Source organism: Scleropages formosus, chromosome 5 (assembly GCF_900964775.1).
Source record: "Scleropages formosus chromosome 5, fSclFor1.1, whole genome shotgun sequence".
In the NCBI taxonomy this organism is placed as follows: domain Eukaryota; kingdom Metazoa; phylum Chordata; class Actinopteri; order Osteoglossiformes; family Osteoglossidae; genus Scleropages; species Scleropages formosus.
The window spans coordinates 14,477,259-14,540,976 of record NC_041810.1 but is presented as its reverse complement, the minus strand read 5'-3'; the positions used below and the strand labels follow the sequence as shown (position 1 = coordinate 14,540,976).

The 63,718-nt window shown below is 43.4% G+C and overlaps 6 protein-coding genes and 1 long non-coding RNA gene across 9 annotated transcripts; 4 read left to right on the top strand and 3 right to left on the bottom strand.

Annotated features, from left to right (window-relative positions):
• Positions 1-27,677: 27,677 nt before the first annotated feature.
• Positions 27,678-31,656, bottom strand: saraf (store-operated calcium entry-associated regulatory factor). Its single transcript, XM_018759706.2, has 6 exons — positions 31,419-31,656; positions 30,736-30,914; positions 29,565-30,033; positions 29,011-29,188; positions 28,801-28,889; positions 27,678-28,440 (listed from the first exon to the last, which is right to left on the bottom strand). The coding sequence occupies exons 1-6, from the start codon at positions 31,483-31,485 to the stop codon at positions 28,415-28,417; spliced, it is 1,008 nt and encodes a 335-aa protein (XP_018615222.2). The 5' UTR covers positions 31,486-31,656; the 3' UTR covers positions 27,678-28,414.
• A 255-nt stretch (positions 31,657-31,911) lies between these two features.
• LOC108938791 (leptin receptor overlapping transcript-like 1) lies at positions 31,912-36,881 on the top strand. The gene is made up of 4 exons (XM_018759707.2): positions 31,912-32,215; positions 33,960-34,035; positions 34,329-34,515; positions 35,170-36,881. Exons 1-4 carry the CDS (start codon positions 32,200-32,202, stop codon positions 35,275-35,277), a joined length of 387 nt encoding a protein of 128 aa, XP_018615223.1. The 5' UTR covers positions 31,912-32,199; the 3' UTR covers positions 35,278-36,881.
• Positions 36,882-36,986: 105 nt separating this feature from the next.
• On the top strand, positions 36,987-44,210 carry srp72 (signal recognition particle 72). Its single transcript, XM_018759705.2, has 19 exons — positions 36,987-37,174; positions 37,665-37,785; positions 38,335-38,458; positions 38,772-38,915; positions 39,371-39,482; positions 39,587-39,618; positions 39,718-39,842; positions 40,205-40,262; positions 40,395-40,526; positions 40,691-40,819; positions 41,018-41,090; positions 41,349-41,413; positions 41,922-42,017; positions 42,204-42,307; positions 42,489-42,566; positions 42,731-42,868; positions 42,956-42,993; positions 43,097-43,256; positions 43,432-44,210. Exons 1-19 carry the CDS (start codon positions 37,075-37,077, stop codon positions 43,598-43,600), a joined length of 1,998 nt encoding a protein of 665 aa, XP_018615221.1. The 5' UTR covers positions 36,987-37,074; the 3' UTR covers positions 43,601-44,210.
• A 447-nt stretch (positions 44,211-44,657) lies between these two features.
• arl9 (ADP-ribosylation factor-like 9) lies at positions 44,658-48,510 on the top strand. The gene is made up of 4 exons (XM_018759578.1): positions 44,658-45,258; positions 46,274-46,442; positions 46,605-46,780; positions 47,532-48,510. Exons 1-4 carry the CDS (start codon positions 45,079-45,081, stop codon positions 47,709-47,711), a joined length of 705 nt encoding a protein of 234 aa, XP_018615094.1. The 5' UTR covers positions 44,658-45,078; the 3' UTR covers positions 47,712-48,510.
• Positions 48,511-49,648: 1,138 nt separating this feature from the next.
• Positions 49,649-54,718, top strand: spmap2l (sperm microtubule associated protein 2 like). 3 transcript variants are annotated; one of them, XR_001966447.2, is made up of 5 exons: positions 49,649-49,701; positions 51,335-51,466; positions 53,032-53,643; positions 53,970-54,104; positions 54,355-54,718. XR_001966447.2 is itself a non-coding variant. In XM_018759588.2 (3 exons), the coding sequence occupies exons 1-3, from the start codon at positions 53,431-53,433 to the stop codon at positions 54,481-54,483; spliced, it is 477 nt and encodes a 158-aa protein (XP_018615104.2). In that variant the 5' UTR covers positions 52,990-53,430; the 3' UTR covers positions 54,484-54,718. The 3 variants fall into 3 exon arrangements, 1 of the variants encoding a protein (XP_018615104.2); XR_001966448.2 differs by lacking the exon at positions 54,355-54,718 and having other exon boundaries at positions 53,970-54,285; XM_018759588.2 differs by lacking the exons at positions 49,649-49,701; positions 51,335-51,466 and having other exon boundaries at positions 52,990-53,643.
• On the bottom strand, positions 52,068-56,570 carry LOC108938741 (uncharacterized). Its single transcript, XR_001966449.1, has 3 exons — positions 56,360-56,570; positions 53,074-53,150; positions 52,068-52,320 (listed from the first exon to the last, which is right to left on the bottom strand). It is a non-coding gene; the product is annotated as an uncharacterized LOC108938741 (long non-coding RNA).
• A 1,647-nt stretch (positions 56,571-58,217) lies between these two features.
• Positions 58,218-61,902, bottom strand: hopx (HOP homeobox). The gene is made up of 2 exons (XM_018759541.2): positions 61,168-61,902; positions 58,218-58,711 (listed from the first exon to the last, which is right to left on the bottom strand). The coding sequence occupies exons 1-2, from the start codon at positions 61,333-61,335 to the stop codon at positions 58,634-58,636; spliced, it is 246 nt and encodes an 81-aa protein (XP_018615057.2). The 5' UTR covers positions 61,336-61,902; the 3' UTR covers positions 58,218-58,633.
• Positions 61,903-63,718: the final 1,816 nt, after the last annotated feature.

Genomic DNA, 63,718 nt, shown 5'->3' with positions numbered 1-63,718 from the left:
TGCATTGTAAGTCTTCACTGTTGCATAAGAAAGGAAAAACCTTCATTGCATGTCTGGTCGCTCGTGTCTGAGGGGTTCGCCTGCAAAGATTTTACTTTGCTTCCAAATGCATGTGTGTTGTTTCCAAGGCTGCATTGCATGGTTTTGGAACAAACGGCACAAGATTATTTAGAACAACATTTACCTCAGAACCTGAAGTTATTTACAAAACATCTTTGATGGATGCTCATTTTAGAACCATGCGACGTCCACCATGCCATTAAGTTGTTTTTCTGTGGCTTTAGCCGAGTCGTCTGGGTCCGGCAACCCAGAGCCGCCAAGCCGGCGAGGTCCTCGGGCGCTCGTCCGGTCAAAAAATACACACTTCCACAGCACCGGACGCTCTTCTGCCACAACACATAGACATGCGCATCTCCTGTTGTCACTTGGAAGGTTGTTAGGAGGTGGAAAAGAGCAGGATTTCTTGTAAGAAATAATTTATTTAGAAGACCACAAGAAAATGCTCAAAACTGTGTTTACCTAACAATGCATGCTCATGAAACTAGGGATCAACAACACTGGCCTAAAGAGGTCCCCGGACTGCAGTTTACAGCATAGTAAATTTGGACCAGAAAAAAGAAATTACAAACTGCTAAGTGATATCTTGAAATGCCTCATTTATTACCATAGTAATCTCTGAATGGAAGCGTTGCATTAAGACTTACTAAGGACCACCGTTAGAACTTAACACGGGGGCGGTCAATGTTGACCTTTCCAGTATGTTGTCTGACCTCACAGGACCATGGTAAAAAAAAAAATGTAATTTTAATATTTTCTAATTCATATGGGGATATTATTCATCTGAATGATCATTATTATATGTGAATACTTATGGGAACATGTGGAAGCTGATGTTTAAGGGATCGAAGGAGATTTACAGACCGTTAGTCAATGTTAGTGCAGCGGGTCTGCCCTTGTTGTGTTTGGCATCGCAAACATATACAAATCCATTCTTTTTTGTGACAAAGCCGACATATACATAACCAATAGACATAATCAACAAGGAAATAGGCTCCAACCAGACTAAATAGCCTTTTTTTATTTAGTAAGCTGATATCGCAAATTTACGAAAGGCTGTCGGCTTTTATTTTGTCCAAGGTGTGGGTGAAGGACTATGTGGTGTGACCAACTTTGCATGTTTACGTGGACATTTTTCCCCACATTTCTGGGTGGCAGCTACCATAAAATTGGCTTTCTATAAAAGGCAACCAGTCGAAGCCCTGTGCTGTATCGGTTTTACTCTGGCGGAGTTGCGTGTTAGCGCTCCGTCAACAGTGCAGTTAAAGATCTGCTAGATATTAATCATGATTCACAAGAGAGACACTGAGAGGACTTAATTGCCACAATTTCCTCTCTGCATTCATTATGATTTTTTTTTTTACTTTTTTGGTACAAGAAAGCAATTTGCTAGTTGGGTTTCAGAAAAAGACGCAAGCAAACCAAGATAAGTTTCCGCTACCCATTATTGGTTGCGGTCAAAATGCATCAGGCAGCAGCGACAGAACAGCGTTAGAAGTGCGTCCCCATTGCTGAAATCGACGTAAACGAACTTGAACGTTTTCACTTACTAGTTTCTACGGTACACTGAGACATCACTGATAAACCATCGCCCTTCATTGGAAGAGTGGCGCTGCAGATGGACAGTTGTTGGGTGGCCATGACCGATGTGGGAGAAACCACCATGTCTAAGGGCAATAACTTCCAAAAGAGTCACACTTAAAGAAGAAAAGGCCACAAACGCCTACCGAACCATGGAATCCCAGAGTCCTCAGGGCCATCATCTTGTTCCACTTGCCTTGGGTTTGTGGTCTGTCTTTAATTTATTGCATTTTTTGAAAGCACACCACACAGATATTAACGTTGTACTGGTACACAGTGATGCTGCGTTGATGTAGGCCAAAGCGGGTTTCTTCCTCCCCAGCAAAAGCTCAGGAGACAATGATATCATAAACATCTCCCCTATAACCAGTGGAGAATTATGATCTGCATTCAATCAATGCAAAAAGGGGGCTGGTGTCCGTAAGCATCCTGTCTCCCCCTCGCCGCTTCCCTACTTAGTATTTTGTATAACTTTTCCAGGCTGAGTGGCATGGAGACTCCTTAAGCAGCAGGGTCCTACAGCACTTGGGTTTAATTCACTCTCACCATCCTTCCTTGTCCTCACAAACAATCCTGCCAGCCTGGCGACCGCTGTGCTTCTTCCTCCTTTCATACGAGCACTAGTATAGTTTTAGATTTACAACATTTTTCTGGAATAACTTCTTCATTTAGCCTTAATTTCCGTTACTTTTTGGTCTGGTGTCTCACATCTCCTGAGTCAGACATGGGTTGGAGTCCGGCTCAGTCTGTATAGAGATCACATGTTCTCCCCGCATTCACATATACTCTAGTTTTCTCCCACAGTTCGAAGACATGTGTTTCAGCTGAACTGGTAACTGAACTGCCCGTGGTGGGCATGTGTGATCTCTCTTTGATGGAATGGTATCCCATCCAGAGTGTACCCTGTTGCAAGCTCTGTGTTACAAGGATAAACTCTGGACCGTTACAACCCTACATTGGATAAGCAGTTATAGATTGTTTCTTTATCTGATGCATTTATTTTTCTTGCCTTATGCCTGTGTTAAAGCGCTCTGTGTCACTGCATGAGAAGAGCCCTCTATAAAAATCAAATGAATTGAAAGGAATGAATTCTAGATAACGAATGGATTGATACATTCACCATTTCTAAATTCTTCCAGTACAAATTCTTTGGAATTGATGTGAAAATGTGTGCAGCTGCATGATCGGAACTTGCATACCTGTCCAGCAATAGTTATAATCCTTCCCAGTCAAAGGAGGCTAAAGAATTAGAGAATGAAAGGAGGAGAAAAGCAGAGAAAAGAAAAAAAACAGTGCACCATCTTGACTAGCCATCCTGATACCTTTTAAGCACACATATTTACCTTTAGTCAGCAAGGGTGTTTGGAGACAGGTCCCAGCAGGCTTTTCTAATGTTCAGGAGGATATAGAAAAACAAAGGAGCGAGTCTTTGCCTGCCAACGGACAAGCCTTCCCTAGAGGACTCCTGGTACCTAGTGACTCCAAGAGCACCACTGCAGCACCTAGAAAGAAAATTCTGAGAGTCAAAGACTGAAACTTGACACCAAAGCACATTCTGACATTGAAAAACATCACAAACTGGCATTTCAAACTAAATAATCCTTTCCTCACACAACCCCATCGAAGCGCAATGATCCAGAGATCCTAAAATGTTTAAATTAACAGGCCATTAGCTTAGAAATGACAGAATGAGAGTACTTCAACAAGCTCTTGTGATACAAGCCAGATACAGAAGCATTAAAATTGTTTTATGGGGTGGCGCGAGCCTGCTGACTGAGATGTACGTTAAATGATGGCGACAGAGAAAGGGGAGCTTTGCTATATGCTCTGCGAGGTTTCGCCTGACCCCAGAAGAATAGGGAAAGTGTAGAACTTCACTCAGAAAGCACAGAAAATATCCCTCAGAAGCTACATAGGTTTAATTTCGCCTGTTCGGAATCTTTCAGCCCTTGCAATGGAGCTTTTCATTACTCTGTCATTAAGTGAAAAATTACATTTTGCAGATTTTAAATGTTCAGCTAGTCATTCTATGAAGCTGATGAAATCAGCTATTTTTATTACTGTTATTGCCGACAATTGCTGCCGTGTATGATTTTTTTCGGTGAAACTGGGAGCAGGAAATACTACTTGCATTGACTAAATTACCTGACATTCAGTCCTCCAAGATGACTAGTGAAACAAAAAACTAATAACAGGGAATACAGTTCATATTATATGGCAAATTTGCAACAACTACTCACTTCTCATACAAATATATGTACTTTTTCACAAAAAAAAATCTATTTTGCCTTCAAAGCACACTGCTAATGTAGCTAAGAAATTGCAAAAACTGTAAATTGCCTGCCAAAACTCATGTCACCCAAGATAGGAAAATCATTAAAAAAGAATAAAAGCTATTATCATTAAAAACAAATTATTCACACTTAGCTAACCTTCTGTGGATATCGAAGCAAATATGTCCATTTTTTTTGTGTTTTTGTTGACATGTGTGATGACTCATCTCTGCAAAGTCAGTTTAGACAATTTGTTCATAAGTAATCCCTTCCAGGCCTCGTGAAGCCAACAGTATTGTTTCGTTTACAAGCAGGGAGAGGCAAATAAAACTGGTTATTTTTCTAACGCAAAATCATGCTCTGGTGTAGCAGACACAATTCGGAGAACAACAGGTATTATACATGTCTCATAGTAAAAATGAGATTTATAAGATAGAATAAAAGCCTGGGATCCCATGGATGGCTCTCAATGTAACTAGAAGTTTCCATGGAAGAAGGCTTGCCAGGAGGAAATCAGATCTAATGAATGTCGTTGGTAGATCACAGACCTGGTCAATGTTGGCCACCTTGAACACACTGCATTTTGAGGCCAATTCCGTCACTACAGCTGTAGCTTCATAACTCTTCCTGTTGCTTAGATTTGTTGCTTAACTACAGCCAGCAAAGGATATAAGGCAAGAAATATTATTCAAATATTATTCTGCTTATTTCTATTAAAACCATTTAAAGTGTTGATACATGTCAATGTCAATATAAAAATATGGGCAATGTGACGTAAAACACAGGTGCATTTGCTCTCCAGAACACTGAAATAGGTCGAAATCAAGGCAGTTATTATATGGCCTCAATCACAAAATGAGATGCATGTTTTTTTGTTTTTTTTTTTAAACCCATATTAATGTTCAACAGCGAATATTAGCGTGGGACGAGGCTATAAAGAAGCACTGTACAGAGGTGCTGCCTGGGACTCAGCCATCAGTCTGACCAGGCCTGAGCCAGATCAGACAGCCTGGGCAGCATAAATCTCAGGGAAACGGAACCAGCTTGAAGGGGAAACTGCCCATTCCTGCTTCATAACTCTTCCTGTTGCTCATACTATTATTTATTTCCTGATTCTACGCTGATTGCACAAGCAGATGCAATGTGGCCTTGAAAAAGACGAAAGCAACCCTAAACCCCCTCCCCAACCCCTGTGACACCAAGGGGCAGCTGAGATTTCACAGGAGGGAGTGTCATGTTCTATTGAGATGTCACAATAGGGGATGCAGACAGTCTGGACATAGATTCAAAGTGTAACTACAACACTCAAAAAGAGACACGGTACAGTACCATAGGAGCCATCACTGGATCGGGCAATCATGGCTCATATTGCATTATCTTGGACCATGTGATGCGTTAATTTGTATGGATATGTCGGGTCATGTGACTTGCATTAATGACCTATCGGGTCATGTTATTTGTGTGAGCTTGAATGATCCTGTTACGTGATTCTTATCAGTCTGAATGGACCAACTGAGTCGTGATATAAACCTCAAGTTGTTGTCAATGTGGAAAATTTCCTTAAACAAGTGAGTTCCATCTGCTGTGAAAAACGTCTGTTGATGTGTAACCCTGCATCAATGCTTCAGATGGCCGCTTCATTTACAGTGATCCTACTACATGGTGAGTAAGTCCCAACCCGCACTGCATTTACAACCCGGAGGCCTTTGCGATGTTGTTTTCAGCTATGGGAAAATATGGAGAGGAAAATGAACATGGTTTGCATTACGTCAAAGAGATATAACAGGAAATTAGTGCTAATCACTTACAGAGAATACACAGACTTGAGGGAATTGCAAGACATGTTACAGACCAAAGGCATTATTTTAACAGCAATGCAAAGAGTTCATACATCGCACACAACTGCCGATGACAGTAGAACATTCTTTTTTAATTAGCTGTTTTCTTAACAGCTGCCTACAAATGTGGGGAAATTAATATTTCTAATTCTTTTTCTGAAAATACATGTCACTACTATAAAACAAATCGATATGTATTTATCTGTGTGTGTGTATATTCATATAACAACAAAATATATTTACATAAATTTACAAACATTTGTTTCCTTTTGTTTGTTATTTGTATGTTACTTTTGTTGTACTTATATTTTAGTATGTATTGTCCTATGTGAATATGTGTTGCATGTGGCGTTGTCTTCTACAAACACGCCCAGAGTCTGCCTTCAGGATGGAGCAATATATAAATTGTAATTGTACACGCATGGTATTCTCCCATGGTTTTCCCAGTGAACATCATGACTTTCTCTCAGAGGATCAGGAAACTGCAGTGCCTGTTGAACGATGTTTATTTTATGGCGATATCTGCATTAGAAATAACTTACAGATGTGTCACTGGTATCTACAAGTAATATTAAGGCAGCACACTTAAAAAAAGCAGTGCTCAACACCTAATTTTATTTGTTCTTATCACTAAAAGGTTCAAACGTTTCAGCAAAGACCTCCCAGAAGCGGTTTTCCACGTTCAGATGCAATTCGTTTCATAATGCCAAACAGGAGATACTAAATGCTTCCAGTTAACGGCGACCTCAAGTCTTGCAGCACAAACTGATCAAGTGAGTTAACACCTGGTGCAAACAGCAGTGAGGACCCTTGTAGCTACGGTCACCCTCACAACGGAGCACATTTTTGAAGGTTTCCTGAGAGCAGCTCAGCGCCACGAAGCAGCTCCAGTTTGGTTAAATCTGCTGACTTAGCACTTGAGACGTGTGATTATTAGAGAGCTGGCAGCCTGAGTTGGGCCTCAGGCTGGAAATTAATTAATTTTTCCACTTCGGTCTTCATGGGATTACTCCCACCATACCGTATGCTATAGGAGAAGCTTCGCAGATGAAAGGAAAATGTCCGCTACCGGGCGTCCACGTCCAGTGGAATCGCATCAATCCAACAACAACAGAAACATCTCAGAAATCTTAATGTGCCTCGTCGCCTACAATTTAAGCATCCATTAATTTCTCACTAGTGAACACTTCACAGGTCCTTCTCCAGCTGCCTCGAGACTCATGCTTACATTAGGTCCAAGTGGTTGCTTATTTTATGTCCACCAAGCAACAATTATTTGGAGGTAGCACATAAAAGAGACAGCTATGTCGTTTCAAAGCCTATAAAAGAGAAGAAAACACTCTGAAGGAACGTCGTTTGATCCAGTCCGCCACTTGCAATGAGTCAGTGCTGGAAGACCATTACTTGTGTTTCCCATGCAAGATGTAAGCATGATATTGGTGTTTTTGGCAGTGTGTAAGTTGTATTTAACATTCAAATGTACTATCCATGCCATTCCTTAAGATTCCATAAATGTATCTCTGGGGCAATATACATTTATATCACTTCCTATTATAAAGCTGCTAATTGTGAAATAGAAAAAATGGTAGCAATGTGTCGAAGATCAGTGTTGGCCTCTTGTCTAGAGCGAAATCTAAAATTTTTCTTCAGACCCTATCATCTGAATGAAGTGAGCGAGTTCCGGTCTCATATCTCTTGCATTCCATGTCTGGTTGATGTCTGAGGTTTAATATCCATACGCCCATTATCAAGAATTACTTTTGCAATTCAGGACCACGGGATAGACATAGGCATAGGGCACACAATAGGGTACCCCTTGAATGGGAAGGCTAACAGACAATGGATTTTTTTATCTGGATATTGTAATTTTGTCATTAACAATAAGATGTCAAGTAGCCAACATTTACAGTTAAACACAAAGAAAGAAATTATTTTTTTCCAGTCTAAACAAAATGGGTTCTTTCTGCAAGACAGATATACAGAGAACAAAAAAGCAACAAACAGCTTAAATCTGAGTAAACAAGTCTGGCAAGCAAGGAACAATAAGTATACATTTCCTCAACATATTGTTAGCGTCTGATTCACACAGGTCATATAGTAATATTAAACAAATCCTAAAGCAAATGCAAAGATTTACTGTTATTTTTTTCACTCTAATTCAGTCTTTTTACTAAGTATGAGCACATTTTAGGGCCATCTCTATTTTTCCGGGAAAACTTTCATTTGCATGGTTTATTGTGTACATCCTTGGAAGACCAAGTCCAAGGGAGACCGTTTTCCCCAAGCCTACCTCCATGGGAACTCAAACGGCTGCCAAAAGAGAAGCCATCTTAACGTTCGGGATTTGTTGATCTAGGAGACGGCTTTCGCAGCGCCAACTCACAGGAGTGAAGCCAGCGTGAAGGAGACCACACAGCTCTGGAAGCCACAGAAAGGTGCATTTCGAAAAACATGCTTGTGCATCACCGAACCCACAGCCTTTCGTAATTAGTTGCCTTCTTCTTTATTAAGAGCGCCATTTTCTGAGGTTTATATTACAGAGAGTGACTGAGAGCTGACTTGCTGGTCTACAATAAGACATGGGAGAAAAGAGCAGTAATATATCTCCAAGAGTGTGAGTTGTGCTGGACTCTGAGTGACATTTACTAGACCTGGTAGTGGAAGAGCCCAAATTCAGCCGATGCAGATGGGGCAGATATGTTTCAAGACAAACAGAAGAGATATAACTCATTTATGACATGTTCCAAAGAGTCTGGAGTAACTGCAGTGCAGAATGAGAACAGTGGACAAGTCTTTATGCTTATCTTCATATTAACCACTATATGTTTTGGCACCAGAAGTCAGACAAAAAGCCAGATTTCACAGCAGAACTGATAAATCTCAACAAAATACCCACCCTGTGACACACATACGCTGAATGTATTCCTAAACACGTTACAAAGATCAAATACTTTACATGCAATCGTGGAAATATTTTGATAATATACGACGTGTCCTTCTTCCGTCCTTCAACGCACTGTGTAACAGGAGCAGCTAGACAGAGGGAGTAAGTCATTTTCAAGAAAAAGTACCAGCTAAATAAGTACATGAAAAAAACCAAGAAAGTAGTAATGTTTAAAAAAAAAAAAAATGCATTTCAATCAAAAATAACATTTTCACTTAAGTTTATATTGGAGGACCCTTTGACACTAACAATAAAGGTTACTTGGTGCTGTGCTGAATGTGTTGTCATGTTGTTCTTGTCCCTTTAGGAGGGATTTCGGTATCCAGAGACTCAAAACAAGGTGAGAGATAATTGCGCTCCGAGGCAGAGTCGTTGAGGACCGTGAAGAGAAATGTGAACCTTGAAAAGATGATTACAGAAGCATTCCAAGCCAAACAGACAGGTTGCCAGCGCCCTGGCCTCGAATGCCTAATTCATCACTCGGCCTCGACTTTATTATTACCACGTTTCTGACGTTCGCTTCCAGACGTGCAGGATCTGTTCTTGGGCGTAACAGCGGTCCACAATGTTGACCATGGGAGGAAGGTGGGAGCACGGAGGTGCGTTCTAGCATCCCGGGACCTGCTGGCAAGTCTGGCAAAAAGATGACCATTCCTTGCGGTCAAGTGATGTGACTCTTTCAGGCAAGTAACATAGCGGAAGGACCTGAGTTCAAATCCTACCTCCTGCTTCCCTTGCTCAAGGTGCTTACCCTGCTGTATAAATGGGTAAATAACTGTAAGCAGCTTTAACACTAAGTTGCTCTGAAGAAAAGAATCAGCTGAACAAAGAAATGCAAAATGATCCAGTAAACCTCAGGGTGCTGCTTTGCGGATGGTTGCCCTGCACTTGCCACCAGTGCCTCCAGCAGGATTGTCCATTACTTTTTGGAAGCTTGATTAATAAAAAGGCAAGCTGTCATGTTTTAAATACGTTGAAACAATTGTCTCCAACGCTTACTCTATTCTGCCTTGTGTCCTCTGAAAATGGTCAGCATATGTAAGAAGAGGTTTGAACTTTGAGCTTGTGTGAAGGACTGCGATGAGGCCACATTCTGAGCCCGGGACATGAACCCAGACTCACGCAGACTGACGGGACTCCTTTTCTTTGTCCATCACTCTGGGCTCCCTTCCATACAGATTTGATGAGCAAATTATTGCTTTCCTAAGACCACTGTGGGAAAATTGCCTGCAAATTCTGTCAATATGTGCAGTGAGTGTTGAGCAATGTCGATGTATGAGCAGAAGAATGCACACTGGGAGTAAACATCCGCACTTTGCTGTCCTGAACAGGAGACGGCTGAGTATGGAGACCATGTGTGAGAGAGTAATTACTCCACACCTGCACTGTGGCAGTGCTGTAAGTCTTCGCTGTGTTTGCCAACTATTTTGAACTGACAACCTAAGGGAACGTCCACCTGTGTGTGTTGATCTGTGTACCCAGGACACGGCGGATACCCGGGGCAATCCCAGCTGCCGCAGATGAGAGACGTACGTCCATCAAGTGGCTCTCATGCCTTGTGGATCGCGAACACCTCGGGGGATTCAGCTGGTCCGTTCTCCCTCACAGTTTCTGTACTGAAAAGTCCATCTCCAGGGAGGCCTGTCGGTGCAGATCATGACCCTCTTCCCCACTTCCATGTCCTCAACTATCCGCAAAAAAACAAACACGTTCTAAGAAGAGAGGCAAAGTTCGAGTGTTCTTTCTAAATCATGGCGTGTTTCTTGTTTCCACAACTTCATGGGTCAAAAGGCTGCTGGTGAGCTCTGTTTCTCCTCTCTCTTCATGGAACGGTGAGTCACTGTGTCTCATCCCCATGGCAGTTGACCGTGTGGTCATCCAAGGTCAGTGCAGGAATCTCCCGCAGCTTGGCAAGCGTAAGCTCCTTGGCACGCGGCTCGCGGGGTCCTCCGGCAGTGACGCCGCAGCGGGGACTCCGTCGGAGTGCTGCCTTTTACCTGTGGTCGGTCCCCATGGAGACCCCCCATCCCCACCGACCACGCCACCAGGGCTCTCACTCTCCCTGTCCGCACGCATTTGATCCCCTTTTGAAAACACGTACACCATAATTTCATGCCACATATCTGCTATTCAGTTGGTTCCCCGCTGGCGACCTGTAGCCTGAAACCCTCAACGGAAGTCAGAAACAGACCTCTTTCTCGTCATGACCACAATCTTCCCCTTCTTTATTTATTTGTGTATTCATTTTTGGATGTACTCTATCATCAAAGCCGCTGTATTTTTATATTGTTTCTGCTCTCACAAATCCCAGGGGTAAGTACTTAGGCTAAAAATAAATTCCAAAAAAATGGTCTTAGCCCAGGATGTGGTGGTTTATGATACTACAGAGATTAATTATTGGAGAAAAATACTGATCTCTTCCCCAAATGGAGACATGCTCACTGAAGCTCAGTTTAGCTAGGAACCATCAACAGGCTCCTTGTGTATTAACAAGCTGGAAAGTGTTTTAGGAGCTCTTTCCTGTAGCAAAGAACAACACAATGACTGCTGCAGTGTTTTTATGGAGACTCCTCTCTTCTCCTCTGAGGGGGAAGTGCTGGATGCAATTTGCCTCGTACCCTGAGACACCCCCCCAGCCCGAGGCTCTTCTCACCGACCATGTGGGAATGATCGGGCAACCACGGGCCAACCCACGCTCTGGGCACCCGGAGCAATGAATCACCCCAGGCCACCACGCGCGTGAACTGACACAGAAGGGAACAGTGGCTCCAGTGGTGGTGGACTGCAAACCAGGCCCGTGGCGGGGGGATGGGGGTCAGTCTCACACGCCCGCACGTGGCGTCTGGGCTCTTGGACCTTTCCCCTCCCACAGGAGCAGAGACGGGAGAACCGAGGTTTCCGAGGCCTCCTCTCTGGCTGCTCTGACTCTGCTAGTCTTGAGGATGGTATTCCTTGGCTTCAAGGCAATGACACTGTAGAGAGTTACGCACAGTACTTCCAGAAATAAATATTATAAAACTGTGCAGCTCTACGTACACCATGACAGGTAATAACGAGTCAGGTTTGTTAGCATGCAAAGGATTTGTGCCTCACCTTTAATCCTGCATATATTCCTTTTCTCCCTTGAAGTTGCTGAATGTCTCCCCGCATACAAGAACGTTCTCAAGCTCATCTCTTTCAGAGTGACTTTTCTCTTGATCTTCTACATAACAGTGCAACACCATTTGCTATGATTATCTATGTATTGGCTATTTGAACATCACTTGTATACGCAGCTATGTGAGTGATGTGAACCTGCAACATGGTGGCATCAGACAAGCAATCTGCACTTTTGATAATCCCATGTCTATGTCTACAGCTGTTGATGGACATATTTTTGTATATGCTCCAAAGCTAAATGTTGCTTTGGAGAAGAGTGTCTAATGAATGAAACAATGAATAAACAAAGATATCAACTGACAAAATGCAATATGTCCTCTTTGCTTAACTGAGCTGTCTTGATGATCCAAACATCCATGGCACCACTTGAACCACATGTCACATTTAAGATAACAATTTTTCTATGGTAAAATATTTAATCATATGGAGATGTTTACCCGCTGCAGACTTTCCCACCTAGTTTCAGTGGCAAGGAAAAGTGTAGCTGTATCACATAAAAAACAAAGAAAAAAACTTCTCATTCTGCTCCTTTTTGCACTGGATATCCTTCAGTCGTTGAGACCTCCTTTAAAAACAAACCCGCAAAGAAATCCTATTCTTTTCCAAGGATTATTTTTCTCTCCCTCAGCATTGTAACTTCATTTAGCAGCATTGTGAAGAGAACAGACACTGGAAACACAGTCACTCACAGAAATGACAGGCTGTATATCAACTTAATGATGGGAGCATAAATCCAGCTCAATATTTACAGCATAAGAAAACTTAACAAAGGGAAGGGTTTCAGATGTGTAATTATTCACTGATGAGAATAAAACACACTACTGTCAAGAAGCCTTTTTTTGTGAACCAAAACGGGTTGAGGCCACTGCGTTGCACAATCCTTGTCTGAGCTCAGTTTACAGTGTCGTTTTAACACAACTGGGGTTCCAAAATGAGGCACTTTAATGCTGTGGGTTATGTGTCAAGTACAGTGACAAATTCACAAAGCTCTCTGGAGTGCAATGAAAGGCAATGCATGTAAGACTTCTAATGTTATTACATGCAGACACAAACTACGCATATTTAAAAACAAGCTATGATAACTTTCATCCGCAAGATATGTCCAAACGCTTGTTTATATCATGGTGCCTGTGTTACAAACAGTAAAGAGTGACCTGTGAAAGTTGATCATCGCAGCCAAAAAGTCTTATGCCTCTAATTGTCTCATTAACACAGACCCCCCCCCGGGACAGAAAGAATGTGGCTTCTCTTAACAAGGCTGTCATCTTCTCAAACATCCCAGAAGGAGGCAGCAATCTTAAAGCAGGGAAAGTTCCGCCATGATCAACATTTCTGCAAAATAACACAATGCTGTCGAGCGAAGTGGGCCATAATTATGAACGGGGCCACACAGATTAACTGCTTTTTCATTTATTATTATTGCTATTTGTTTGTTTGTTTATTTTTTTTCATTTCATGAGATGTTCCGAGGTGACCTCTCATGACCCGGCATTAAAAACTAAGAAACTGGCAAATGTGAAACAATATATCACACACAAAAACAAGGGTGGTGTTAACCTCTGCAGACTTGGGGTCAGATGGGTTCAGGGAACATGAGTTTCAAATTATTTTCTGGAGGTGGGGGGTAGCAACCAAGAGCTACTGAGTTTCAGGCCCGTTTCTCAACTGTTGAGCTCTCTGCAGGGGTCAAAGGAGAAGACCAGCTCAGAAACGTAACAACAACAGTCAACTTTTGAGACGCTCAGGAGCTCAGGGCAGAAGGGAGAGGACGCATTTTTGTGTTCATCCAGCAAGATACTTATGAAAACATTGGGCTGAAATAACAGAGGGATTTCATTTGAAGAGTCTGAAACAATCTGCAATAGCTGTTGTTCTCGGAATCTCGTTTCTCAGTCTCATAAAAACCAGCAGTAGAACTATTGGGAAAATTTACACCTTCGGAATGTTGGTGTCTGCGGCGTTCGTATGAATGGGTATGAGCATGTACAGCAGAAACAAACACGAAGACCGTTCACAACGAATTCACTCATTCAACCACATCTTATAGGTTTTGTGAAAACCGCCATTAAGTGGGCCTGTTAGGACAAAAGGCTTTTAGTTCCAAACAGGTGTCTTATTGATGATGGATTATTGTGCTTTTTCTAAAGGGAATATTAAAACAAACTGGATTATTGATGCCATGTGAAGCCTGTAGCCTTCAAAACGGGATTGTCTCCTTGGTCAGGACGTTTTGTTGAAATATCTTTCGGAGTCCTTGTAGACAAGAGGCTTTTCATGGTCGTGTTTATCTTTCAAAGTGCCGTTAAGTGTTACTTTGCTATATTATGCCGCAGTGCGTAAGTGGCCGACGAAGAGGCCTTGTGTCAGGGACACTGCTTGCAAAAGGAACTGGGTTAATGCTGCTGTCACCTACTTCTAGGCCATGATCACAATGAAGGGTATACATTTCACTTTGATTATTTCAGACACGCTGATTCCATTATCAGTGTTTTGGGTCATTCTGAAAAACATGCCCCATGAGTGGGTGAGGTTGTATAAGGGGTTTCCTTTTAAATGTCCCGATATTTTTTAGCCAGATCAATTCCCACCCAATTCTTTGGGATTAACCACAAGGCTAAATGGGGCCCAAGTTAAGGTTTCAAGTTTGGAGAACAATTTGTGGGCTCCGGAGCGCCCTATAGTGTCTTGAGTTGTCTTTGTCTTTTTCCTCACACATTTGACCCCTTCACCCAGGGGAATCTGTGCATTTAAAAGGTTAATTCGTTCCACTGGCCTCGTTTTGCGCCTCTCTGTCGTGAAAGGCATGCTGGGTCTCCTCTGAGGCTCAGGATATACAAACGCATGGCGAGTCACGTGAAGACGAGCCAGTGTTCCCCCGGACCACACAACCACCCAGCCTCCACGCTTCTGGAGATGTCCCAAATTAAGAAGTGGAGTTACGGGTTCTAGGAATTTATGGTTAGGAAACACGGGGAGACCCCCTTGCACCGTGTATTTTTCAAAGGAAGCTCTCGAACAAATGCAGGGATTACGAATCCTTGGATTGCAACCACAAAGTCACGCTAAAGCAAAATAAATGCTGCAGAGTAGTCCCTAAAAAATGGCTAGTCCCTAATTTCCTCCACAGAAAAATAACACAATTATTTTAGTCTGAAGGTCAATATTCCCAGCAGGTGGTTAAAAATAGTTCCCTTTCGTTTGGTTTGGATGAGGGAAAATGAAGACGCTAGGACTCAGTTCGCAAATCCAAGCAACCCCAGTCTTTCTAGTATGAAACAAGAGCAGAGACATTGCTAATCATCCAGCGTACGGTATTCTTGTTTTTACAGCATGTTCTGCTTCATTAGCCGTGAGGTCTTTGCGAGTTGATGGGATCTGGAGTTTTTTATGTCCGTAATTAAGCCCTGCACATAAAATACTTGTCAACGCTACAGGATTTTGTAAGAGTAAAATGGAACAATAGTAACGAGGAAGAATAAAGGCTGCTCACACAGCCTCCATATGGGAGGATGGAGGGGCAGCAGCTGATGCGCTGGTTAGACCCATAGTCTTGAAATCGAAAGACCCAGGTTTGAATGCTTGTGCCAGTTGTAATACCACTGCACAAGGTACTTGTACCTTCAATTGAGATAATGAAAATTACACAATTTTAAAAAGAAAAAATAATCATTTTAAATAGCTCATTGGGCACACTTAACATTGTTCAAATGGCAAAAAGTGCCATTAATAACCTCCTGAGACCCAGCTAAATATTTTGTCCACTCTAGAGGACGCATACTTTCAAGCTGTATACGCAACAATGCTGAGTGCTAACACACCTTACAGACAGCGTAAAAACTAAACTTCTGTATAAATATCTAATAATTCTATATAAATATATAATAATTATAATATAATAATTCTGTATAAACTTCAGTATAAATGTGTAAATCCTTGTCACATCTTAGTGTAGATATTAAAGTAAAGTAAAAGTAAAGTCACTTTGATCAGAAGCATCAATCAATCAAAGCATCAACAAAGTTAACAAATTTTAAACATTTCAATAATTCATCTCACACCTGATGTCCGAAACTCAAGCTTCTCCAGACCCAGGACAAGCAGGCTGCAGTCTGGACGGGGCCTTCCTTCTCCTGGATCCTCTACTTGTGGTCTGGATGATTTGTTGAGCCTCTGTGAATTAAACACTGGCGATAAATACTTGTAGCTGCGCCACAAATTTAGCCACCGATTTGAATATTTTGGTACACGGGAACCAGTAACTGAGAAAGTCCCTTCAGCTTAATTTGTTCCTGGTTTCCACAAGAAAACTGATTTATTTCCACTTTCCTCCTCAGAAAAGAGCAAAACAAGATATTAGGTGGACGACCGATTCCGCCGTGCCGATGGCCGCCGCGTGACTCCTCATCAGCGTATATCTCCCCGAGGCAAACCCACCTAAGACCAATCTTAAATACCTGCAGGAAGCCCAGCTTTGCTCCTTCTAATCTTTGACCGGCCCATTCATCTCTTTTAAGCCATGTTGTATTATGATTAAGAATTATACTTTATACTCTTCCAAGCAAATGGCAAACTAAACCCCGTGCTGAAGTGAAAGTATAGACATGTATTGTGTTTCTTCTTTTCCAATAATTGCTTCCATATTCCTGGCCCTTCTGGTTAGCATCGAGCTGTATTGTTTATTGCTTTTGAAACAAGAAGAAATGTTTCCCCGGTATAAAAACAGCAGCTGTTGGTTCAAATTCAAATTCCCTTGCCATGAGAGGCTTAGGAATATAAGGCCCGTCTCAGGTTTATGTCAGGGAAACCCAGGTTGCACAGGGACAGCGTGCGCTCATTATTTTGGGCATGTTGTCTTTTTTTTCTCTCTTACTTTCCGAAACTACTCAGCCAATCGCATTGTCCTGTTCGTTTCAGCCTTTGCTGCGGTTTTGCGCCACTTAAGAAGCATGCCAAATGGACCATGTTTTTATTTAAATAAGTTCTCTGACCAGACTTGACCGAGGTACGGAATCTTGAGCCACTTAAATGAAGTAGCGCAGGCATTTTGGAGGGAAAGCTACATTCGGTAAACAGACCCACGGTTACCTGGGCTGTTAGAGGCCTCCGTCCGGACAACATAGAGCCATTTATACTGAATCAAACAGGGAAGTTGTGTGCGACTAAAAAGAAAAAAAACCGGCAAGTGTCTTGTCACGGTGCAACGACAACGTTTTGCTGCTGCTTTTGCATTTTTTTTCCATCCGCTGGACAGAAGTGAAGAGAAAAATCCCACCCAGGATCGCTCTTTCCTCACTTTGCCTCCCCTTCATGTCCAGGCTTTCCACACCAATGTTCACGTTGACGTCGATCGCTGGGTACAGCTTTACAGCATGCTCCAACTTGGTTTATTATAACTGGGTAAAAAAGTGATTACTTACAGTTTTTCTGGCATTGCCACGATTACTAGCATGTCTTTTTGAACTTAATGATTAATTGCTTAAAACTTTTTTATTGTCTGCAGACTTAGCTAGCAATTTGTAGACCGCAGTTTTCTGAAACACTGAATATTTACGATGGCAATTTCCTTCCTGGGATTTCAAACCTACAACTTTTTGTCACAGATCCAGTTAACTTGAAGTTTTGTACCAAGTTCTTGCCTCAGCCCACTCTATAGTGATATCCATGTATATTAACGTTATTTACTCTGTTTTATTTATTATTTAGTTAATAACTGTCCAAAGCAAATTACAATGTCAGGTTTGTATGCTTAGCCACTTACAACGATTTACACATTTATACAGCTGGTAATTTTGCTGCAGTAATTCCAATGCAAGTACCTTGATCAAGGACAATGCAGCAGGAGTGGGGATTCAAATCTTTGACTGAATGGTGACTACTCTAATCACCACGCCACCTGCTGGCTCCCAAAAAACATACATGAAATGCATCCATCCCTTGAAAGAAGTCAAATGACTGTGTAACCTGAGAGCCAAGTCAATGGATGCCCTCTGGCTAAAAGTTACCATATGGCCCTTATTCAAATTGCCGATTATTATTTCCACTGTTAAAAAATCTGTATCCTGCAGAATAATATTTTGGCAACTGTCTGTCCAAAATTTGTTTCTTGGTAACTACACAACAGTTTACATGTGCATGTGGAATATGAACATGAGGAAATATATGCACCTGGCCCTTCTGTACTTCTCAACTCATTCTGCAGAACATAAGGTTTAAGAGACAACAGATTCTTCAGTCTGCTTTGGAATAAACGATTTTATGTTATTAATGATATTTATTGTGTTTTCAGAGATGTTTATCCTACGAACAGCGATTTCAGTTGTACAGTTTATGACTTGTAATGTGAGATATTTACTGAAGTAATTCTTGGTAAGTTCCATGCTCGAAGGTTCAACAGATGTAGGGAGGCAACAAGGCTCTTGTTGAGTTTTCAACAAAACATGACATTGTTGATAATCCCTCAAACCAGGAGCCATTTGTTACAGATGGACCTCCTGATGGGACCTAAAGACAGATTTTGTGCTTCCAGATGAGACTCTGATGAGGACACTTACATTAAACAATATTTCACCCTATCTGAAGCATGTTTTTACATTTTGTTCCATCTTCAGTATGGTCCTGAATGTCTTTTTATCATACATATTTCCAGGTGTGTCTTTACATTACGTACAGAGGATTCAAACACAAGGTGCACCTTCTATTCATAAGCCATGTACCATGCTTCAAGAGTAAAATGACCTCAGATTCAAATGAATCCAGAGTGAAAATGTAATTTTTTAACATTTATTTACCTGATATTTTTCTCCAGAATGACTTAAAATATCTAGCAACTAACTGTGATTTACCCACTTACAAAGCAAGGTAATTTTTACTGTACCAGTTGAAAGTAAATACCTTGATCAAGGGTATTTCTGCAGGAAGAGGGACTCAAACTTGGGTCCTTTGAGTTCAAGGTGTCAGCTCTAAGCATTACGCCACCTGCTGTCCTCAATTTCTGTACAATATTTTTTTCTATATAGCACTTTTTAGCAGTTGTCTGAGCACCACATGTGAGGTCACAGGGTTAATTCCTGGCTTTGCTGACTGAGTGCTTTGCTATATGGTGTTAAGTAATTTACCTCCAATGTGGATGCTCTGCAATAACTGGGTTTGTATTTCACAGCGAGTCATGTGTCTGCAAGCTGTTTATGGGGTCATAAGTACACGTGTGTGTGTGTGTCTCAGATGTGGGTAGAGTAGCCAAACACAGTACTCAAGTAAAAGTAATTTTAATTTAAAAAAATAATTACTCAAGTAAAATTACGTATCCAAAAATTTATCTGAGAAAAAAGCATCAGGTCATTAAATTACTCAGGAACTGAAGTCCTTTAATTCAAACAAAGCTAGTTAATGTCATGAACCACTAGCAATGTTCACAACAGCAATATAGTGTACAGTTTTAACTCATATTTCAATAAATAAAATATTCTGAGCAAATAAAACTAGATATTGCTCATCCATCCAATTCATTTCAATACTCGTTTGTCCTGTGCAGGCTCACAGTGAACTGGAAGCATCACAGATGCACTGGGCACAACACCTTGGATGGAACACCAGTCCATTGCAAGGTAGCCACACAAAGAGTCGCTCAGTCATTCACAATACAGACAATTTAGCATCATCATTTCTCCTGAACTGCATGTCTTTGGACTGTGGGAGGAAACCTACACAGACACAGGAAGAACATGCAAACAGAGTGGGACTCAAGCAAGGGGCATCTGGTAGTGTAGTGGTTAGCACTACCGCTCTTGGATCCGCAGGTTCGAGCCTCATCTCTAGCTGTAGCACCCTTTAGCAAGGTACTCTTCCTCAATTGCTCCAGTAAAAAAGAAAAAAATTACCCAGCTGTATAAATGGGGAAATAGTTTTAAGTACCCTAACATTGTAAGTTGCTCTGGAGAAAAGTGTCAACTAAATGAATAAATTTAAGTACTCTTGTATTGCCCAGGCACTGTAAGGCAGCAGCACTGGACCACCATGCCACCCACTAAATATCATCAATTAGATTTTTCAAATAAAAGACCACAGTCTGATGATTATTAACCGTGACTTTTTGACCCCTTTGACCAAGTTAACAGAATTTTTTAGTTTGTATACTAAGCTATTCAGAAAAAATTCCAATTTATCCATTCATACAGCAGGGTAACTTAACTGTATCAAGTCAGGATAAGTACCGTGAGCAAGGGCACTAAAGTATGAGCAGAGATTCAGACTCGTGTTCTTTCGCTGCAAGGTTACAGCTCTAACCACTGTGCTATCTGCTGCCCTAAATGAAGTTATATCCTTCATTTTCCCTTTAGCTGACACAAAGGTGATTTACAACTGTTTCTCAATTTAAGGTTACCACTTACCAACTTACCAGTTAAAGCAGAAGGGTATTTATTGAACCAGACAGGTTGCAAGTTATTATCCCCACCTGCTACACTACAGACTGTCCCATACAAAATGAAGGGAAATCGGTTCAGATGGTCAAAATCCAAAGACAGGTTGTACAGCTGGACAATGGTGCATCTAGGACATCGAAAATGGCAGAACAAATTAGCTCCAAGATATACAGTGCTGCTACAGGACAGTCATTCTTGGGTAAAATATTGAAATAAACTTATAGAATCTAAGGATTAAATCTCAAGATAAACTTATAAAATGAATAAATGATGATTTACACACCTGATTCCGCTTACCTACTTGATTTAACTAATTCAATTTGGGATTCACTTATTTTTCCACCTGCACTACTTACATTTTTCTACTACATACATGAATTCCTGTAAACTAACATATGGAATTGGTCATTACACACCTAATATGTTAGATCAGACAGACTGCTTCTCATTAAATAACCATTTGTGGTTAAACTAAGGGACACATGGGGTTCACATACTTTCAGCACCGTATAGCTTCCATGTCCACTTCCAATTAGGCGGCACGGTGGCACAGCGAGTAGAGCTGCTGTCACATAGTGCCTGGGTGGTGCGAGAAGACATGCATATGATACCAGCACTCCATGTTGACTGAAACTGAAGCTTTCTGCCATGATGATCATGATGATAAATGAGACACGCCTATGTGGACTGGGTCAACAAGTTATTAACACTTAGCTACAATGTCATTATTACTTGTAAATTGACTTAAAAGTCTTTGTTAACTAGAATGCCCAGGAGGGGTGGGCAGCCACTGGCACTTGGACCCGCAGAGGTTTTTTTCCTCCCTTGCCTTTTGGTTGGGAGATTTTTGTTCCAGTAAGGTTACTTAAAGCTTTAATAACTGCATGGATACTGTAGTAATTTAATATATAGCCAACTGTCTATTTCTTACCTATTTCTTTATTCGTCTAATGCCTTTGTTCAGCGCTGTGTGTCACTATGTGAGAAGAGCGCTCTACAAAAAGAAATTTAATTGAATATAGGTAGTTGACTGAAAATCGCTAAATACTGTGTAACGTAGCTACCAAACAACCAACGTCAACAACTGCTTGTCCTGAACAGGGTTGCGGTGAGCCGAGCCTACCTGGCATTGCAGGGCACAAGGCCAAGGGGGGGAGGGGACACACCCTGGACAGGACGCCAGTCCATCACAAGGCACCCCAAGCAGGACTCGAACCCCAGACCCAGCACACAGCAGGCACCGGCCAAACCCGCCACATCACCGCATCCCCCTCCTATCGTAGCTATTTAGGGGGAATTACATTGCTAACCTCAACACTGGTTTACTGACTGGTAAAGATTACATAGGGCTGTCAGCTAATTACTGAATGGTCAGCAAGGTGGAGCAACAACCTACTGTGACATGATGTTTTTTGGGGTGTGTGTGCAGGTGTGTAGGGCGTGTGCATACACTGACACTGAGAGCAGTTTGTACAGAAGGGGCGACAAACACACGTATGAAGTGCAGGTGAATGTGTCCTCGATGGAACTTTCACATTGATTCTTAGGTTATATACTAATAAAACTAGGGAGCTCTCAAAAGGTACATGTTAGTCCATACAGCTGCGACTCATCGGGTAACTCGTTAAAAAATGAAAACCTATTCAAATGTTATTCTATTCTATTCTGACATATTCTTAACCTGTTAAAAATATTCAAACTCACATTTCTTTGGTCGACTTCACTTCCTTGGGAGGATGATGCTAGACTGTCAATCAAAGCGAGACAAAACTCAACTCTAGCTATGATTGGTCAGTACTAAACTCCTATTGGTTGCACTGCTGACAAACATGACCAATGAAATCAACAGAAGACGTCAGCTGACAGTGAAGACAATTTTTTTAATGGGTCACCGTAAACGTGACCGTGATTGATAGCCGACAATAGCTGGTGAGCTCCAGAGGCGACGTCATACTTCACCATTATACTGACTGGATCAATTGTGTGTACTTTTTACAATTTTTACAATTCTTCATTTGGCAAACGCTTTTTTTCCAAAACAACACACACACTTTCTGAACCACTTGTCCCATATGGGGTCGCGGGGAACCGGAGCCTACCCGGCAACACAGGGCGTAAGGCCGGAGGGGGAGGGGACACACCCAGGACGGGACGCCAGTCCATCGCAAGGCACCCCAAGCGGGACTCGAACCCCAGACCCACTGGAGAGCAGGACTGTGGTCCAACCCACTGCGCCACCGTGCCCCCCCAAGCAACATACAATTCAAGTAAAAACATGTGAAGTATGTAAAATTCAAGTGTTGAGATGTTGTAGTGTTAAAGTAGTGTACTGCTAAAATTTACTTGGAAAAGTGCAATGTCTCCAAAAATGTCCTTGAGTACAAGTAACAGGGCAAAAGCATCTAGTTCCTACCCACTTCTGGCATGTGTGTGTGCGCACGTGCAGTCCACAGCATCACGTTGCTGTGTTTATCTGTCGCCACCTTGGGGGTCATGCCTGTTATGATCCCAGTCGCCGTCTCAGCTTTTCATGGGCACTGGATGCCTTCGCCGTCACGTCTCGCCAAGGACACGTCCGCCGTCGGAGGCTCAGTACAGGCCTGAGGACTGAGTCTGCGGTCCAAGTGGAAAACAATAGTGGACGTGGACGGCTCCCGGGCACACATCTGGGCCTGTTAGACATTGGGTTACAGGTCTGCCGGTCAGGGACGCTTTTCCATTTCGAACCCAGCTGCCGTGACTCACGGCCCCACCGAGCGCGTGTGGATGGCAGTCGCTCACATCTCACACGGGTCTGCCAGGTGGGGACTGACACACCGCCGCGTGGCCCACATCGCCACAACTGCACACAGCCGGCATGGGACGGAGGCTTCCAGGACAAGGAGCCCGGGTTCCAGAGCCAGATGCTCTGCGGGATTTGATGAGGACTCGGTGCTGAAAATGCAGATCCCTCGCTGGGATAAGGGGAACAGCGACCACATTCCCGAGACAGGGGCCACATTCCTGCATAGAGACGTGATCGTTGGATGGGTTGGCGCTCTGTAATCCCCCCCCCCCCCCCCCCCCCCCCCCCCTTGGTTTGTTACCATTCCGCAAAGCTTTACTGAAATATCGTGGAAATGCCAATACAGTGTTGCAAAACCGTGTATTTGTGTCCAGGATTTACTCCCCTACAAAATTAGGTGGCATAACGAAATTTTGGAGGAGCTCGACAGCCGTACCCCCGCCCGCGTAGGAACGTCAGCGCCGCGAACACTGGTTTATCATTTAGCATAAATAAATTCAAGGGTATTTCCAACTAGCAAGGATTCAACCAGCAAACTCGCTTACAAAGTGACTCCAGGCAGTGGGTGTGTTTGAGGAAAACCCTGCAGTGAGTGGGTTTAGTGCCCACAGCAAACTGAGCAACAGAATGTGACTCGTGGTGTTCGAGTGACCTCTAGTGCACCTTTGTGGGAAGTGATCCTGTGTTCACAAATATTGATATTAATGATATTAATGATATTAACTATATTAATGATATTAATGATATCATATCACTAGAAAGGTATGTGCATCATTCAGTTTATTCAGAATAAAAAAATATTCAGCTGCTCATTATGGCTTCTGAGAATTTTTGTGTATCTGTACCAGCATTTACCTTATTTAGCATCGTAGTTTTATTTTTTGTGCCAGTACTGTTTTATCATTCACATCTGATTTGGTTTTTTTTTTTTTTTTGACATTTTCTGAAAATGCACCCACAGTACAAAGCTTTTGATCACTAGATAAGCACACATGCGAGGAACTTTCATGAATCAGACCTAATATGCAATATTTACTAATACCTACTTATAGTATGATTTAAGATTAGTTACTTCGTAAGGATTATGTAGTCGAAAATCCGCAGGCGACCGAATCATTTCTTAATTCTTCCAGTGTGTTCTCTTATTCAGCAATCAAAGTGGAGATGGTCTCTTTTGGATCGACCATCTGCTCTTCGTTTATTGACTCAAGAGCTAGAATTCGACACCGCGGCCAAATCTGCGCTTTTTCTTCAGCTGGAGCCCTGGAACAGCAGGTGCTTCCCAGGTTCTTGCCCTGACTGCTGACACCCCAAAGGCATCCCTGGAATTCATGTGGCTCTGCAGTGTTTTGCAGAACTTACTTACACGCTCTTCTGTCATTTATTTGATTGCCATGTATCTCCTTTGCCATGTATCGTTACCATATATCTCCCCATCTCGCCTCCCTCCTGTAGCTGCCCATACCAAGTTCAACACTTTGGTTACGGCCTACAAGACCATAAAAGATTCTGCTCCCCAGCACCTACAGGACGTGATCATTCTCAACACTCCACCCAGACTCGTGCTCTCCTCCACCTCCGACCACCTGCTGGTCCCACACAGAAGTACAAATCAAAAACCTGAAGATTCATTCGGCGCTCCGACATAATGATGCGTAGCTACACTGTTTTACTGGCATCTTTGATCATGGACTGTGGACAATGGACAATTACTGGGGACAAGAACTGACTATTACTGGATGCATATGGACCAGTCATAATTAACATCTATATATTGGAAGAAATGTGTTTTTAAGAGCAAGCAGAGGAATTATATTCTGCAACAGATTTACTGTATGTGTGTTCTATTTAATTTATTCTTTTCTTTTCTTTAAACAGGTCTCAACTTGTCCTGCGAAAAAAAAAAAATAATCAGATCCTACCCTGTGACAAGAGCAAGACCATAAAAAGATGGTCTCCAGTATCATAGCATTACATCAGACTACCATCTACAGAGGTTCTTAACCTTTTCTAGATCGTGGGTCTCTAAGAAAGAGAGACTACAGTCATCTCTGGGAAAAATATGCCAAAAAATGTGGAGAAATTGTCATGCAGTTGATTGTGCTGCAGCTTGGTTACCCTCACAGAGTTGTGTCACCTTTTATTTCTTGTTTTTTTGTTTATGTTATTTGCAAAGCAAGCCTGTGCATCACAGACCCCTGAAGTCCATTCACAGACCCCCAAGTAGCTCATAGACCCCAACTTAAGACCCCTGATAAATGATATGGGACCTGGATAAACTGTTTTACTGATTCAACCACTGGGGGGCACAATGGCGCAAGCAGGCTTGGCCTGGTCCTGCTCTCTGGTGGGTCTGGGGTTCAAGTCCCGCTTGGGGTGCCCTGTGATGGACTGGCGTCCCATCCTGGGTGTGTCCCCTCCCCCTTCAGCCTTGTGCCCTGTGGTGCCGGGTTAGGCTCCGGTTTGCCGCAACCCCACTTGGGACAAGCAGTTTTAGTCAATGTGTGTGTGTGAGATTCAACCACCAGGGACTCCAATTTTCTACAAGCATGTCATGCAATACTTGCTGTCATTGCTATAAAAGCTTTTTTTTTTTTTAACTCATATGAGAAATTGGATGGCTAAAATGTTTTGGAAATGTTGTATTTGTTAAGCCCACTGTAAAGGGCACATCTGCCCCAAGAACAAAATTATTGAGTACCCCAAATAGCACCCAGTTGTTTCTGTTGTGCCTATGGAGATACAGCCGCTGGCCTCCCAGCATCCTAGGTATAGGCCTGTGGCCATGAACCGAGTGTTGACCCCTGGGGAACGCCCATTGGGCTATCATACCAACCTGATATATACACACACACACATTTTCTGAACCGCTTCTCCCATACGGGGTCGCGGGGAACCAGAGCCTAACCCGGCAACTCAGGGCGTAGGGCAGGGGGACACACCTAGGGCGGGACGCTAGTCCATCGCAAGGCACCCCAAGCAGGACTCGAACCCCAGACCCACAGGAGAGCAGGACCCAGTCCAACCCACTGCGCCACCCCAACCTGATATAGCCTGTGGAAACACTCTTTGACAGAGCTCAGCATAAGCCCAGCACTTCGCCATCACACCCTCATCCATCTCAGCCAGCTTTTACTGGGACCTCACCGACACAAGCTGAGTGGGAGGAGTCAACGGGAGGGTACATGTGATGTACTTAATGTTGGCGTCAACAGTCCCAGGCTTTTCAAGCATATGTTTCTCCTTCGTGCTTAGCGTGGACCTCGCTGTGAACCTGAAAGGGCCTCAGATAACCTTCTTCCTGAGCGAGGCAGCAGTATGCGCCAGGGAGGCTGGACTGGACGAAAGCGTTGGCCAGATGTAAACGCCAAGCACAAACGTTTCGCCTTCTCACGTGTTTACTCCCAACACGGACAAATATTTACAACCCTCTTCAAACATGTTTCCAAGGAGTCACGTGACAGCAGAGGGCCTCTCTTAATAGAGCACTCCCATCAGGACCAAGCAAACCTTGACATCCGAGTCGTTCCAAAAGTCCTCCAGCCTTATCATGGCTGAACAGCAGACACTTCCCATCGTCTTCCTCGCTAAGAGCCAGCTTGCCCCTTTGTCCATTTTCGTGCTTGCAATGTCTTCTAAGGACTCGGGCCTGCAGTGATTTCAGGGATGCGGAGCAGATCCAGCAGCATCCCTATGGCCTCACATGTCAAACATCTGGCTTTGGCCTGACGTGACCCCTGTATGTAACCAACACACATGCTTCGTAAACTCTCCGAACCACAAAAATCCATGTCTGGCTTTGCAGGTGAGTCAGCGGATGGAATGTGACACGCAAGGACCAGAAATCTCAAAGCCGCAATATTTGCTTTGTTTTTAAAATAAATATTTATTGTTCTTTTCCTGTCCGCTTTTAAGGTTAACTGAACTGCTAAAAACAGCGTGGTCTCCAGAACCCCGGCCCATTCGCCACTCCACTACGTCCATGGCCTTGCTGGATTGGAGGCAGATGGCTCATTACTGCAGCCACAGGACTGTCTTCATTGCAGGTATTGCCCTTGACCATCTGATCTCATACCAGTGATCCAACTTCATTTTACAGCACAGCAGCGGGCGTAATGGTTACAGCTGACATTCTTGCAAATGGAAGGTTCCGGGTTGAAATCCCTACCTCCTGCTGCAGTACCCTAGATCAAGGTTCTTACCTTGAATTAATAAAGTAAAAATCACTCAGTTTAGTAAACAGGTGAATCAGTGTAAAGAGTTTAATGTACAAACCTAAGACTGTAAATGGCCTTGGGGTCAGTTATACAGCTTCTATAAGTGCTATACTATCTTCTGAAATTCAAGGAGAGCCCACCTCCAATACCATTCCTTCTAAGATAGTTAGCTTGTCATTCTGTTTTAGCTGCCAAGAGTGCACTTTGTCCATTATCTTCCTGGTGCATCCTTTGTGTGGTGTACCCTTCCACAACTGAACACCGAGTAGTATATTCCTCAGTGCACTGTATTTACCATACACTTTCCATGCAGTTCCATGTCTAGTGTACAGCTCCTGTTCCAGCAAATAACATGTCAAAATTAAGAGCAACCCATTTTAAAACATACCCATAAAAACACTGGTTGAGTAATTTTATTTTAAAAGATTTTTCAACCTGTTATAGTACAATTTAAAATCATCTCACTTTGTACATTATATCACATCTTTTCTGCTTCTGCCACTTTTTACTCCTAGCCTAATCTTTTAGTAAGCTCTCCTAGGGTTTGTGCTTGAATGCTATACAAACAACTTTATACTTAAATGGTGTTTGGGATTCATGTCACAATATCTGAATTTTCCATTTATATCTAGTAGTACCACTAGCTTTTCATAGATTTCATTATTATAAAGATGCTACACAAATCCTTTTCAATAAGTCTACATAAACAACTTCACACAAACAAATGGAATAACTTTAAAATACTACTTACAAGTGCCCTCAACCATTATGTTGCATACAAATTTAATTCTACTTATATTTTACACAGGTTACATCAGACTAATCCCTGGTTATAACACAGTGCACCAAGCAAAGAGTTGAAATCGGAACACAAAGCCAAATGTAAACACTAATAGTATAACTACTCCTGTGGTTCCCTCCAATGCACACAGCATAACCAAAGCTATGCATTCTAACCCCACATCACACATCCATGAAATCCATCATTACAATTTCTTCACCTAAACCAAAAACACAGGTTTCTACTAGTTTTGCAACAGATGCTGCATGAAACAGGGTAAAGGCCACTGCAGAAAAAGGAATCCTGCCCATGAAAACTGGGGATGGTCAAGTGTCGAACACAACTGCATTGTCATCTGTTTATCGTCTCTTAGTCCCTCCAAATCCTGAAAAAGAGATCATGTGAGCTCAATGGAGGGGTGACAAACATCTCTTGAATATCCATGAGGGGATTTCCAAATAATCAGTGTTGCTTATTCCGAGCAAAACATCTCACTTTAACAATTTGGGCTTTAATACATCATTAAAAGATGAATAACAGGTCCAGTTTGCCACATATCATTAGACATTAAAAATCATTACTGTAATTAAGGTGGTGCATACAATTTTAGACAAAATAAGACTGTTCTCAAACAGACTGAGGACAGGCACAGCTTATGCCACAGAAAAAAAAACAGAAGGTAAAGAATTTGTCATTTAAGAAGAGAAAACCCATCAAACCCATCCCTCCAGTCAGCATCCATCACCTGAGGCTGTTCTTGTGCCCTTGCTGCTTGTTGATGCATTGGGGGTAGAATTCCATGAGTTCCAATTTGATGTGTATGGCTGCTGGCGTCTTCAGAAAAGACATACAGGTGAGTGAGGCACGTGTTTGGAACGTTGAGGCTACTGGTAGAGTTATTAACGTTAACTGTCAAAACAAAATTCCGGTGTTTGGAATCCGTGCGAATACTCACCTATTCCGATTTCCAAACAAATATCCCAAGACTCCTCCTGCACCGATTCCAGACCAAAACCCTGAACGTGAGTTGGAACTATGTCTGGTATGTCCAGGTCCCATGAACTCATTCCTAAAACCATACTGAGGTCCAGATCCTGGGAAGTTTGTATGGCTTCCATAGTCTGAAGAATTTTCTAAAAACATACATAAAGTTAACAGAATGCAGAATTCTCAATTAATGAAAAGTTCCAGTATACAAAATAACAGCAAAGGCTGAAATCTGTGAACATTGTCTTTTATCATTGTCTTTTTTGAGCTGTTATACTCATATTACATTTTGAAATAAGCCTTTTCTTCTTTCATACTTTAAAAACACATGCAAGTAACACAAACAAATTCTCAATATGTGTGTGTGTCACTGCTACAAGCTTTCAGAAGAGGAATTCAGGCTAAACATAATGCTCAACAAACAAGCCATTTTGGGAATAAAACACAAAATTGTCTGGACATATGTAGTGGGTTTTTTTTCCCCCAATCTAATACATTGCCCTGGGTTTCTGTAGTGCTTACCTGTGTAGTCAGGTTTGAATCCTGGTGGGGGAGGGCCTGAGCTGTGGGGACCACCATGGTAACCAGGGTCTCCAGGAAAGCGGTCCTGGCCATGTGTGGGGTTGCAAAGGAACATCTTGTACACACCGTAGGCCAAAAGCAGGAAGAAGGCAACCACAATCAGGCCACTGGCCTCACCCCCTGAGGAACTCGAGTGGTAGGCCCCACCACCTTGTTGATATCTACTGTTGCCGCCGCCGCCGCCACCACCCTGGAAGAAGCTGGATGCAAAACCTGCGAAGCCATCAAAGGCTCCAGAACCCCGGGAACCATAGCCCTGCTGCCGGCCCTGCTCCGTCAGCTCGAGCGTGTACTCCAGTCCGCATGAGCCTTTCAGGATGTATGGGTCATCTGGGTGGTTGAACCCCTCGCAGCTCACCTCGATCCTTCCAAAGCGGTACGTGTTGTCCATGTCTGTCTTACACTCCCACTGCAGGAAAATGGCCATGGAAATCAAAGGGATGAAAAACAATTTTGCAAAAACTTCAATGTTCCAATATTTAAATCGAGAACAAAAAAAAAAATCTCTTCATAGTAACCTTATGTTAAAATCAAAACCAAGACAGCTAAGAACCACAAAAAAAAAGTCAGTCAGCATTGTGAAACAGACTCTCAGCTATGAGTAACTGACTTATGGAGTAGGCTTATAAGTGTAGCACTATATGACCTACAAAACAGTTATACCACGTTGTTTTATCAGAAGAATAACAAGAGTTCAGAAGCACTCTTTAAGAAGCTGTATACATGTCATGCATTATACGCTACACTTCCTGTTGGACAGCACTGGTGCCACACAGCTCCTTGGCTGCAAATCCAGCTCGGTCTGTCTGGAGTTTGCATGTTCTTCCCATGTTTACGTAGGCTTCCTCTCATAGCCTACAGACAGGTGTTTCAGTGCCTCACTTCCTATGCTTCCAGGATAGGCTCCAGATCACAGTGACCCTACACTAAACAGATAGCGCTTCTGTCATCTCACATATTGTGCACATGTATCTACTCCTTCTAGAGTGCAGATATAGGTTCTGCCACAGTCAGGGAACAAACCATTGGGTCCCACCAGTAATGTGACAACTGTAGTACTATTACATTTTAATTCTTAACACAAAAGGATCACACATACACACACACACACCTGGACATCAACACCATCCCAGCCTTTGTTCTGGCACTGAACAACCTCTGGAACGAAGGCGTTGCAGCCGGCCGAACCCCCCAAGCACTGAAGCTGAGGCACAGGACTCGTGCGGCGGGCAGTGGTGTAGCGGCCCCTATACAGGGTGAGTGCCTGGATGTCTCGCAGAAGCACACTCCCTGAAAGAAAGTCAGAGGTTAGCACACAAGTCACCATAAGTTCTAAACGACATTCAGACAAATCATCATCATGTTTCCTAGGATTTTCTTCAGATCAAAGTTGTATCCACACCGATGCACCATGGCATGTGTATCCCACACTGTGCCAGTAGTATCAAGTGCAGTCACTACACTACCACAACCGATACATGTTTTTTAATTTTTTTTTTTTTTTTTTACACATTCAATACACACAACAGCCAGCACATGACATCAGACATATGGCAAGATTCACGAGAACGACACTGAGACCTGGTGTGTAGTGTCAGTCATACACTGCAGTGCATGATGCAGGAAATACTACTATATTATATATATATATATATAAGCTTGAAATGTGGACAGCAAGCTTAAGTCTAAAGATGCACACAACCGGGATAGAGAGAGATGCTAAGGAGGAGAGAAAAGAAACAAAACAGTAACAGACCGTTAGAGTTACGTCACTCTGTTATCGCACTCACTGACCTCCATCGTTCCAGCTTTCTGCTCTGTGGACAGACAAGAAAAACAGCACCGCTAATAAGTCCTTCATAACTACACCGTTGACTTACTCTCTGCCTATAACACCCAAAACAAATGAAACCAGTGTTCCTACGAAAACTCCACCAGCTCCACTACTTCACGTCCTTTAACCTACGCGTATTTAAGAAACCCGCACGGAGTTACGCTGTTTTCATCAACTTTTCATCATATTTTCTGAGCTCTTCCGGTTCCGGTTCCGCCTCCTCTAACTTTCGCTCGACGCGCACTTCCGCGTTTGAACAGTTGCCTTTGTTGAGCATCTGGAGTACTCTTAATACAGTAACTCTTCTGAATGTTCATAAACACGCGCTAAGCCCGACAATTTTTACAAGGTGCAAAAATATACACGAAAAATTGCGAATCGGTCAGATTTGCGGCCCTTTCTGCGCATGCGTGCAGCGGGTCTCGCCGCCTGCGAACGTCGTGAGTCGTGTACCGTACCGCTGCACGCGACCCGACGCGACCCGACTCGAGCCGACCCGAGCCGACCGCGCGCGGTCCGCCCTGTTTGCGTGGTCGTTTACACTGATTTGCCCGACACTGTGCGCGTTGCGCGCCGCCGAAGGGAGACAAGGTAAAAAAGGAAAAAAAAAAAAAAAAGAGAAAGGAAGAACCGTGAAGAAGAAACGAAAGTGAAGAGGAGTGAGGTTGTGTACCGCACAGTCACTCAGTAACTTAAGTACTTTCGCGCAAGTGTGGAAGCCCCGAGTTGCTGAAATACACAATGGCCGGAATCAAAGGTAAGTTTTTTTTTATGACGTACTCATGAATCAAATACACACACACACACACACACACACACACAGTGACAGTACAGCTCCGAATTCTCTCAATCTGTTCTCCACTCCAGAGTAACGAGCCTGTAATATATCTCACAGTAACAGAGTGTCAACTAAAAAAAAATAGCGAAACGTTACGTAGGTAGCAAGCACAGCAGGACTAGTAGCACAATGAAATGAGTGTGTTTATTGTTGCATGCATCATTGTGATGTTAGGTGGTTTTTTGTGTGAGAAAACTTGCTTTGCTGGGTGGAAACAGAATATGTTGTTGCATGGCATGTCATAAATATAATAATTTCTAAGAATTATTCAAACAAACAAAGACAAAGTGAAAGTAACTATCATCCAGTACACGTAGCTAAACGGTTCCCTCATAACTAACCAAACTTTCCACCTCATCAACTTACTAATAATAATAAACTTGCTGGTAGCTGGAGTGGTTTCTTAATAATTGTTATTGATTTGTTATGGATTTATTGCTTAGCTGAGGCTTTTATCCAAGCAACTTAACAATATATATATATCTGACCTGTTTATCCAGCTGGGTATTCTTACTACAGTAAATGCATGGTAAGTAAGTACTACTTTGCTCAGGCTACTACACTAGTGGCTTGAACCAGCAGCCTTCAGCCCGCATCCTTAACCGCTGCATTAGCTGCCCTATGGGATGCCCCATGTGCAGTGCTCCAATGATCCAATGCATCGTTCTCGTGGTTGAGCATAGCCATAGCGTTTTATGTGAGTACTAGTTATTATCCCCCCCCCCCAACCCAACCCAACCCAACCCAACCCAACCCAACCCATGCATGATGAATCAGGTGATGAGTCACATGGGTTACCCCCTTCAAGACCAGTTCGGATCTGCGTCGCCTTAATGAAATCCGATGCTCTCCCAGCCACGCGCAATGGATCGAGTGATTCGTCACATGGGGATACCCCCCTTGAGCGCCAGTGCAGGCTGAATGAAGTGTTACTGCACAAAGAACTGAGACGGAGGAGCTTTACCGGAGATCTCCTTTGCACGCCTCGTGTGCGCAGTGAATAACCTGCCGTAGCCCGTGTGCCTCATTTAATTTTATTAACTCATTAATTTTCCTGATGCTTTTCTCCAAAATGCCTTATTTTCTAGTTTATACACCTGGGTAATTTATTTTAATGTTATTCTGCATCCTTGATTCTGCATGAACTTGAGGTGTCTCTCAGATACGTGATGTTTTATTCTAGTCCCTCTGTACACGTTGTGTAGCTGTTCTTTATCGGCTGATGTCTCATCACAGTCGAAACCACAGTATAGCTCTAAATGGAACGTACTTTTCCTAAATTTATTTTCCAGGTATATATAACTAAATACATGTCTGGTATGCAACTGCATGTACTCAGTTTGACTGGCTAAGTGACACCTATTCATTCATTCATTCACCCACCCACCCATTCATTATCAATAACCACATGTCCAGTGTAGGGTTGTGGTGGTCCAGAGTCTATCCCCGAAGCATAAGGTGTGAGACAAGGGTACACCCTGAACGTGACAGCAGCCCATCGCAGGGCAATCACACACATGCTCATTCACTCACATGTATATACTAGAAAGAGGGACTTGTACGTTTACGTAAACGCCATGTTTTCTGTTTGAGCCTTTTAACTTTGTCACTAATATCCCATGGTAGGTTTTAAATATTATTTTCTAAACCTGTTTCTCTGTAGCTCTTCTAACACTGTCCTTTGGAGCAGCTGTTGGACTCATGTTTCTCACCTTGGGCTGTGCACTTCCTGTGTATAAGTAAGTCTTGAATGTTTGTGCTTGATTCATTCACAGCAGCTTAACATCACATTCCCAGTTCTGTTCGGAGAAACTTTAACAATAAGAATATAATAATTAGATTAGGAGGATTTCATAGAAATTGAACCAGTAATATGCAATACAGTAGCATTAGGGGTCCTCTGACATATTATTCAGAATGTAGTTTTTGACAGTTTTTATAAGGCTGAAATATTGTATCATTGTGTCATGAAATATTATTTAACAAATCTTCTCTAGGACTTGACGGACTTGTCATATTCTCTCTCCCACAGCAAATACTGGCCCTTGTTTGTCCTCTTTTTCTACATCCTGTGTCCCATTCCTTACTGCATCTCCCAGAGAGTTGCAGACAACCTGGACGGAGGCAGCAGTGCCTGCAAAGAGCTCGCCGTTTTCCTCACTACGGGGATAGTGGTCTCTGCTTTTGGCCTGCCAGTTATTTTAGCAAGGGCTGAAGCGGTAAATTCCAAATATTTTAATCATGTTTGACATAATAACAGGTTTTCCTCACATAAAGAGTAACATTTTTTGCTGAAGGTATGCTGATAAGATGAATTTTTCTAAAGTGAACAGTAGAGTAATTTTTGGTATAAATTAGAAAGATAAATACTGTAGTACATTCTTGAACCACAAAAGGTTCACCCATTTTTTTCATCAAATGTAAAATTACTGCCTTTTAAACACAGAAAATGTGTTCAAAACTAAGTCCATAATATTTAGAACCTTACAAGAGACAGTTAATGCTGTTACTGTGATAATTTGTAATAGTTGTAACCACTTCCTGCTCACTTATTCATGGATTATCATGTGCAATATTTGAATAGTAAATCTCTAGAAGTCTGAAACTGATCAGCAAAGCCTCCCTTTGCCCTTATGCCTTTTCAAGCAGTTGTTATGCGGGGGAAGAATATACCAAAAGCATTCTGTTTTGATTTAGCATTGTTATTTCCATGGTAGCTGTATACATAAACATTGTATTTCGACATATATATGACTATATTTTACATTTTTAAACAAATGTTAGGTGTTAAACAGATTAAACATTTGTTAACCTTTTTTCTACAGGTCAGCACTGGCATGTAAAGTCTGAATGGTTTTTCTGTTCCTTTGCAGATTGCGTGGGGAGCATGTGCACTAGTGCTAACTGGCAACACTGTCATATTTGCAACGATACTGGGATTCTTTGTTGTCTTTGGATCAAATGACGATTTCAGTTGGTAGAAATAGCAACGGCGTACACGAAGAATCGACTGCCAAACTTCTGGGAAGTGTATTCACTTTGGGACGGGTATTTTTTTATAATTATTGTTACTGCTGCACTTATTTTTGTTAAACTTACCAGCAGTTCATTGTGCTCAAGATCAGTGCAATAAGTTGTCACTCAGAATGCATAACATTTTGAATCCCTACAATTTTTTAGTGGAGACATTTTACATTTTTATACACCAGTTACCAATGAATGTAAAGAAGTCTTATACTAGAGGCAGCAAATTCTGAGATATATAAATAGCATAAGAGGGATACTGACACATTAGCTTATTATCACAATGTTAAAACTGATATTTATAGAGTTACTGATTTGATCTTGTCATTGCTTAGTCACACTTTCTTACAGTCTTCAGTCAGAGAAAATACGCTGATTTAAATTTAATTTAATTTGCAAAAAAAAAAAAAAAAAACAGTGCAATGTGACCCTTGAGGGTATGTGCAGGGTGTCCGCTGCCTAATATTTTTAGCCATACATGTTTTAATGTAGCAAAAACATCTTATTCATACTATTCACTCACACCACTGACAGTCTACTTTTTATACAATGATCAAAATCAAAAAGGTAGTACACACGAGTGATATTCTTTTGTAACTTTGCAACATGACACCAAAGTAGCATAAATGTCATTGAACAGTCCTTAGATGTCTCATTTTTTGGTTTTTATACTTCTTATTTTGAAAAGTGGGGGTTTTTGTCACTGACTAAAGACTGACTAAATTCTGCTGTTACGTAATTAATTGCATGATGTAACCTGTAGAACATGTGTGATTGTAGGAAAATGCCATCTGTTGCCCTACCCAAACTTAATATAAGTTTCATCACATGTTGTACAGTACTAACTACTATTTTGGAGGATAGTAAGACAGCGTTTTGGATGCTTATGAATGTGTATAAGCACTGGCAAGTTCCTTATTTTTCAAACATTTGTCTCTATTTATTGCTTTGTCTTTTGATCACAGTGATTCCTTCCATTTTTGTAATGTAAATTTTCATAAGTATGTATATTGTTGTCCTCATTTTGAAAAGATTTAAAATGTTAAAAACTGGATTTATAGCTTTTATTTTGACATGCACACTTAAATGCAGTTGTACTGCTGCTATAATCAGTTGTCCTGATCAGACTGAATTAATATTTGGTTTGCTGGTGTTCATCTCAATATTTTTTGCAATCTACCAGCACAGATTTGTGGAGCTTCTTGAATTCCAGTGGGGATCCCAGCTCCAGTTTATATCCTGACAGTATATAGCATTGCAGTTTGCTGAAACTGTGTTAAATGTATGTCTAAAATCTGCTTGTAAAAATTGTTTGGAAAAAGTTTTAGAAATGTGCAATTCCCTTATAAATTTAAATTTCAAGTTTACTTCATGTCCTGAAATAATGTCCTGATAGTTTGTTTATAAGTTGCAGTAGTAAAACTCAGCATTTTATTATCAGTGTATTTATACAGCTTCATTCATGTGTGCAAAGTTTGCCTTTTTTGTAAAATCTATGTGAGCAATATCACTGTGGAAAGTGGAATTCTTTGCGGGGAAAATAAAAAAAATGCACTTTTTCAAATGGATTGCGGAAGGATTAAATGAAACGAAAGCAGCAGAACAACATAATACGGAGTACCCTGTGGCTTTATACGTGCAAAAGGACTAGTATGGTGCAACCTTGAGAATTTAACCCGGAAAAAAATCATGAGTTTCGCTCTTTAAACCGGAAGAAATATAACAGTACTTCCGGAAGCTTGAATGCAGCAAAGATGGCGAGTGGTGGCTTTTCTGTGGCTGCGCTATGGACCGAAGTGAATCGCTTTGGACAGAACGGAGATTATACCCGGGCGCTGAAGTCTGTCAATAAAAGTAATCCTCGTTCGGACCTTATGTCACCGATTATCCAAGTGTTTCTTGCACAGTGTTACAGCTTGTTGCCTTGGCTTTTTGGCTAAGTAGCTCACTTGCTTCTCTCCAGTTTTTCAGAAATGAGTGGGTTTTTCTATTCGTTTCGGTGAAGGGGTGGGGGGGCATACGAGACCGACAGCAACGTTACTGTTAGTTTATAAACTCGGTGTGATGATTCTTTTAACTGGGTTTTTGGTGTTTTATGCTGGAGCCGGGTAGTGTGAGGGGGGTGGGAGTGATTACGTGTCCAAGTGCTGTTACTGTATCCGTGATGCAGTGAATTTATGATTGTGTGTACAAGAAGAAACTATTTAATTTACGTCGTTTCCTAACAAACTTACATACATAGTCGACTGAACTAAAGTGGGTGCTGATTGTATGATTAATTGGATATCTGATTGATTTCTTTGTAGAATTTCACGTCATGTTAAATATGTGTTTATTTCAACAGTCCTTCAGGAGTGTAAAGATGATGTGACTGCACTGCAGTGTAAAGTGGTTTGTCTGATCCAGAGTGGCAGCTTCAAAGAGGCCCTGAATGTGATTAACACCCACACAAAGGTGCTGGGAAGGTGAGTCCTCCTTATAGTCACACACGGATGGGACGTACAACACGCTTGACTTACGTGATTTATGTTGCAGTGTTTTATTCTCAACGACGGGCTATATTGTAACTACAAATGTTTCATTTACTTTTATTTACCTGAAATTTTTCCTCAGAGCGTTACAAAATGTGAGGTTGGTTACTCTGACCTACCTATTATGATTTACCCATTTTGTACAGCAGCATAATTTCTACTGTATCAGCTCAGGGTGAGTACCTTGACCAAAGGTACTACAGCAGGAGTGGGAATTGAATTTAGGATTCCTAACCATTGCACAACCCATTTCCACACATATGTTTTAGACATATGCTGGAGGCATTTTAGAATGTTTTTAAGCTACGGATAGATTTTTGAAATCCCCCCCCCCGAAATTGTCAGTGCAGGATGAAGCTTTGTGTATATAGCACAACTGTTAGGGTGTAAGGGTTGTATTGACAGCATGTAGATATTTTTGATGAATGTGTCTTTAGATGGGTATTGTACTGTCCTTGGTGATACCAGTCCCTCTTTCACCAGTGATGTCATCACTTTTGAGAAAGCTTACTGCGAGTACCGACTAAACCGCGTTGAAAGTGCCCTGAAGACTATCGAAAATGCTTCTGAACAGACTGACAAACTGAAGGAACTCTACGGCCAAGTGGTAACCTTTCCGCTCTGTATTGATGTCTGACATGTGGCGTCTGGGTATCCTCCTGGAAGATAAATATTGTACAGATGTTTTGTTGTGCCTATGTATATAGGAGATTATAACGAGTATGGGCAGATCCATTCCTCAGATTCACTCCTTAGGCTTTGTAATATTACCTGAGTTCCTCATGAAAGTGTACCAGTAATGGAATAAAATTCAAAACCATTAGTTACAACGGCGGCAGGCAAAAAGTGCTTGTAAATCATCAACACCAAGTTTTTTTATTTTTATAAGTATTAATCTAACTAGGAGTCCATGTGTTCAGCTCTACAGACTGGAGCGCTACGGCGAGTGCCAGGCCGTGTACCGAGACCTCATCCGGAACTCTCAGGATGAGTATGAGGAAGAGCGCAAGACGAACCTGGCTGCAGTGATGGCAGCCCTCAGCACCTGGGACAAGGCTTCCCCAGTGAGCAAACAGCTCTGTCTCTATGTTCAGCCATCTTTGTTTAATGACTGAAGAGGACGTGTGACTGTTTTTTTTGAGTTTGTGATAAATTGCAGACATGTTTAACGCTGTTGTACCTGATACTAGTGGAATCCTTAGATGTCACAGGTTTGAAAAATGCAGCCAGAGTTATTGAAAGTCAGCTTGATTTTTTTTTAATGCGCAACCTAATATACATAGCTTAATAATAGTGCATTTTAATTTCTGAAACTAGGTTTTTATGTAATTTTCTTTTATGAAAATACATTCAAACCAGTTCAGACGGAAAATATCTATTGTAGAGTTGGCTTAGCGTTACATTGATGTTTCTTCCTAACAGTTCAGAAAGTTTCTGATTTTAAATTTATTTGTAGTATTGATGCATGTAAAAGATGGACTTTGCCACAGTTACCCATGTGGTCCTATCATTTCCTCAGGAGGACCTTGGGCTAACAGAGACTACATATGAGCTGTGCTACAATGCTGCATGCACTCTCATTGGCCAAGGCCAATTGGGAGAAGCCATGAAGAAGCTGAGGAAGGCTGAGGGTGGGAGCAGTCAAGAGTTTTGTGGCTCATATACTGTACAGCTGTGGTATCAAACGTCAGACTTGCTCATGAAATTGACAGGTTGTTGCTGTTGGTTATTTCAGAGCTTTGCCGGCTGTCCTTGTCAGAGGATTCTGTAAGTACTGTTACACTTACTGTGGGATTGCTGTTAAATGTTAGTCAGTCCCTGTCATCAGAAAGTATGTGGAGCTCAATCAGCAGTTGATCTCGAAAGGACATGACGGAGGAGGACATCGACTTGGAACTCGCCGTCATCCATTCCCAGATGGCGTACATCATGCAACTGGAGGGTCGCACAGAGGAGGCACTGCAACTCTACAACCAAGTGATTAAACTGAAGTGAGTTGCTGTCTGGGGTGGAGACAGGGACTGACTACACCTGTGTCAGCTGAGCTGTTTTACTGAATTTAAATTGAAATTTTAAGTTAGTCTTCATTAGTCTGCTTGTTCTTTTTAAACCATGAAGCAAAGTATACTAATATTTTCTATGATAGTATTGCTATTTAGTGATGTTAATTTGAATATATTCAAATTAACCTCTATAAGTTCTGTAATGCTTGGTTTACAGAGTGATTAATTTTTTGATCAAATAATGTAGTAAAGTAAGATGCATGAGATTGTTTGCAGTGAGACAAATTAAACACTTGATTTAGTGATGGTCATGTTTGTTTCTCATTTAAAACTTTTATTTTGCTGTACAGACCTACTGATGTGGGCCTACTGGCTGTTACTGCCAACAACATCATCACAATAAACAAGGTAAGTGGAAAATGCTGGGATGAGCCAGCTGTTAGTGTTTGGTATTAGAATACTAGTTCAGTTCACATGTCTTTTTGTTTTCCATTCTGAAGATATGCTTTGCTTGAGGTCTCTTTCTTGTCATCCCGGCAGGACCAAAATGTGTTTGACTCCAAGAAGAAGGTGAAATTGACAAATGCCGAAGGTGTCGAACACAAACTGACGAAGAAGCAGCTGCAGTCCATTGAGTTCAACAAGGCTTTGCTAGCCATGTACACAAATCAGGTACCCCATAACTACACGTGTACACTTTGGCCCTGTTGCATGTATTGCGATTCATTTGTTTATGCAGATTTGCAAGTGCAAAATTTGGTCTGTAGTTAAAACTGAGACACTTTCCCTTACCATAGTGGGTGACTCTATCTATCTTGACCACTCGCTCCCTGCAGGCTGACCAGTGCAGGAAGCTGTCCTCTAGTCTTCAGACCCAGAACCCAGGCCACCCGCGCCCGGTGCTCATCCAGGTGGCCCAGCTGTGTAAAGAGAAACAGCATTCAAAGGCCATTGAGCTACTACAGGTACAGCATGTCATTTTTTTATCGTGGGTCTCATTTCAGAGGAGATGAGACAAATGAAATTTGGATTCATTCTTTCTTAAAATACAAAGTACTGTGTGTATTAAAGCAGACGACAGATGTAGAGCCTTCTTGAAGCATACCCGGTTAATGAACTGATAGTGCCAACTTCTTACGTGGCCTTCATTGTTTCTACTGCAGTATTTCTCCGAGCAGCACCCTGAGAGTGCATCTGAAATCAAACTGACCATGGCACAACTGTATCTCATACAAGGTACATTCTGGGTTTTCCTCAGTGTTCTTTTTTTGCACTCTCTGTCCTTTACTTTGTATGAAGTTTTATGACACTGACAGGCAGGAACTCAATGAATGTAGAGAAATTCTGTGTAGTTGCAATTATGTGTAATATAATTTTGAAATTATAGTGAAAAACTCAGCAGGTTTTCTCTGGGAAAATGTTAAACAGTTGGTTTGTATTAGAAATGAAAATAAATGTTTTCTGTAGTAAATTTAACATTTAATTTTCTTATAGGACATGTGACAAAAGCATGTGACATTTTGAGGTCTATAGAAGAGTTTAAGCACAAGCCAGGAATGGTAAGCATAACTAGTTGTTATAGACACACACAGGGAGTGCAAAAATGATTGAATTAGTAAGCAAATATCAAGTATTGTCTTCATATGACTTTGGGGGGAAACCATGTGTCAACAGTATAAGCAAAGGTTAATTAATGTGACGTAGGGTGACGCTTCTATTTTGGAATAGCTGCAGCTGCTCTTAAGATGCTGTCGCACAAATCTTGTACTATGTGTGGTTGGATATTGGACCATTCTTTAAGATGACAAGCCTTCAGCTCCTTGAGGGCTGGCAGAGTTGGAATCTACTCCATACTCTGAAACTTCCCACAGAGCTTCATCAGTCTAGTGATAGAGGTTGCTGCAGAAGAGATTTGATTTCATCCTTGCATTCATAAGTAATCTACTCAGCGGTCTGTATTTTGTTGCTAGACATTTTGTATCTATTTGTTCACAGAAGTAGTTGAATTTGCAGAGAACACTGCAGTATTTGCAAGGTACCTTAGGGTTTCATTTCTTTATGTTCCAGGTTTCTGCGTTGGTCACAATGTACAGCCATGAAGAAGACATTGACAGTGCAATAGATGTCTTAACTCAAGCCATTCAACACAACCAGGTGGAGGAGGTTAGCAAAATTTATTTTTTATTGTATTCTTTGACAGTTTTTTGGTGTTATAAACGGAAGAAAAGGTGACTGCGTTTTTAGATTGTATGTGTGGGGAAGGTACGGTTGCTGTTTCTGTAGGACAAGCTTAAACGCAGTTAGCATCCCGCGTTTTGACAGCTGTCTGTACTCTGTTTCCTCCTCCAGCCGGGTTCATCCGCTCATTTATCACTGGTTCGTGAGGCTGCTGACTTCAAGTTGAAGTACGGCAGGAAGAAGGATGCCATCAGTGACTTGGAGCAGTTGTGGACGTAAGGCCCTGTCTGCTGTGGGGTTCTTATGCAGATGTATTCAGGAGTACTTTTGTGTGTCTTTCATTGAGCTGTAGGGGTGCTTTCCTTTAACTTGGACATGAAGTTTTGTGTTTTTTTTTTTTTTTTTTTTTTTTTTTTTTTTTTCTTTCTTTCCCCTCCCCCTCTCTCCTGTTTGCAGTCAGAACCCAAAAGACATTCACACCCTGGCTCAGCTGATCTCGGCCTACTCTTTGGTTGATCAAGAAAAAGCAAAGGCGTATCTTTGTGCTACACTTCATTGTTTAACCCAGTGACAAAAGCATATTGCCTGTGCGAAGTATTATGACATTGCACGTGAACTTGTCTGACACTTGAAATTGGTTTTAGCTGCATGTTTTGCCTCTACCATTTGGATCCAAAAGACCCTTAATAACTTCTCAGCTTAAGCAAGCACCTCCCATCTCCTGACAAGATGTCTTTCAACATTGATGTGGATGAGCTGGAGAACTCGCATGGGGCGACATACGTCAGGAAGAAGGCGGCAAAGGTTGTGGGTGACAATGCAGCCAAAGAGCATGGGTAAGGGATACACCATTCAGTCACCTGATGAGCAGTTTGGTAGTGTAATCCATGCAAAACCTGAACGCATCTCCTGTCTCCCAACAGGCAAGGAGAGGTTAAGAAAAAAAAGAAGAAAAAGAAAGGTATTTTGTAAATTAGAGTTCACTGAGTATCATATGGTGCACTTAATTGGTTTTATGTAACTACATGGTTTTTTTTCAAAAAACCTTTTCTGTCATTACACAGGTAAACTGCCAAAGAACTACGACCCCAAAGCAACCCCAGATCCTGAGCGGTGGCTCCCGATGCGGGAGCGCTCCTACTACCGAGGCAGGAAGAAGGGCAAGAAGAAGGAGCAAGTGGGCAAGGGGACGCAGGGTACCACCTCTGGGTCCTCCGCCGACTTGTGAGTGACTGTGGACTTAAGGATCGCACAAAGTGAATTAAGTCATGGTAGACAAAGTAGAAATGATAATGTATAATATTTGAACATGTCTGGAGGGTCACTGTCTGCCAGATGGAGGGTGTTTTCTATTCGTAGTTGATACTTCTAAATGCATCTTCTCTGATTATCCACCCAGGGATGCCAGCAAAACTGCCAGCAGCCCTCCCACCTCCCCGCGCCCGGGTTCCACGACGACAGCCTCCAGCGGGGTGGTGCCACCGCGACAGCAGAAGCCTGCTGCCCCAGGGGCGACGCGCAAGAAGCCCCAGCAGAAGAAGAAGAAGGGTGGAAAGGGGAGTTGGTAGAGTTTAGGTGGGGGCCTCCCAGCTGGTTCCGCTGCAACATAGGTGAAGGACATGTTGGTCATGAATTTTATGTCCTTATTTTAAATGCCCAGATAACCTTTTGTTGTCTTTTCACTGCACAGAAAGCATAGAGGAATAACACCACCTTGTAACTGAGTTCCCACCTCTTTTGAAGACACAGTTTATTATTACACTCTCAATAGAAAACATAAAATGTAATTTGTAAATTTTTTGACAAAAGTATTTTTGGCAGGTAAAAATGTATTGGACTTGATGTGTCCTGTTGTGTGTCCTAGCCTTTCATTAAACACTTGCAGATGGAATATAAATTGGTCCTTTTGCTTGTTCATTGTTATAAATCTGGTTTGACTTTTTTTTTTTTTTTTTTCCTCCTCTGTGTAAAAAGCTGTGATGGTACAATTCTAAATATTTTTGATTTGTGCGTTACAGTCCCTGTAAGTATAACTTTGGAAATGTAACATCTTACAGGATGTTGTACTGTCTGCAATTTGTATTAGGAATCAAACTTTATAAACTGGAAGGTGAGAAAACAGGAAACTCCTGCGTTGAACTTGGAGCACAAAGGTAATAAAACTGGATCCTTGACAAATAGTCTCTTGCTGTCTTTATTTATAACAATTTAAGTTTGAATGTGGTAATTCTCTGTCCATAGCACCGCTGTCTTTTTTCTCTAGACTACAGTAAAACCAATATTTACAAAGTGACAATCTTATTGTCTGTCACCTTTCAGTAAATGATTGCCAGTTACATTTATTACGGCGAACCCTACAGTTCTCTCGTGTGCCTTAATATTCCGCTGTGTCCTTCCGCGCTGACGGGGGTTGGTTTACACTGTCGCACTGTATCCTTCCGCTCAAACGCTGCGTTCTACACTGGTGTAAATTATCCTTGCGCTCATGCTCTGCCTGTGTTCTTCAGCTCTATCGTGGGGTTCTATACTCGTTAATACTGTATCTTTCGTCTCTGAAATGGGCTCTACATTCTTACACTGTATCCTTCCGCACTGTTAAGTGTGACGTCACCGGTCCCCGGGGGAGGATCGGGACGGGTCTGTAGCCTGTGTAGGAGGGCATTGCTGTCGGGATGTTCCGCCACAGAGTTGGACTTGCGCCGCGTTAATTAATGCACGTTCGGCTGGAACTGTGTGGAGTTGTGTGTTTCTGCATTGGTGTGTACAGCAGGACATTCCGACAAACCGGTTTGTTTAAAGTAGAAATTGCCGAGAGACCGGTGGGATCCGAGCAACAGGGACTGAAGTTCTGACGAGTTTTCCTCGTTTTCGAAGCACTTAAGCGTCCCACAGACTCGGAGTACGTCCAGTTGGAGAGGCAGAGAACAAAGACGATGTGCAGCGACATGGACTGAAGTGTCGTGTTTCTGGAAAGTTTCTGTTTGTGTGTGAGAGTTAGTGTGTGCGCGCGAGCGCGCTCCCGTCCGTCCGCTCACTGAGCGCCATCATGTCCGCGTGGAGGGGAGCAGCCCTCCTGGGCGTCGCGGTGTCCGGCGGACTTGCCTTCTACCTCTACACGTCCTCATCCTCCCGGAAGAAGCAGCAGCACAGTGACAGTGTCCGCGCGGAGCGGGCCCCGGAGAACAGCCGCTCGAACCCGGAGGCGGAGTCCTCCGCGCGCTCCGAGGTACACGGCCGCGCGGCAGCTTCGCTTATCGTACCGCAGTGTGTCGAGTCGAGTGCGGCGCGCGCGCACACACACAGAAAGCCAGACTGAGAACGTAAAGTTACACTAGTAATATGAAATGAACATGATTAAGACCCGATCTGTTCACTAATCCTCATGTGTTTCCACCTGTCCGTCGCTGTGTCGTGCTAGATGGTGACAAGCCGCCCGTGATTGATTGTTGCTTACTGTTCTTAGTTACACTCGTAACACTCCTCCTCGTCTCGGCAACATTCGATCAGCAATCAATGAACAACACTGACTGTTCTCCAGTACTAGTCGTAGCCCTAGGAAAGTTTAGGGTCTGTAGAGCTGGTATTGTCAGAAAACACGAAGAGCAACACGATAATGGTCATCCAAAGTTTAAGCACCCAATTTTGTTGCGCTTCTTTATTTATTTCCTCATTTAACTGACGTTTTCTTCCAAGTGTGACTAAGTTACAGTGTTAAGATACTAGTGATTTAGCCATGATTTACATCTGAATGACGTTTGTACTGTATAAAACAAGTAATTAGAACCTTGATCAAGTGTACAGGAGTTTGATCTGAACCTGGGTCTTTTAGCTGTAATCACTATGCCACCGGCTGCCCCTACTAACTATGTAGATTTTGAGTTACGTTGTATTTACATTTTTGTTCATTTAGCAGACGCTTTTCTCCAAAGCGATGTATATCTCGGAGAAAAATAGAATTGGCTCATTACATTAACAGAGGGAGAGACTTGGATATAGACATGTGATTCTAAAGCGCAGTTAATTTGTCGCATCCACCAGTTTCTAATCACAATATTATTAAACATTTACATGTTTATCGTAAAGAGATCAGCAGAGAAGTGACTCCAAAAGAGATGAGTTTTGAGACCCTTCTTAAATACAGAGAGAGATTTAGCAGTTCTGAGTGAATTAATACACCTGTGCTTCTATATGGTATCTAAAGTCTTGCATTCTTCCTGATCCTCTCTAACTGTGTCCTGCAGGTGAGGTCTTCTGGCAGTCAGGTCCTGGTTCTGGGTCTTGATGGTGCTGGGAAGACCAGTCTGCTGCACTACTTCGCCGGCAACAGCCTCATTCAGGATGTGACCCCGACCGAGGGCTTCAATGCCGTGTCCATCAACAAGGAGGACTTCCATGTTGAATTCCTTGAGAGTAAGAGCTGAACAAGAAGGCCGATATGAATGACCAGTTTGGTCATTAAACGATTTTCAGTTTTTTTTCCTAAGTCCTTTTTTGATTCTCCTTTTGAATTCATGTTTTTTAGCTATTTCCATTTGCTGCTGCTTTGACATCTTTTCTTTCCTGTGCTTGAAGTCGGTGGTACTGAGAACCTCAGATCCTACTGGAAAAAGTACCTGTGCAAGGCCCAGGTCCTTGTGTATGTGGTGGACTCTTCTGATGCGAGACGCTTCCCCCTGGCCAAGAAACACCTCCACGAGCTGATTGCAGGGGACCCCCACCTTGCACTCGTGGTCCTGGCTAACAAGCAGGTAAGAAGCAAACAAAGACAAGGCCAGGTGTTTTTTTTTTTTTTTTCTTGCCAAAACGTCAACCCCTGCTGGGGATCCATGGTGATTTCATGGGATTTCCATCTAGTCCGTCTGTTGAACAGACGTGTTACGTGTATTTTTCATTAACAGTCTAGACTGACTGGGCCACATGGTACTTTGTAGCACAGATGGCATTTAAACACCTCTCTGTTTTCTGGGTCACAAGCTTAGCTACCACAGTACTCTTCCAAAATAAATTAGCACTAAAAGCCAGTGTAGTTAGTGTATGATCTTTCACAATCACCTTGCTGGTCAAACTCACAAAGGATCTACAAAGCAAAGTCAGTTGAATCTCGATTTTAATCCCAGTGCAGTTGAACTCTGCTGAATCCTTCCCAGCATCCAGGAACGTTCTCAAACCCAGCTCTTTCAGACCCTCTTTTCTCCTCATCTCCAGTGACAGCTACATAAGAGTCCAACACCATCTGCTATGATTATGTATGTGTTTGCTATTTGAATGTCACTTGACTGAAGTAGTTGTCTGTACAAGCTGTGCTTTGATAATCCTGTATCTAAAGCTTTATGTTTGTTGTTCACATTTTTTTTTACTCTTGAGTTGTAACTCACTTTGGAGAAAAGTGTGTGCTAAATGAATAAATTAAATGTATTTCTGCCACTTTTTGGTTGACTAAAATAATAGTGATGCTGGTTGGTGAACATAGGATATGTTTCCTGTTTCTCCTTCTCCTAGGATGTGGCTGGGGCCTGTGGCATCACTGAGCTCCACGAAGCCCTGAGCTTGGCTGAAGTTGGAGATGAGCGGAAGTTGTTCCTCATTGGTACATACGTGAAGAAGGGTGATTCTGAGATTCCCTCTAGCGTCCAGGATGCCCGGGACTTGATCTTCCACATGATTTCCGACAGCAGATAAGGAGCACCTCATTGCAGAAGCTAGGAATTCACCAAAGGTCAACTTCAAAGGGCAGGGCTATACTTTCTTTTCAGTCTGAAGGCCTCATGCTTAATGTGGTGGTAAAATCCAAATATGTAACATTATTTTAGTAGAAACAATTTTTTGCATCGGATTGTTTTTTTGAATGTGTCAACACATTAGGTGAATAATAAAGACACAAATTTTTGTTTTACTATGAGATAAACCTGTAGAGTAAGAAAGTAAGTAAAGGTGTTTATCTGCTCATTACTGTTAATCTGGAATTATGGGTAATGAACTTGATTGGTGGCTCCTGGTTGGTTAAGATGCTAACAGAGCCAGCCAGTAGCCACCCTTGGCTGTCTGAGAGGTGCCAGTTCCATGCTGTGCAAGAAAATCTCGTGCCAGCCATCGCAAAGGTCACCTTTATAAAACTAAAGGGAAAAAATAAAGACAGAATTTAGCAAAAATTTGTTATGCTTGTAAGTCTTCTCTCACATTGGTATTTTTTTAGCGATGAAAGTTTACTGAAGTGTCTTACAAAGAGAACTATATTACTGCAATGCGTGTTTTAAATATCACATTTTAGTCTGCTATTATAAACATATGGTACAAAAGGGCTTTAATTTGTGAAAGACTTTACCAGAAACAAACAGCACTGTGTACTGCTAACCAAAGTCATGATGTCAGGGAGAATAAAACCGTTTTTCACACATTTACATATTTTGCAGTGGTGACTTATGAGTTCAAGATCTATGCAGTGTTTTGTTATTACTTTCAAAGTTTATAATAATTTAACAGTGTGGAAATATTTTTGCTTTTCAACATTGACCTGAATGTTAATATGTATAGTGAAAATAAACACATTTAATGTTTATCCATTTTGCTACCCTGTTTTATAAAAGTTTTTTTTTAATTTTGTAAGCCATGAAAATTCAATATTACCACTGTCTTGTTCTTATTTTTAGAGAGCTTTTCAAGTACAACTTCATATAAATAATTGAGCAGAAGCTTTTTACACCCGATATTGCGTTCCAGGTATAGTGCAGAAAGAGTTGCATTCCGGCACTGATGTCTGTAGTTAAGCTTTTAAAATTCGTTTGAGAATTAAAAACTGCAGTTTTTAGTAAGAACGATAATTTTGTAACTCTCCTACGTGTAAACATAAACGTACGTGTTATGCAAGAACATGGCCCACACTCAAATATCATTACACGGGAAAGTGATTATGTAGCAGCAGGTGGCATAGTGGTTAGAGCTGTCACCTGCAGTGTGGAGGTCCTTGGTTTGCATCGCATTGTTGCTGACATGGTACTTGTCCTGAAGTCCTCCAACAAGGCTATGCTTCTTCATACATGGGTAACCCAACCCATGTGATCAGTTGTTCTCTTCTCCAGTAACCTAGCAACACCAGTAACAACTGTGGTGAAAAGCAGAGGAATGCTGCTGTAAGAGTGTTTGTGTAGAGACTTGCAAAACACAGGAAATAGCCATGATATCCAGAAAAACAGGTAAGTTCAAAACTTTTAGGAATGTCATGCAGGAAGATGAATATAGTTGAAGTTTTTGAGTATTAATTACTGCTGTGACTACATGGTCTCTGCTGCATTTGTTGTGTCTTTGTTTTAGCAGGTAGAAAATCCACATTTTGTCCGTCTGCCAGGTTAGACAATTTTAGTTGCTTTACTCCCCTTTGTCTTGTAGTAAATATAAAAATGCACCATGTCCTCTGTCAGGTGTACTTCTGCTGAACGTTGTAGCATGTACAGTGAGGGAGTTTTAATGAAAAAATTAATTTGTGGATCTCGGGAGGTTAGTCCGAGCACCTTTTCAGAAGAATACGTGCTTGGAAGTCCTGCAGCCTCAATAACAAGAGGGTCACACAGCAGACAGGCGATGGTTTGGATACTGAATATGACGTATCTCCTCACAGAATCCTTCAGCTCGCCAAGCATAAAGAGTGCAAAGCGGTATGGATCACCACTCCATGGTAAGGTTATGGTCCTCATGTTTCGCTTTGATTCAACTACTTTCACTGTGAATGCTGAAGCAGATGGTGTAGTTGGTATAGCAGTCACTTCCCAGCTGGAAGATCCAGGGATTGAATCCCTGCTCCTGTTGTAGTACCCTTGATCAAGGTACTTACCCTAAATTGACAGTAAAAATTACCCAGCTGTATAAATGGGTAAATCAGTGTATGTTGCTTAGAACAAAAAAAACTAATTTTATATATATTGCTTTGAATAAAGGTGTCAGATAAATAACCCCAAAATTTATTGCCCAGGCAGCTTTTTGAATGTTTAGACAACCTGACAGAAATATACTTTGACTTTATTATTTGAGTTCACCGTTTTAAAGTTTAAGCATGGTACAGTTAAACTGATTGGATGCGTTTAAAGTATTTATTCTGTTTGTTTAAACCTTGGGCTGTGTTTGAGACACATTTCTACTTATAGTGTTCCTATCCAAAATTGGGCGGCTCATTATAATTGTCTATAAATCAGTCATTAAACATAAATCATCACCTAATGTGTTGCGCCTTCTAACCAACTTTATTGCTAGTCATCAATAGTTCTGAACTTCTTTTTGGAATTTATGGTCAAGAGACCTCATGCAGCTGAAGTGATGTATGTGAGTATACTGTATATGTGTGTTTTCTCACCTGGTTTGGTTTAAAACTCATGACACTGATCCATATGAAGTGAAGAAGTTGTTTCCATGGAAACCAGCTGTTATCTCAAGCACCGCACACAAGCGCTCAAAACCATCCTCACACCCTGACTTCTCGCCGAGCTTCGACGCTGTTGTGCGCCTGTGTGTTCCAGGTGTAGCTGGTCCTGGCATCACATTCACCAACCTTTACTTTACACTGACTCTGTTACTTTCATGTTGCTCTGTTGCGTTAAATGTGTCGACGATTGTGGGGCTGAGAGACGGCGGACCACGGCGCTGGTGCTCTCAATCCTAGGTCACTACTGTACTCAAACTTTCTCCCTTCTTATCAAAGGGTTTGATCGTGAACTTCACACACCGTAAAAGTTCTCTAACCCATGAGAAGTGATCTGCAAAGAAAGATGGTTTTGAACATCTCTTGTTCTTTTCTAAGGCTTTACGGTATTGGAAGCCAAAACTTGAGGAGAACCAAGGAAGGATTCAACCACCAGACAGCCTTCACACACTAGTACCTTAACCACTTAACTACCTCCTAGTAACTCAATCCTCAACTCTTCCATTAGAAGGGTTTTTTCCTTTAGAAATTCAAAAATAGTCAAGGCTAATGAGGAAAGACTTGATCTGGAGATCTGGTCAACATGCTAACTACTCCACCACCCGTCTGATCATACCAACAAGGCTCACTTCAAGTGTTTGTAAGTTACGACAGGTCTTTGTGTTAGACACACCAGCACCTACCGCATCAAACTCCTTGCCCAGTAAGGTGCTGTCTGCTCTTATTTACATTTAAAGTAAGAAGCCAGCCAGCCTACTAAAGACAAGTCTTCGAGTCGGTCCACCTGTTTTAAAGCCTTCCACCCAGTCCTCACGCTCATGACTGCCACAGGCCTTTTCGGACAGTGGCTAAGTTCCAATTGCACTGAACAGCTTGTTTTCAATGTGTTCTTCAGGGAACTGACGTGGGGGAACCAGGAGCCCATATGGCCGCTGTCACCCGCTGCTCTCTCTGCTGTTCCCACACCGAGAATCCAGAGTCTGGCGGAGCCCAAACGAGACGTGTCTTTGAGCACCGACCCCCCCAGGTAACTTTGCCGCTACTTCACTGTGAAGAAGTGCTATTTAGTGTTGCTGGTCAAAACATGAAAAAGGTAACCAGATACCGTGTTTAGTATAAATCTGTGACAAACTGTAAACTGCGTGCAGATTGTTAGTGAAATAAACCAAGGGAATTATGTGTAAAATACCCAGGTACCTTCATCTGGGAATATTAACTTTGAAAATGATTCTTCTTCTTCTTTTCCAGTAAATGTAATTACAAAAGGATAATTGGTTTAGGCATAATTCAGTAAAATACAACAACTCAAAAATAAATCTGTGTTATATCAGGAAGTCTAGTTTATTACATTTAAATGAATAATAAAAGAAGGCAGTGGACAGTAAAAATGACTACTAATCAACTGCGATGCATATGCAGTAAAAATGAGTGTGAATATTGTGTACTTTACTCCCAGAGTACTTGAACTAAAAGGTAAATGTGATATAATTTACTGTTCATCACTATTCACTAGCGATACAGTAAAATAAAATAAAACTGGGCCGAATCAGTCGTCAGAAAGTTATGAAACAGTATATCATCGGTATATTTTTAACTATATAATTACATTTTCAGAATCTTGTTCATTTAAGTAAAATAATATATTTATGCATGCTTAATTTATTGTCAAATATTAAGCAGCTCAGTACTCAGAACTTGCTCAGCAAAAAGGCCATCAGTTACAACAGTAGCAACGCTCACTTGCAGTGTGGACAGCAGGTGGGGCTCTTGTGAACAGCGGAGATCTGACTTGAAGGTTGTTGGTTCTTGTCCAACATGGGGCCCTGCTGCTGGACCCTGGAGTGACGCTTGGTACCGGAATCAGTCCAGTAAAATACTCAGCTGTAGAAATGAGTGGATGAAATAAAGGGTTAGGCGAGTTTAAGCGAGTAAATCTGTGGTTTAGATGACAGACCAATGGCGTATTTCAGATACTTGGCCCTAAAACACAAGATTTAAATGAAGTAACGAGGGACGTGAGTGAACATTATTTCATATGCGGTTCTTCATCTGTCCAGTCTCTGTGTGACAATAATGTATTTCCACCACTTGTTTCCATTCACTACAAGATCATTAACGCATTATTTCCATTAACCACCAGAGGATTAACTACAAACAGCTAATTAGATCAGCTGAACTACAGGAATGGGGATTGTGGAAAAGCTATTATACATACAGCCCATGCTGAACTGGCTCCGATGTATGTGTATTAAATTTACATTTTATATTTTTATCAAACGCTAAGCTACTGACACAAATTTACACATTTATACAGCTGGGTAATTTTCACCATATCAGTTCACAGCAAGTGCCCTGATCAATGGTATTACAGCAGGAGGGGATTTGACTGAAAAGTGGCAGCTCTAACTACTCCGCCACCTGCTGACACGCTGGGCACTGGACAGTCCGCATGTTATCTTGAAGTGATCTTCCGCTTAGTGATGAAGCAGTTAAATAACATGTTTTCTGAAAATGAACTCTGAAAGATTAATTTTTCTGGAACAAATGATAATGAGCGACTCGAATATGGAAATGTGTCCCGTGGTGTCGCAGGAATGCCGAGGACGGGGAACACCCCGCACGAGGTTCACGCACCACTTCCACGGCCGCGCGGTACGAGCAGCTCGCGCGACTGGCCACCCCCAAGAACAGGCCCCACGACTGCCAGGAACCTGGGTACGAGACAAGGAGGACACCGTTACGACAGCGAGGCGTGGCCTCGAAAAGCAGTAGGGGGTCCCGCGAGGCGGGAAGCGAGCAGATCAGCTCCTGACGCGGGAGTAAAGACTTGTGTGAGCGACTACACAATAGAGCCCATTGTCTGAGCTCGAGGCTCCGGGGACGTTTTCTGACCGAAGCGGAAATCTTTTTATAAACCCAAAATCATGTTTTCTTCTGCTCATACATATTTGAGGTCAAGACTCGCAGAAAGAGGAGTTAGACAATGGGGTGATGTTTTTTTGGTCGCACCGGGTGGCTCTGCGGTCGAGCCCTTTGTTTCCCCTTCAGCAAGTGCTCAGATGTGTTCCAACCTGCAGGCGGCTGCTCGCGACGTGGGGCCGACGGGACCGTAGCACCGCGGTAAAGGTTACGGGGGTCTTGCCACGCCTCCTCCAGCTTGCCAGCCCCAAAAAGCTGCACCCTAATTTCAGGGGCGACCGGGAGGTGAGTGGGGCGCAGCCTGAGTCTGGATCAAAGTACCAGACAAATAACTGGTAGGAACTCGGCTCATAATTACGCAAATGGGACATGAGTGCTGGGCGTAGCAGTGCCAGAAACAAAGAGGTTCTGAGCAGAACATTCATACGACGGGTGTGTCGCACAAACCATGCATTAGTGGCATTTTTCTTATAAGCTGAGTTTCTAGAAACTTCTGCCTCAAGCTCTGACTCTTGAAGCTTCCGAAGTACATTACCTTGAACTCAAAATGAATCATCTTCCCGCTTCTGGTTGACATGTCGTTCTCATCCCGTCTTCACCCATGTCCCCAGCCAGGGGAAACGCTCGTCCCTTTCTCCACGAGCGGAGCGCAGATCACACCCAGGCTGGACCACCTGTCCCTGCCCAAGACCAGGGCAGGTGGCCTGTTCTTTGAGCTGGGACGACCAGAGGAGCCCATCAGGCCAGTAAGTTCTTTATTAAGGCCCCTCTATGGTCTTTACGTTCATCGCGTTCAATTCTGGCCATCGCCATGGTTTCGTGCGACATGGTTGAGGATCATGTGTTCATCCAGTTCGACTTAGTTCGTGCTATTCATATGTAAAAATTTCAAGCATTTGATCCCTGTTACAAGTTAAAGGAAATAAAGACATGATAAGGAAGTTACAAAGTCAAAAAAAGTAATTTACTGGTTTAAATTTCGCTGTCTGTGAACAGGTCTCCGAAAACGCCAGGCGGGCCACGGTGACCCCCCGGATTAAAGACTTGGCCGTAGCAAGAAGCCTGTCGAAAGATTATGTGCCAATGCGAGATCCAGTCTGGAGGGGAACGAAGGGGAAGAGCTGAGGGGAGATGGCGCAAATGCTTCTTCCCGGTTTTTGCTCTGACATTTACACCGGCGAATTAATTTTTAACTACTTCCTTCATTTAGCGGACACTTTTCTCTAGTGTGACATGCAGCTCAGAGCAGAGAGGCGCGTGCATCAATAACAGATGAAGAACTTTAGACACAGACACGTAATTATTCACACGCGGCTAGTCTGTCCGATACCACCATGTTGCTGGTTCACATCCCTCAAGTAGCTGCCTGTAGAAGCGATATTCAAACAGCAAATACATAGATTAATCACAGGAGCAGATGGCGTTGGACTGTTGTGTAGCTGTCAGGAGAGTTTGAGAACCTTTGTGAAATCTGGGAAGGATTCAGCAGTTCCGAGGGACAGAGGGAGTTCATTCCAGCACATCAAGGCTAACTCTGACAACTGAACTCATCCGGCTCTTGCTGGGCTCTAGGGATGATCACTGTAAAGAGCTGTGCTCTAAGCTCCAGCCATGCTGCTAATTGTTCATGTGAAGTTTTCCACAGAAGTCCTACCGCTGACTGATTACAGCCTGGGATTTTTCACCATATGTCCCATGATGTGGTCTCCATCGGTACGTAGTTGGCGCTGACTCTTCCCCCAGACTGGATTTACGAACGTCTGAAGAACCTGCTGGTTTTAATCTGGGATTAGAGAGCTGTGATCACGACCCACGCCTGGTGGTTAAGAAGGAAGTCAGCAGGAGTTGCTTTTTGCCTTTGACTGGGGTAGTACAGTCTCCCAGGATGCATCTGGGCTCAATAAAGGGCCATTATCAGCAGATGTGAGACTCATTGACTGGACCTGCAACTGCTGCTATAATGTTATAATTGCTGCCATTGTGTATATATATCAAAATTATTCAGACTTTCAGTTCACTGTTCACGTTATAGGGACAAGTGGCAATTAGGATGAAATGTGAACAATGCGAACCCACGACAAAGCCCCGAAGGAAGGGAATGAGACGCTTTCATCCGAAAGGGGAAGAGGAAGAGAGCAAGGGAGCCCGTGAAAGGGGTTTCCGAAGCACCGTTACCGACACCCGCTTTATTATTTATTATTGCACTAACCCCCCCAGCCCTCGAGTTCCTGTCTGAAACGCGGACGTGAGAGGGAAAGGCCGAGAGGCGACCCTGCGTTCCGTGTGGCTTTGTGCTCGCAGGAGCCGCTCCTCGTCGAGGCCCAACGAGCCCCAGCATTTAGGTTCCCCTCCGGCCCGTCTGCGAAAAACACGAACAGCTCCTCTTATAACCGTTCTGCAAACCCTTGCCAGTTATTTTTATGCACCTATATTTACTTGCTAAGTCTATGGCGAATGGAAATTATTAATATCTTTGAGGAGATATCGTGGGTTTATGTCAGCAAGGCAAACCTTTGGAACCCTACACATCTCATACGCGATACAGTAATGTCTTTGAGATAAGAGTCATTACGTGATACTGCGAAAGACCATAATTCTGCGCTAATGCCGTTAGTAACACCTCATTGGCGAATCTGTCATGTAGAAATAGACTCGCCGTCAACGGTCCACCAGAGCAGAACCATGTGTTATAATCAGTTTGACTTCATCTCCAGAGCCCTTCTGCCAGTGTTTTTTTTGGCAAAGCTCAGAGATCATATGCAAATGAGCTTTACGAAACACCACCTTTGGCTGGAAAACAAGTCGGACAGCTTGCCGTTCGAAAGCGCACTCCTTGTCACGTAACGTAAAAGGCAAAGACTTAACTGCGATGGTGTTATTTTTTTTTAGCCAAACGTCACACTTCACTGTTAAAACATTCAGGGGTTAAACTGACGAGCACAAACCAGGTGAAAAAACTGCTGTTGCTGTAATGAGGAGTATTTTTAGCATTTCTGCTCACAGTGGTGGCGCCGTGACGATCCAGTGAAAACGTTTCTAACACCATCTTAGGTCCCTGGACGTCTTTCCAAACGATTAATCATTTTACTTCAACTTCCTTGACCTTGTCAACAAGATCCTGTTGCCATGGCGATGCAGAGGTCACACGAAACAATGACATCTTTTAAGCAATCAACTCATCGCGATCTTTAATCCTCACGTTCCGAGGAAGCGCCTCAGAAGAACGAGAATCGCTACTTGAACGTTTTCTGTAACTATGAGAACCTCCTGAACAAATCCAGATGTAACGAGAAACTTATTCAGGCGCCATAATTTCAATTAAAATATTTTTGTTTATAGTAGACTGCTGTGAAAAAAAAAAGATAAAAACTATATGCATTCGATTATAGATACTTTAAATTCAGACCCATTTAGGAACATGATTTTATAAAATCAAAGCTTAATTAAGCATAATTTTAAAGCAATATATATATAAAATGATCTATTTATTGTTTATAAAGTATACTGATTTATATATATAAGAGTGATAATATATTACTTTGTTTTTGAGACTAGTAGTGTGAGGCTGGGTCTCAGCACGACGGATTTATTCTCCCCCCCCCCCAGAAACATATTTCTACAGCCCACCTTTCTTTACACTAAGTTGTACTGATTGACCTTGAGTCGTCTTCAATCTGTTCACACAGGCCGCTCCAGGTGCCCGTTTAAATATTACACAGACACTCCAAACTTTCAGCTTGACCTTTGTCTACTTTTTACAGCAGGTTGTCAGTTTGAAAGAACAAACGAACTTGGTTCCTTTTCTCTTTCCCGCCCGTCGAAGCGGAAAACTTGTTCGAACATCCCGGGACATTCAAATCTCCATGCAAACATCACGATGGAATTAGGCTTTGCGCTCGGGTCCTTCCGTAAAACTGGAACGACGACAAAGGAAAAATCGGTCGAGGAGGAGGAAACTTCTTTTTATTTCAAAACTAAACGCGTGCACGCACACAGAGACAAACACCTATTGTAGCACTCTTGCCACCCCCCCCCTCCCCTCCTGTTCACTGTCTGTACTGATGCTTCATCAGGTAGTGCAGCACCTGGTCACCTCCTCCCCCAAGAACAATTCAGGTAAGTATCATCAGAACAGGATTCAAATCCAGGCGCTTTGAATCAAAAGAGGTTCAAACCGCTCCGCCGCCCGCTGCCCCACGGCACCATCCCACCTTTCCAAGGGAACGCTTTGCCGCCGTGCGTCCCGGGTGCCCTCGGCCCAGGCGGCGTGTGCGGCGCCGTGGGAATTCGAACCCGAACCCCTGCCGGGCGGTGCCGTGCGACCGGAGAAACCCGGCAGACCTTCGGCTGCCGCTGTCCCTCCCCAGCTGCGGACCCCGAACGCCTCCCTGCGACGATTCCCTGGGGATCCCGAGGGTCCGCTTAGCAACACACAAAAGCGGCACCCATTGCCATTCGGTACACTCTCCCCCAGCCCATAAACACGCCTGTTACCGCAGCTAATCTGCATAGAGCTACGAGAAACTAGACCAACCAAGCAGGAAGCAGCTCCTCATGCTCTTTTTTTTTTTTTTTTTTTTTTTTTAGCACCACATGAATGTGCGTGTTGTGTACAATAAAACCCAGCGGAAGCAGGTGTCCGCAACCGACACCTGTCATAATTGAGGAAACACGCACATCGGAAAAATACCGCGGTGCCCTGTCCCATGGGCCGCGCAGTTCGGCTTGCGGCGTCGCCTTGGAAACCAGATAGACTCGTTCTGCTCGTCCTCAGCTGATACCCAACGCCTGTTTAGCGTCCATTTCACGTCACGTTGGGTACAGCTCGCTGTGAAGGAAGGACGTGGGACGAGAGCGGATGCAATTTCATTATTCGTTTTTATTCATTTATTTATCTTACACATTAAGATTCCACATTCCCTCAGACCTGGGTTCCTAAACAGTTCCAGGGGGACGTGATTTCAATCAGGGTCAACGGAGAAGCGCGTTACATCTTTCACAGGTCCCCGGGCACCCGGTTACACATGGATCCGGTTACACAGATCCACAGGGGTCTGAATTCCGGAACATTCCAAGCTCCAAAAGGAAATAAATTACATATACACTCATGCACACTGTCGCATGTAAACGGGGCCATTACATCAGTGGAAACAGGACATAGTTCACATTTGGCTGAGCAGAGATCAGACACACGCTGGCGTGGGGGAGAGGCGACAGTCCTGGTCTGAACAGCAGGTTGTGGGAGCGAGGCCCTTCTTCCCCAAGCGCATCCTCCTCAGTCCTTCACAGAGCCCAGCTCCGCGGGGAGCCCCTCCGCCTGCCTCCACTGGGCGTTGCGAAGCCGGAACCACTTCTGTAAAGGGGACACGAAGGTGGCAGTGAGCACCGGACCGAGGGACCCGGGTCCGACGAGCAAAACGAGTCAACGGACTGCAGCGTATCGGAGGACGAGTTTTTAAAGAGGAAACTGATTTTTCACAAGTTTGAAGGGGGCTGATCAGTCAAACCCTCATTATTAATGAGGGGGGTAGGGAAGAGAGAAAAAAAAAAAAAAAAAAAAAACATTATACGAGACCTACGTTTTACCACAATTCAGCTCTGCAATAAAGCAAATTTTTTCATAACCTGTCAGAAGAGTAAAGTACTCTGCTACTCTGAGGAAAAGTGTCATGGCTGCGGGAGGACGAGGCCAGAGCTCATGCATAGTCATGTGGTACATGTGGCAGCAGGGGGGCATAGCGGTTAGAACCCCCAACCTTGCGGTGAAAGGTCCTGGGTGCAAATCCCACTTCCTCTTACAGTACCTTTCAATGTGTCGACCCTGATCCGAGTGTAAAAAATTACCCTGCTGTACAAACCTCACGTTGTAAGTCTCCTCGGAGAAAAGTTTCAGCTGAAGGAATAAATATATATACTGTATATCTATGCAACATTCAATATGTACAAGTAGATACATAGAATTCAGGTCTACTGCTCCAAAACAGCCCAGTTAAAAAATAAATAAATAAATAAATAAATAAATAAGGTCCAGTGGCAGCTAAACCCTGGGTGGGGCAGCTTTCTGCAGTAATTGCTGTGGTTACTGGAGCAGTAACAGCGATATTTACTGAAACGTTATGAAATTAGGGAAGGTGCAAGAAGACAAATAGAGCAGCGGTGTCAGTGAGCGCTTTCCCTCCGAAATCACATACACTCACTCACTCACACACACAGAGTCCTCTAAATGTGGCTGCTAGAGGCGAGTAGAGCAAAACGGTCCGGACCCCTCGGCAACGGTCACTTTTCACCGCGGCGCGGCAAGAGCAGCGATATAAAGAAGAGTTTGTTGCTCTCCGACTGCAGGAAGGAGAAACGCAACAAAACCAAATGAGTGACCGCGAGGTCATTAGCGGCGGCCGGGATCCCGAGGGACCCGTCTCTCCGTCTGGAAAAAGCACACAGGAGACGGCGAGAATGTGCAAGCAGGCCAGTAATTTGGAAAACAGCACCGGCGCGCAGATTCGCGGCGTCACTCTGCAGGGTTTCACCCCTGGCGCAGGATGAGGATGCTGCTGGTCGCTGGCAAAATGCTTCATATGAGCCACACGCACCGCAACCTGACGAGGGAGACGGAACGAGTCGATTGGCATTTTGGGTCATTTTTACTGCATCAGTTCAGGGTAAGTACCTTGAACAAGGGTACTAGAGCAGGAGATGGAACTCGAGCCCATAGCCTTCAACTAGAAGGTGAGAGCGCTAACCACTGCGCCACCTGCTGGCCTCAGCTGCGTTCACGTCACCGGCCCACCTTTGTTTACCGAGAACTGAGACCGCATCCGTTTCGTTGCATGTGACAGGAAAGTGATCAGGTCTGACCAGTTCCAAGGCATACAGTGCGGCTGCTCCACACACACACGCAAAACGAACGTCACCTGTAATCAAGAGTGAACCCATGAGTGTGACCACCTATGGTTCATCGCCGAAGGGACGATAACTCCTCCATCCATGTGCCGCTACAGGGACTGAACCGTACATTAATCCCACTGTACCTGTCCTGACTGCTGCGTGCTCCGCGCATCACCAAAAACATAGTAAAAACTCGCAAAAGATGTCACGCAAGGGCAGGCAAGCGCCGAGTTCGATGGAGACCCGTTTTCCCCCATCGAGATTTTGTGAATGCACAAAACAGAGGGTCGCCGTGTTCTTGACCACGAGCTCTGGCTCGGAGAAGGGAATATTTTACATCAATGGCAGACACTCAACGAGAGGTGTGTGTGTGTGTGTGTGTGAGCGCGCTCACACTGCAGGAGTGACTGATCTCGTGGATGAGAGGCCTTCCAGCAGCAGGCAGATGTCTCCACGGAAGGGGACAGTCTTCTCACACATCTCCGCTTTCCATGACCGCGTTCCTTAACCGTCCTCATGCGCTTCTCCCAAAGTGTGACTGACAAAAGGCGCTCAAGTTCTCCCAAAGCCACCGAACGCAGTATCAACACCCTCCGGTGCGGTAAATGCACCGCACGGGGTCCGTCGCCGTGCACCTCCATGTCCCACAGCGTCCAGGTGCGAACCGAAGACACGCCACACGCGTCACTCCGTGGAGCCGCGGCGAGGGGACGGAAAGAGCTGCGCCTCCAGCTTTGGAGATGATCTGAAGTGCGGAAACATGAGGTGCGTCCGTGGAAAGGACGGAGGAGGAGACACACGAGGAAAGAAATGAGAGGAACTGAGGCAAGGTGGATGGACAGGTAAGCCGGTGGACAGGTGGACGGACGGATGGATGGATGGACGGACCTCCCCCCCCCAAGGGCTCCGACAGCCCACACTCACCGCCGTGTCCTCCTCCGACAGCCCGCACTCGGCCGCGATCAGCATGAGGGTCGCCTGGTCCGGGTTCCTGCTCACCTTCTGGAAGTTCTCCTCCAGCACCTTCAGCTGCTCCGGCTCGAGCCGCATAGCCCCCGAGGCGCCCCCCCCGGGAGACCCCTGCGAAGACATTTCCTCCACCCCCACCTCCCTTCACGCGAGGCAACCCACGCGCACACGACACGCGCGCGACTCGGGGCAGGGAGAAAGGAGAGTGCGCGCGCGAGAGAGAGAGAGAGCAGCGGAGCGGAGCCGGCAGCCAGGCTCTATGCGTGATGGGCGCGCGGCGCGGTCAGTGCGTGATCTCTGCGTGATCAGAGCCCGCTGTCGAGGACGAGCGCTCGGCGTGCCGCACTCGTGCAGTTCCACAGCTCCTCGAACCTCGGCACCGGAGGACACGCCCCCCTCGGACACGCGCTAAAGTCCTGTCGGTGTTAAAGGCGCAGGCGGACGGCGCACACACACACACACACTCCGTGCGGGACAGACTGTCTCTCTCCTCCCTCTCTCGCTCGCTCTCGCTCTCTGTCTGTCTGTCAGACGCGCGCGCGCAGAACCTGGGCTGGAGACAGGTGCTCAGGCGACCTCGGCGCTGATTGCCAGTGACGTCACGCGCCGTTCGGGCACCTCACGGTCCCTCGTTCCAGAAGCAGCGCTTAAGTTTCCGAGTGACTGAACGCGGCTGCGCTGAGCGCGCGCGCGCACACACTTTCCGGAACCGTCGCGATGAGCCGGAGCCGGAGCCGGAGCCTAACCCGGCAACACAGTAGGCCGCAGGGCGTTTTTGCGACACACCCTGGACGCTGAGCGCGGTCTCCTCTTGTTCTTGTTTCTGTAACGAAAGTTCTCGTCACTCCGCCAAAGGAACAGGTGCGAGAGGCCGGCATCGATGTGTAGAATTTGGGTTTGGAGGAAACGCCCGACTGAGATAAACTAACTTAGTGATGACGTCGCCACCATCTTAAAACAAATATTTCATACATAATTAGGGTTCTCTTAAAATATAAACACCCGGCGTTATATTATCATCTTTAACAACAGAGATTTTTGATGAAATACAATTAGGCGAGTAATAGTGACTAAAAGTTTACTTTTGAATTTGTTTCAAAAGACGGTTTGAATTATTAGAACTCAAACCTGGAGCTGAAAGCTGAACACTAGATGTTTGAAACTCCTGAATCAATTGAGAACTGAATGCACCAACACAGCTTCCAGCCCCAGTACTGCATGGGGACAAAGACCCAGATGTGACCCCCCCCCCCCCCCAATGGCCTGTGTCAGCATCAATACTCTACATGAGCAGACACGACATTTTAATACGCTGAATATGGACGTCCCTGCTTTACAATCAAAATTTTCGATGACTTTATTTACATCATCGTAACTAATATCACAGATGCCCCCCCCCCCCCACACACACACACACACACACACACACAGACATGTGGTACGATATGGTCTCAAAAAGTGCGACGGGAAGAAAATGAATCATATCACATATTAAAACATAGTCAAAGGGAGCCAATCAAACAAACCCCTCCATGTTACCGTGTTTCTTACATAGCCGCAAAACAAATGTATAGGAGAACAAATACACCCCCCCCCCCCCCTTATAAATCGCTTATAAACCTCTGAGATGTGCGTTGCTTTGTAGAGAAGCATCTGCTAAATGAATAAATGTAAATATAAATGTAAATCTCCATGGAAAAACAAACAGAGCAGTTGCTCCATCAGGCAGCGATTTTGCGACGCGTCGCCATCTCATTTCCATTACATCCCTTCCCGGTGCCCCGCCGTCGTTGGCGAGCCCGTTATTTAGGGAGGCCAACAGACACACAGATCTTGCATAAGACTTCTGCCAGCTCCTGCGGGCCACAAAAACATCTGGAGGTGGAAGTGGAGGCCCTGCGGACCCCGGAGCGGAAATGAAGGCCCCCAGGGCTAGGGTACGGAGCCAGAGAGCCGTGGCACAGGGCCCATTAGCCGAAGGCACCCTCTTGTTCTCCGTGCGCAGCAGGAGTCCGACAACACGGTCTGTCCAGACAAAGCATTTGGTGCTGGAAGCCTCATCCGAGGGGTGCGGATACCAGGCAAGAGGGAAGTGTGTCAAGAGTTGCAGGATATTTCACAAAGAGCAGCTTCAGCACCTGCAATGAGCCAAGAGAGACTGCGGTGTGTGGCTCCAGCCACCGTGTGGATCCAGGGGTGATCAGTCACTCATCAGCGCAGATGTATGCAAATTACAAGACCTGTTTACTCATACAGGCGAGATAATGAAATCCATCCACTATCAATAACCATGTGTTCAATGCAGGGTCGCGGTGCTCCGGAGGCTATCCTGGAAGCATAGGGTGTGATGCAGGATACACACTAGATGGGACACCAATCCATATTTGGATAAATAAAAAACTACTTTTTTGAAGGGAAAAAAAAAAGGGCAAGAACACACAATACTACAGTTAAAGCCCTTTTAAAAATAAACTCACTTTTTTTCTAGAAGCGAGATATAATCTTC

Bases quoted from the DNA above. Each gene is read 5' to 3' on its own strand.
- saraf (XM_018759706.2), bottom strand. From the start codon at position 31,485: ATGAAGGACTTATTAGCGGTGCTGTTTTTCTTGTCTGTCCACAGAGCA. The intron at 30,915-31,418 runs GTCAGTGAGTGC...ACTTTCTTTCAG, and splicing joins AGAAAGCTGGAACGATGGAG to GGAGTGTGCTTCTGCGAGAC. The intron at 30,034-30,735 runs GTGTGTGTGTGT...ATTTTCCTGCAG, and splicing joins GGGATGGTGTTGATGTCCAG to TGGGAGTGTAAGACAGACAT.
- LOC108938791 (XM_018759707.2), top strand. The intron at 34,036-34,328 runs GTAAGTCTTGAA...TCTCTCCCACAG, and splicing joins TGTGCACTTCCTGTGTATAA to CAAATACTGGCCCTTGTTTG. The intron at 34,516-35,169 runs GTAAATTCCAAA...GTTCCTTTGCAG, and splicing joins TTTTAGCAAGGGCTGAAGCG to ATTGCGTGGGGAGCATGTGC.
- spmap2l (XM_018759588.2), top strand. From the start codon at position 53,431: ATGTTTTTTTGGTCGCACCGGGTGGCTCTGCGGTCGAGCCCTTTGTTT. The intron at 53,644-53,969 runs GTGAGTGGGGCG...CCATGTCCCCAG, and splicing joins ATTTCAGGGGCGACCGGGAG to CCAGGGGAAACGCTCGTCCC. The intron at 54,105-54,354 runs GTAAGTTCTTTA...GTCTGTGAACAG, and splicing joins CAGAGGAGCCCATCAGGCCA to GTCTCCGAAAACGCCAGGCG.
- arl9 (XM_018759578.1), top strand. From the start codon at position 45,079: ATGTCCGCGTGGAGGGGAGCAGCCCTCCTGGGCGTCGCGGTGTCCGGC. The intron at 45,259-46,273 runs GTACACGGCCGC...TGTGTCCTGCAG, and splicing joins AGTCCTCCGCGCGCTCCGAG to GTGAGGTCTTCTGGCAGTCA. The intron at 46,443-46,604 runs GTAAGAGCTGAA...CTGTGCTTGAAG, and splicing joins CCATGTTGAATTCCTTGAGA to TCGGTGGTACTGAGAACCTC.
- hopx (XM_018759541.2), bottom strand. From the start codon at position 61,335: ATGTCTTCGCAGGGGTCTCCCGGGGGGGGCGCCTCGGGGGCTATGCGG. The intron at 58,712-61,167 runs GTGAGTGTGGGC...TCCCCTTTACAG, and splicing joins TGTCGGAGGAGGACACGGCG to AAGTGGTTCCGGCTTCGCAA.
- srp72 (XM_018759705.2), top strand. From the start codon at position 37,075: ATGGCGAGTGGTGGCTTTTCTGTGGCTGCGCTATGGACCGAAGTGAAT. The intron at 42,567-42,730 runs GTATCTTTGTGC...ATAACTTCTCAG, and splicing joins GATCAAGAAAAAGCAAAGGC to CTTAAGCAAGCACCTCCCAT. The intron at 42,869-42,955 runs GTAAGGGATACA...GTCTCCCAACAG, and splicing joins AATGCAGCCAAAGAGCATGG to GCAAGGAGAGGTTAAGAAAA.